This window comes from Heptranchias perlo, unplaced genomic scaffold (genome assembly GCF_035084215.1).
Source record: "Heptranchias perlo isolate sHepPer1 unplaced genomic scaffold, sHepPer1.hap1 HAP1_SCAFFOLD_43, whole genome shotgun sequence".
NCBI lineage: Eukaryota > Metazoa > Chordata > Chondrichthyes > Hexanchiformes > Hexanchidae > Heptranchias > Heptranchias perlo.
In genome coordinates this window covers 9,495,666-9,567,754 of record NW_027139442.1, presented here as the reverse complement: position 1 = coordinate 9,567,754, position 72,089 = coordinate 9,495,666, and the positions used below count along the sequence as shown (strand labels likewise).

At 44.0% G+C, this 72,089-nt stretch overlaps 1 protein-coding gene across 1 annotated transcript; it reads right to left on the bottom strand.

Annotated features, from left to right (window-relative positions):
• Positions 1-42,016: 42,016 nt before the first annotated feature.
• Positions 42,017-64,859, bottom strand: LOC137312525 (killer cell immunoglobulin-like receptor 2DL4). The gene is made up of 8 exons (XM_067979061.1): positions 64,771-64,859; positions 58,262-58,294; positions 54,534-54,845; positions 53,106-53,405; positions 49,412-49,462; positions 45,355-45,444; positions 44,938-44,966; positions 42,017-42,640 (listed from the first exon to the last, which is right to left on the bottom strand). Exons 3-8 carry the CDS (start codon positions 54,700-54,702, stop codon positions 42,458-42,460), a joined length of 822 nt encoding a protein of 273 aa, XP_067835162.1. The 5' UTR covers positions 54,703-54,845; positions 58,262-58,294; positions 64,771-64,859; the 3' UTR covers positions 42,017-42,457.
• Between the last annotated feature and the right edge of the window lie 7,230 nt (positions 64,860-72,089).

The following is a 72,089-nucleotide window of genomic DNA, read 5'->3' as shown; positions in this document are numbered from 1 at the left end:
ATAAATCTAGTGAACCTTTGTTATGCTGCTTCTAAGGCAAGTGTATCCTTCCTTAGTTAAGGAGACCAAAACTGTACGCAGTACTCCAGGTGAGGTCTGACCAAAGCCGTGCACAATTGTAGTAAGACTTTCTTACTCTTGTACCTAGCCTTCTTGTCATAAAGGCCAACATGCCATTTGCTTTCCTAATTGCATGTTGTACTTGCATGCTAACTTTTTATGTTTCTTGTACGAGGACATCCAAGTGTCTCTGAACACCAACATTTCATAGTTTCTCACAATTTAAAAAATATTCTGTTTTTCTATTCTTCCTACAAAAGAGAACAGCCTCACATTTCCCCATATTGTACTTCATCTGACACCTTCTTGCCCACCCACTTACACTGTCTCTATCCCTTTGCAGACACTTTGTGTCCTCCTCACAGCTTACTTTCCAACCTAGCTTTGCATCGTCAGCCAACTTGGATAAATTACACTCGGACCCTTCATCTAAGTCATTAGTATAGATTGCAAATAACTGAGGCCCAAGCGGCACCCCACTAGTTACAGCCTGCCAACCTTAAAATTACCCGTTTATCCATGCTCTTTGTCTTTTTTCCGTTAACCAATCCTCCAACCATGCTACTGTGTTACCCCCAACCCCATGACCCCTTTTATGAGGCACTTTAACGAATGTCTTTTGAAAATCCAAATATACCACATCCACTGGTTCCCATTTATCCACCCCACTAGTTACGTACTCAAAAACTCTCATAATTTTTTCAAACACGATTTCCCTTTCATAAAAGCATGTGGACTCTGCCTAACCATGTTATGATTATGATGCCCTGCGTGCCTGTTACCACTTCCTTAATAATGGATGCCAGCATTTTCCCGACGACTGATATTAGGCGAAACGGCCTGTCGTTCCCTCTTTTCTCTCTCCATCCTTTCTTGAATAACGGGGTTACATTTGCAAACTTCCAATCCGCTGAGACCGTTCTGGAATCTAGGAAATTTTGTAGGATCATAACCAATGCATCCACTATTTCTGCAGCTATCTCTTTTCGAACGCAAGGTTGTAGGCCATCAGGTCCATGGGATTTATTTGCTTTCAGTCCCATTCGTTTCTCAAGTACTTTTTCTCTATTTATATTAATTAATTTAAGTTCCACACTCTCAGTAGCCCCTTGGTTCCTCACTATTTCTGGTATGCTTTATATATCTTCTACTGTGAAGACAGATAAAAAATATTTGTTTAACGTCTCTGCCATTTCCTGATTCCTCATTATTATTTCTCCTGTCTCAGCCTCCAAGGGACCAACATTTACTTTTGCTACTCTCTTCCTTTTCAAAAGAAGCTCTTACAGTCCATTTTTATATTTCTTGCTAGTTTACTTTCACAGTCTACTTTCTCCTGTTTTATCAATCCTTTGTTGGTTTCTAAAACTCTCCAAATCCTCATGTTTACTATGCTTCTTGGCAACCTTATAAGCCTCGTCTTTAAATCTAGTACTCTCCTTAACTTCTTTGGTTAGTTGCGGATGGATCACTTTTCCCGTGGAGTTTTTATTTCTCAGTGGAATGTATATTTGTTGTGAACATCGAAATATTTCTTTAAACGTTTGCCTTTACTAATCAACCCTCATACCTTTTAATCTAATTTCCCAATGTACTTTGGCCAGCTCGCCCTGATACCTATGTAATTGGCTTTGTTTAAGTTTAAAACTCTAGTTTCTGACTTAAGTCCGTAACCCTCAAAATCAAAGTGAAAATCTATAATATTATGATCACACTTCCCCAGAGGATCTTTTACTGTGACATTACTAATTAACCCTGTCTCTTAATACAAAATCTAAAATAGCCTGTTCCCTGGTTGGTTCAATGATGTTTTGCTCTAGGAAACCGTCTCGAATGCATTCCATGAACTCATCCTCCAAACTACCTTTGTCAATTTAATTTGCCCAGTCTATATGAAGATTGAAGTCGCCCATGATTACTGCATTACCTTTGTTACAAGCTCCTATTTTTTCATCATTAATACTCTGTTAAACGGTATAGTTACTAATAGGAAACCTATAATTTACACCCATCAGTGCTTTCTGCACCTTGTTATTTCTTATTTCCACCCATACTGATTCTACTCCCTGATCTTCCGTGCCAAGATCCTTTCTCACCACTGCCCCAATGCCATCCATTATTATTAGGGCTACTTTTTCATTCTGCCTGTCTTTCCTAAACGTCATGTACCATGGGATATTCAGTTACCAACCTTGGTCACTTTGCAACCATGTCTCTATAATGGCTGTTAGATCAAACCTTTTAATTTCTATTTGTATGACTAATTTGTCTATTTTGTTACGAATGCTCCATGCATTCAGATAAATAATCTTTAATTTTGACTTTTTACCATTTTTCCGGCTTTGTCTTTATTTGCTGATGCACTATTACCGTTAAACTCTCTGTCGCTTCCTGCCACACTCTGCTTATTTTTACCCAAATCAAGACACTGCTTTGTTGTCTTGACTTTTCACATTAGATTTCTGAATTTCCGTCCACCTGACCACTCTCCCTTTTTAATTTAAAGCCCTATCGACAGCCCGAGTTGTTCCATTCGCAAGGATGCTGCTCCCAGCCCAGCTTAAGTGGAACCCGTCCCAATGGAACAGCTCCCTCTTTCCCGAGTACTGGTGCCAGTGCCCGATGATTCGAAACCCTTGTCTCACATATCACTCTTTGAACCGTGCAGTTAACTCTTTGATATGTTTGTCCTGGTCCTGTGTAATGAGCCAGGATTAATTAATAATGTCCTAGTTAAGGATCCCCTTGGAATGAGTGACCATAACATGGTTACATTCCATATCCAATTAGAGGGTGAGAAGGTTGGTTTTAAACAAGCGTACTGGAGACTATGATGGTATGAGAGCGGAATTGATTAAAGTGGACTGCGAAAATAGATTAAAGTTTAAGACGGTACATGAGCAGTGGTGTTCATTTGAGGATGATGTGGAGATGCCGGTGATGGACTGGGGTGGACAAATGTAAGGAATCTTACAACACCAGGTTATAGTCCAACAAATTTATTTTAAAATCACAAGCTTTCGGAGATTATCCCCTTCGTTAGGTGAATGAGTGAAAAGGTTCGCAAATCGCATATCTTATACTAGGCTGGGACAGCATCACACCAATCAAAAGGTGTCGTTGTTGTTCAAACATGCCAGTCACGGAGAACAGCACGTCCCAGTACACTGGATATACATTGTGTCAATTACACAGACAGACAGAAAGAAACCCAAATGGCAGAGAGAGAGAGAGAGAATATAAAAACATAACTTTTTTTCCCCTTTCTGCTGGTGGGGTTACGTGTAGCGTGACATGAACCCAAGATCCCGGTTGAGGCCGTCCTCATGGGTGCGGAACTTGGCTATCAACTTCTGCTCGACGATTTTGCGTTGTCGTGTGTCTCGAAGGCCGCCTTCGAGAACGCTTACCCGAAGATCGGTGGCTGAATGTCCTTGACTGCTAAAGTGTTCCCCGACTGCGAGGGAACCATCCTGTCTGGCGATTGTTGCGCGGTGTCCGTTCATCCGTTGTCGCAGCGTCTGCATGGTCTCGCCAATGTGCCATGCTCCGGGGCATCCTTTCCTGCAACGTATGAGGTAGACAACGTTGGCCGAGTCACAGGAGTATGAACCGTGCACCTGGTGGGTGGTGTCCTCTCGTGTGATGGTGGTATCTGTGTCGATGATCTGACATGTTTTGCAGAGGTTACCGTGGCAGGGTTGTGTGGTGTCGTGGACGCTGTTCTCCTGAAAGCTGGGTAATTTGCTGCGAACGATGGTCTGTTTGAGGTTAGGTGGCTGTTTAAAGGCGAGTAGTGGAGGCGTGGGGATGGCCTTAGCGAGGTGTTCGTCGTCATCGAAAACATGTTGAAGGCTGCTGAGAACATGGTGTAGTTTCTCCGATCCGGGGAAGTACTGGACGACGAAGGGTACTCTGTTGGTTGCGTCCCGTGTTTGTCTTCTGAGGAGGTCTATGCGATTCTTCGCTGTGGCCCGTCGGAACTGTCGATCGACAAGTCGAGCGTCATATCCCGTTCTTACGAGGGCGTCTTTCAGCGTCTGTAGGTGTCCATCGCGTTCCTCCTCGTCTGAGCAGACCCTGTGTATTCGTAGGGCCTGTCCATAGGGGATGGCCTCTTTGATGTGGTTGGGGTGGAAGCTGGAAAAGTGGAGCATCGTAAGGTTGTCCGTGGGCTTGCGGTAGAGTGAGGTGCTGAGATGCCCGTCTTTGATGGAGATTTGTGTGTCCAAGAAAGAAACCGATTCTGAGGAGTAGTCCATGGTGAGTTTGATGGTGAGATGGAACTTGTTGATGTTATCGTGTAGTCTCTTCAGTGATTCTTCGCCATGGGTCCATCGGAAGAAAATGTCGTCGATGTATCTGGTGCATAGCGTTGGTTGGAGGTCCTGTGCAGTGAAGAAGTCGTTCTCGAACCTGTGCAGGAAAATGGTGGCGTATTGGGGTGCGAATTTGGTCCCCATGGCTGTTCCGTGTGTTTTGGGTAAAGAGCTGGTTATCGAAGGTGAAGACATTGTGATCCAGGATGAAGCGGATGAGTTGTAGGATGGCGTCTGGAGATTTTACTGGGACGTGCTGTTCTCCGTGACTGGCCTGTTTGAATAAGAACGACACCTTTTGATTGGTGTGATCCTGTCCCAACCTAGTATAAGATATGCGAATTGAGAACCTTTTCACTCATTCACCTGACGAAGGGGATAATCTCCGAAAGCTTGTGATTTTAAAATAAATTTGTTGGACTATAACCTGGTGTTGTAAGATTCCTTACATTCATTAAAGGAGTTATTTTACAACTTTCAAAAAATATATATTCCACTGAGGAAAAAAGGGTGTAAAAGAAATAGTACACCAGCTCCAAGTAAAACTCCACAATGTACTGAAAAAAACACAACGGCTCTTTTAAGAGCCACCCACAAACTCTCTGAAAGAGCTGCATTTCCTATATACTTGCCAAGGATCATTTTATTACAGCGATATGATTCCAATCCAAAACTACCCCGTTGAAACCCCTGACCGATAAACTGATCACGAATATCTGATCCGCTCCTTCCCCTTCGCTTCGCTCTTTCAGCGTTACTATTCTGTCCTCTCTCAGCCCCTGAATGACCCCCTTAGTATTTCCTTTAACTCTAAGAATCCAGTCTCAGAAATGTTTAATGACTGAAGTGAAAATTCCCACATTAACAGTAACACAGCTGAATAGGGGCAGAATGAGAGCTCCGTCCAGGTCCGTCTTTTCACAGAAATGCTCCTGGCTCTCAGAAGTGACCAATCTATAAAGCGTCATTTTCATGAAGACGAAATTGAAATGTGTCACTTCACGGAATGCTGTGAATGGGCCTTTTCTCCAGTCCGGTACAGTTTGAAAGCGATGATAGAATTGCCAACCCTACAATTTAAAGCAGATTTTAAAACAGAGCCAGCGATTGGGAACAGGTGGGGATGAATAAGACAAGATATAAAGAACGGGTTTAAAATCTTATGCTCAGGGTGACATTGATCTAAATCCGGTCCTTTATTACACTGAAATTGGCGGGCTTTTTGAAATTCATAAAATACCTGGCCTGACCGTTGAGGGTACATTATCCGACTAAAAACAAGGACATATAAGGTAGCCAAACTTAGTGGGAGGATTGAGGCCGGTAAATCCCTCCCTCTTCTGATTCCCATAATCTGATTGGTTAATGCAATAGGCAAAACATAGAAAAACAGATAGAAAGAGTTTCTATAGCCATATAAAAAAAAAGGGTGGCTAAGCCAAACGTAGGTCCCTTAGAGGATGAGACCGGGAAATTAATGGTGGGAAACATGGAAATGGCAAAAATGCTGAACAAATATTTTGTTTCAGTCTTTACATTAGAGGACACTCAGAATATCCCAACACTGGACAAACAGGGGGCTCTAGGGGGGGGGGGGAGGAGCTAAATACGATTAGAATCACTAAGGAATTGTCCTTCAGTAAATTAATGGCAGTGAAGAAGTCGTTCTCGAACCTGTGCAGGAAAATGGTGGCGTATTGGGGTGCGAATTTGGTCCCCATGGCTGTTCCGTGTGTTTTGGGTAAAGAACTGGTTATCGAAGGTGAAGACATTGTGATCCAGGATGAATCGGATGAGTTGTAGGATGGCGTCTGGATATTTTACTGGGAAATACAAAAAAATGTTCCAGTCTCACCGTCTCTGTTGTTATTGGCCAGTGAAATGAGTAAATATTGCCAGACTAAAGACGTGGGGAGTAATACAAAGAGCATCTATCGGGACTGTAGAGCAGCAAAGGGGTTTTGATGTCCAGGTACATCAATCAATAAAAGTCTGTTATTACTGGATGGTGAAGAGTGGAAAGCGAGTGCGCATGTACCAAAAATAACATTCAAGATCCCAATTTCTAGGCTGTCATAGCCCAAAGAATAGAAAGATATGCTGATCGGGTTAGATGAAGAAGGGTGACAGGAGGCTCATGTAGAGCATAAACCCCGGCATGGCGCTTCTGTACATTCTATGTAATTCTGTTGCTGGCACCAAGTGAGAAATAGATGAATTTTCTAAATTGTGAGAAACTAGGGAGTCTAGAGGAGCCAAGGGGTTTAGTTGTCTAGGTACAGCAATCACTAAAAACTAGTGCACATGTACCAAAATAATTTTAAATTTCGAGGCTGTCGTACCCCAAGGTATCGCTATCAGGTACTTAGCCAACTCTCGGGAATTTGCGGATATAATCAAGCCCCACTGCCTCCCGTGCTGGTCAATTCCATCCATCCAGCACCCTCTGCATTAAAAAAGTTACATTCAAGCATTCTGCTCATCCTATGCCTCAGGTAGAGAAGACTAAAAGTGACAGGAGGACCCAGACCATCAGCCTTATGTGAGTTTAGGCATTTCCGTTTTAAATTCAGATTATTGTATTTGCAGGTTTTTCCATTTTTTGCACATTTCAATTTTTATTTCATTCTTGCACATTTTGAATTCTAAACAAATTCTCCAAACCCTGTGCTCAGTGAGTGCTGAATCCTGGCCCTTTGATTGACAGCTCTCACCTCCCCCGCTCCTCCTCCCTTCACGTGGCACGCGACAGCGTTTCTCCCCTTTGCGCGCTGACGTCACGACGCGTACGTGACGCTCCGGCCCTCGGGACGCCGCGCATGTACCGCGCTTTTCCTGTGCCGCGTTCCCTTTGCAACAGGCCGGCGCCGGGAGGATGATGATGGAGACCTCGGGCCGGCGGGCTGGCGGGCGGGCGCTGCTTCGGGCGCAGGCGAGGCCGACAGAGGGAGGGCCCGCACCCGGGAGTGGTCTGAGAGGGGGGAGCGGGGTGTCGGGGTGGGGGGGGGGGGGTGGCGGGAGACGGGTGGAGTTACTTGGGGCCTCCTGCAGGCCCGTGAATCTCAACTCTGGCAGCGCCCGATGTCCAGCTGGGCTCGGGGGGAGTCACTCTGCCGCCTCCCAGTCAAATGAGCCGTGGGTCGGAGCCCAAAAGCGAGCGAGAATCAAACAGCACAGCAAGAGGCCTCTAGGCCCATCGCGCCTGTGATGGCTCTGTGAAAGAGTGATCCCACTCCCACTCCCCTGCTCTTTCCCCAGAGTCCTGCAAATATCCCCCTTCAAGGATTGAACCGATTCCCTTTTGAAAGTTATTATTGAATCTGCTCCCACCGCCCTTTCAGGCAGTGAATTCCAGATCAGAACAACTCGCTGCCAAAAAACATCCTCCTCATCTCCCTTTGCCGCTTTTCCCAATTCCCTTCAATCTGTGTCCTCTGGTTACCGACCCTCCCGCCAGTGGCAACAGTTTCTCCCGATCAACTCCATCAAAACCGCTCGTCATTTTGAACCCCTCTGTTTAATCTCCCCTTAAACGTCTCTGCTGTGAGGAGAACAATCCCAGCTTCTCCATTCTCTCCAAGTAACTGAAGTCCCTCATTCCCGGTTCCATTCTGCTAAATCTCGCCTGAACTTCCACCTTCCAACCAGCACCAGGTCCTGCTCCGCCTCACTGACCCTCACTGACTTCCAGTTACCGATCTCCTAATATTTAAAATGTTCATCCTTGGGTTTAAATCCCTCCATGGCCCACCCCTCCCCATATCCGCCCTCCCCTCCACACCTACAGGAAACCCTACGCGACCTCCTCATTCATCGATCATTGGCCTCTTTTGGTGGGACTACCCTCGCCTGCTTCCACTCACCTATCTGATCACAGCCAGGAGAAGCTTCTCTTTCCAACCCATCACCGTTATATCTGATGTCTCGAAAGGTTCAACCCTTTGCTCCCTCCTCTTCTTTATCTGCATGCTGCCCTTTGGTGACATTGTCCGCAGACATGGACCAGCTTTCAGATGGTCACTGACAAAACCACCGCCTCTCTTCATTCTTCCAATGCATGTGATTTGTCAGAACGATATTCTGTTTTAGAAGAGTCACAATTTCAATCCAGATTAAAATTGGGAAGTCATGAACGTTGGCAACGCAGTCTCCACAACCTGGCCGCAGAGTCCATCACGACCCTTCTCTTTTTGACTGAAGAGTCTCTCACCAATTACCCAACTCCTTACTGATCAGCTTTGACTTCCAGTCTCCTAAGCCTGTAGTTTATTTTTATTCATTCTTACATTTCAATCCACCAAACCTATTTCTGTAAACTCCTTCCGTCCTGCAGCCCCTGTCAAGCACTGCGCTCCTCCACATCTGGCCGCTAGTGCAACTGCAGTCCATTTGCTCTACTTTTGACAGCAGTGCCGTCTGCCATATCCACGCTCCAGAATCCCCTCCTTAAGGGCCTCCCACTTCCCTCTCCACCTTTCAGGTGTCGGACGTGGTTAGAATTTTGTGAGTTCAAATTCCACTCCAGAGGGTTGAACACGTGATCCAGGCTGATACTGCAGTGCAGTCCTTCGGGACCGGTGCACTGTCGGAGTTGCCGACTTACACAGGACACGTTAAACCGAGGGCACAACTACCCTATCAAGTACATGTAAAATATCTCACAGCACAATTCGAAAAAGAGCATTGCAAATCGCTCCAGTGTTCAAGGCAATATTTATCCCTCAATCAACATTACAAAAAACGATTTTCTGGTCATTTATCTCATTGCAGTTTGTATGAGCTTGCTGTGTACAAATTGGCTGGTACGTTTCCTACATTACCACAGTGACTACAGTTTAAATTGCACTTCTTTGCTGTAAAGCATTTTGGGGCGTCCTGACGTCTTGAAAGGCGCTATATAAAGGCAAGTTCTTTCCTTCTTTCAGACCTTCTATGAAAGCCATCTCTTGCTTCATGATTTTGTCATCCGTCGTAACATCTCTTTCTTTGTCGGGGGGTCCATTTTTGTCTGATTATGCCTAAGTAAAGCGGATTGTGATAATTATCTATGTTAAATGCGCGATATAAATACAAGTAGTTATTGTTATATTTTATCACCCTCCACACTCTTCATCCCACCATTGCTGGCCATTCCTTCAAACATCTAAATTCTACTCTCGAAAACCAACCTCAGCCTCTCAGTCTCTCCATTTGCTTCTCCTCCTTTTAGACCCTTCTTAAACCCACGCGTTGTCCAAGGTTTTCGCCAGTCCCCCTGATATCTTCTTATTACTTTAGTGCCCGATTTTACCCACTCCTCTGTGAAGCCCCTTCGGAATGTTTATTATATTAAAGGCGGTCTGTGAATGCGAGTTGTTGTTGACTTTCTTTGGAATGTGTTCATTCGTTGTCCACAGTATGAGCAAAGTAATTTCTGGGCTAATATTCTTGTACCACAAATAGATTTATACAATGGACGGAGCTGTTGAGATAAATTAACATTAGCAACTACTCGTGGACACTCATTTTTCGAACAACATAACTCCGATTATCCACGGACATCGCATTGAAATTGAGCGCATTCTGGAGCTTGGAAATGGCTGAAGGCACGGCTTCCAAAAATGGGGCAAATGGACAGTGGAGGCAGACTTTAGTGAGCCCTCTGTCTAAGATGAGACCAGCTACAGAGACCAGGGTGAAGTTTTATTCGTTATTTGTCTTCTTTCTCTTTGGTTCCAAACCGTTTTACTGCTCTCTGGGGCTGCTGACAAGGATGTAGCTTCATTATATTTTCTCTTTGGTTAAACCTGGTATGTCACGAATATACTGAGCACTTTGAACGCTCCAGAATAAAAACATTAAACCCATAGACAGCACAACGTAGATTCTCTAAAATGAGGCCAGACGAGGGAAACTGCATGAGGACGGATTTGATACCCGATTATTTCTACGGAAATACAGCAGAGGAGACTAAAATTTTAAATCATGACCTTTGATAGAGTAATGGGGTAGGTTTGTTACTGCTGCTGGGGAGGATTTAAACCATCTGGGCAGGAGGGTGGAAACCTGAGATGAGATTCAGAAGGGAGAGTAACAAAGCTGGAAGTGGAAGGCAGAAAATAGCAAGTGAAATTGGAAGGCAGCGGAAACAAAGACCAGCAGCAAATAAGGTGAATATAGGGAAAAAAATGTTAAAAAGGCAAAATTAAAGGCATTTTATCTGAATGCACGCAGCATTCACAACAAGGTAGATGAATTGATGGCACAAATAGAAATAAAAGGGGAGGATCTAATTGACATTAAGGAGACGTGGCTGCAGGGTGACTAAGGCTGGGAACTGGATATTCAAGGATATTCGACATTTAGGAAGGACAGGCAAAAAGGAAAAGGAGGTGGGATAGCGCTGTTAATAAAGGATGAGATCAGTACAATAGTGCTGATGGCACAGAAGGTCAAGATGTAGAATCAGTTTTGGTGGAGCGAAGAAACAGCAAGAGTCAGATCACATTGGTGGGAGTTGTTTTTGGCCACCGAAAAGTAGTAGTAATGTAGGGCAGGGTATAAAGCAGGAAATTAGAAACACGTGTAACAAGGGTAATACAGTAATATTGGGGGACTTTAATCTACATATAGATTAGCCAAACCAAATTAGCACTAATACTGCGGAGGACAAATTCCTGGAATGTATACGAGATGGTTTGCTACATCAGTATGTTGAGGAACCAACGAGGGAACAGGATATTTTGTATCTAGTATTGTTCAATGAGAAAGTGTTAATCAATAATCTTGTTGTAAAGGAGCCCTTAGGGAAGAGTCACCATAATATGATAGAATTATTCATTAAGATTTGAAAGTGATGAAGTTCAATCCAAAACTAGGGTCTAAAATCTAAACAAAGCAAATTACGAAGCTATGAGGCGCAAGTTGGCTGTTGTTGATTGGGGAACTGCATTAAAATGTATGACGGTAGACAGCAAATGGCTCGCATTTAAAGAATTAATGCATAATTAGCAAACTTCCCCCCATCATAATGTCATAAATGGGGTTGTTCGCTGATGATTGCACAGTCTTCAGTTCCATTCACAACACCTCATGTAATGAAGCACTCCGTACCCGCATGCAACAAGATCAGCACAACATCCAGGCTTGGGCTGATAAGTGGAAAGAAAATTCGCGCCAGACAAGTGCCAAGCAATGACCATCTCTAACAAGAGATAGTCTAACCACCTCTGCTTGACACTCAAAGGCATTGCCATCGCCGAAACTCCCAGCATCAACATCGTTGGGGTCACCGTTGACCAAAATCTTAACTGGACCAGCCATATAAATACTGTGGCTACAAGAGCAGTCAGTGACTGAGTATTCTGCGGCGAGTGACTCACCTCCTGACTCCCCAAAGCCTTTCCACCATCTACAAGGCACAAGTCAGGAGTGTGACGGAATACTCTCCACTTGCATGGATGCGTGCAGCTCCAACAACACTCAAGAAGTTCGACACCATTGAGGACGAAGCAGCCCGCTTGATTGGCACTCCATCCACCACCCGAAACATTCACTCCCTTCGCCACCGACGCACAGTGGCTGCCGTGTGTACCATCAACAGGATGCACTGCAACAACTCGACAAAGCTTCTTCAACAGCACCTCCCAAACTCGCGACCTCTACCATCTAGAAGGACAAGGGGAGTAGGCAGATGGGAACAGCACCACCTGCACGCTCGACACCAAGTCGCACACGATCAAGACTTGGAAATATATCGCCGTTCCTTCATCGTCACTGGGTGAAATTTTGAAATTCCCTACCTAATAAAACTGTGGGAGAACCTTCACCACACGGAATGCAGCGGTTAAAGACGGCGGCTCACCACCACCTTCTGAAGGGCAATTAGGGATGGACAAGAAATGCCGGCCTTGCCAGCGACGCCCACATCTCACGAACGAATAAAAAAAACAAATATATGTTCCTTTAAGGCGCAGAAATCCAACAAGAAAAGTGGTCAAACTGTTGCTAACAAGCGAAATTAAAGATAGTGTTAAATCAAAGAAAGATGCACATCAAGTTGCCAGAATATGCAGTAAGCCTGAGGATTGGGAACATTTTGAAATTCAGCATAGGAGGACCTAGAAATTGATAAAGAAAGGGAATGTAGAATATGAGAGTAAACTAGCGAGAAACATAAAAACGGACGGTAACAGCTCCTATAGGAATGTAAAAAGGAAAAGACAAGCGAAGGCAAATCTGGGTCCCTTACAGACAGAGACAGGAGAATTTATAATGAGGAATAAGGAAATGGCAGAGAAATTAAATAAATACTTTGTGCCTGTCTTCACGGAAGATGATACAAACACCACCGCCCCCCCCCCCCCCCCGTCCCCCCAGAAATACTAAAGAATCAACGGTCTGGTGAGTATGAGGAACTAGAATTAGCAACAAAAAGTACTTAGAGAAATTAATGGGACAGAAAGTTGATAAATCCCAAGGACCTGATGAGCTGCATCCGAGGACGCGGAACAGAGCTACAGGCGGGAGCGGACCTTGGAGAGAGTGCAGGACTGGGAGAATACGAAAGGCCCAGGCTCGAAGGCCGACCCGCACAGCAGATCGGTGATTGGCTGGTGAGCTTTAGTTTTTTTTTTCTCTGAGTGAGGGAATTGCGGAAAATAGAAGTAAAAGCTAGAAGCATAAAACTACTGGTAGCTGTTTAAAATTAAAGCTTAAACTACTTAACTAGAGTAATATAAACAAAAATAATTGTATTGAAGGGAATTGTTTTTGCTTGGTTTAAGTTAATCTAATAAATTAAGGCATGGCAAGGCAGCTCAGACCCGTGGAATGCACAACCTGTGCCATGTGGGAACTCCAGGATGCTTGCGTGTCCTGGACAACCACATGTGCAGGAAGTGTCGTCAGCTGGTTGAGCTCGAGCTGCGGGTTTCAGACCTTGAGCAGCAGCTATCGTCACTGCAGTGCATCCGCGAGGCTGAGAGTTTCGTGGATAGCACGATTCAGGTGGTGGTCACCGTGCAGTTTGAAAGTGCAGGCAAAGAGGGACTGGGTGACCGACAGACAGACAAGGAGGACCAGGCAGTTAGTTCGGGAGTTCCCTGAATGCATTTCACTCTCCAACCAGTATTCAGTTCCGGATAGTGGTGGTGGAGAGGGTTCCTCTGGGAAGTGTTGCTAGAGTAAAGTCCATAGAACCATGGGTGGCTCAGCTCTACAGTGGTGGGGAGGTGGGGGGAGGAGAAAGGTCGAGAGAGCAATAGTGATTGGGGATTCTAATGTTCGGGGAGCTGACAGGCGTTTCTGCGGCCGCAAACGTAATTCCAGGATGGTATGTTACCTCCCTGGTGCCAGGATCATGGATGTCACTGAGCGGTTGCAGGACATTCTGAAGTGGGATGGTTAACAGCCATAGTTCGTGGTACATGTCGGTACGAACGATGTAGGTATAAAGAGGGATGAGGTACTGCAAGCAGAATATAAGGAGTTTGGAAATAAGTTAAAAACAGGACCCCAGGGGTAGTAGTCCCAGGATTTCTCCCAGTGCCACGTTCTAGTGAGTACAGTAATAGGAGAATAGATCAGATGAATGCATGGCTTGAGGGTTGGTACAGGAGGGATGGATTTAGATTCCTGAGGAATTGGGACCGATTCTGGGGAAGGTGGGACCTTTACAAGCCAGACGGGTTGCACCACAACAGATCCGGGACTAATATCCTTGCAGGGGGGGTTAAGCTGGAGTGGCAGGGGGATGGGAACCTGAGTGGGGAGTCAGAAGAGAGTAAAGTTGAGAGAAGCAAGAGTGGGGAGCACCCAGGGGAAATTTACAATACAAATAGGAAAAATAGTTGTTCAAGAACAAGTGAAAGGGAAAAGCGTAGAGCAGGAGGAAAAAGTGTCATTTAGGCACTACAGATAAAGTAAAAACTATAAAATATAAAGCGATTAACCCAGCAACAACGCTGAAGGTCAGGCTAGGGTGTGTGGCCCAACTGAGAGTATTATATACAAACACACGGAGTATAAGGAATAAATTCAATGAACTTCAGGCACAAATTCAAATTGGAGGGTATGCCATGATAGCTATTACTGAGACATGGCTGCAGGATGGTCAAGATTGGGAATTAAATATACCAGGTTATAAGGTCTACAGGAGAGACAGGGAAAATTGAAGAGTGGGAGCAGTAGTATTAGTGATTAGAGATTAAATCATTTCAATGATAAAGGAGGATATAACGAGAGGTATGCAGCCAACAGAGACCTTATGGGTTGAATTGAGAACTCGAAAAGTATATAAGACTATAATGGGAGTTGTGTATAGGACCCCTGGCAGTAATTCTGAAGTGCTCGGTTGTATAAATGCAGAGATTATACAAAAGTGTAAGAAAGGCAAAGTGGTCTTAATGGGGGACTTTAACCTTCACATAGATTGGGAAAAGCAGACTAGCAATTGTCAGAAAGGTAGTGAATTTCATGATTGTGTCCGGGATAGTTTTCTACAGCAGTATGTCCTAGAGGCAACAATGGGGCAAGCCATACTCGATTTAGCAATGAGTAATGAACCAAATTTAGTTAACAGCTTAACTGTACGTGAACATCTATCCAATAGCGATCAAGGTAGTGTTTGAAAGGGAAAAAAAGTGAATCAGCTGCTAAGATTCAAGACTTGGGTAAGGCCGACTTCAATGGGATGAGACAGAGACTGTCCACAGTAAACTGGGCAAACCTGTTGATGGGCAAAACCACTGATGATCAGTGCGAAATATTTAAAGAAACATTTAACGTGATACAAAATCGGTTTATATCCCCGAGAGGCAAGAACTCTACTTGCCAAAAAAACAGCCATGGAAAACTAAAGGGGTAAGGGACAGTATAAGACATAAGGAAAGGGCGTACAAAAAGGCAAAAAAATGGCACAGATCCTGGCGAATGGGAAAGATACAAATTATCAACAAGGGGTCACAAAACAGATAGTAAAAGCTACAAAAACAGATTATAAAAATAAATTTGCAAGTGATATCAAAACCAATACGAAGAACTTTTATAGTTATATTAGGAAAGAGGGTGGTCAGGAGCAGTGTTGGCCCCTTATAAACTGAAAGTGGGGATATTGTCATTGACAATGGGAAATGGCGGACATGGTGAACAATTACTTTGAGTCAGTAATTACGGTAGAAAAAGAAATCCCAGGAAAACTAATGCTGAATCTTGGAAAGGGACTCAATAAAATTAACATAAGTAAAAAAACAGTAATGAAGAAAATAATAGCACTAAAGAGTGACAAATCCCCAGTACCAGATGGTTTCCATCCCAGGGTTTTAAAGGAAGTAGCTGAGTACATTGCAGATGCCCTAACTATAATCTTTCGAAGTTCTCTAGATTCAAGAACTGTCCATCTGGATTGGAAAATTGCACATGTCATTCAGCTTTTTTAAGAAAGGAGAGAGAGGGAAACCAGGGAATTATAGACCAGTTAGCCGAACAACTGTTGTGGGGAAAATGCTGGAGTCTATAATTAAGGATAGGGTGACTTAACACCTCGAGAATTTTCAATTAATCAGAGAGAGCCAGCATGGCTTTGCAAAAGCTATGTCGTGCCTGACAACCCAGATTGAATTTTTTGAAGAGGTGACTAAAGTAGTGGCGATGGGAATGTCAATGGATGTTATCTATATGGACTTCCAGAAGGCATTCGATAAGGTCCCAAATAAGAGACTGTTAGCGAAGATAGAAGCCCATGGAATCGAGGCAAAAGTACGGACTTGATTAGGACGTTGGCTGAGCAAAAGGCGACAGAGAGTAGGGATGATGGGTAGGTACTCATATTGGCAGGATGTGACTGGTGGAGTCCCGCAGGGATCTGTCTTGGGGCCTCAATTATTCACAATATTTATTAACGACTTAGATGAAGACATAGAAAGTCTCATATCTAATGTTGCCGATGACAAAAAGATTGGTGGCATTGTAAGCAGTGTAGATGAAAACATACAATTACAAAGTGATATTGATAGATTACGTGAATGGGCAAAACTGTGGCAAATGGAATTCAATTAGACAAATGTGAGGTCATCCACTTTGGATCAAAAAAGGATAGAACAGGATACTTTCGAAATGGTAAAAAGTTAAAAACAATGGATGTCCAAAGGCACTTTGGGGTTCAGGTACATCGATCATTGAAGTGTCATGAACAGGTGCAGAAAATAATCAATAAAGCTATTGGAATGCTAGCCTTTATATCGAGAGGACTAGAGTACAAAGAGGCAGAAGTTATGCTGCAGCTTTTCAAAACCCTGGTTAGACTGCACTTGGAGTACTGAGAGCAGTTCTGGGCACCGCACCTTCGGAAGGACATATTGGCCTTGGAGGGAGTGCAGCGTAGGTTTACCAGAATGATACCCGGACTTCAAGGGTTAAGTTAGGAGGAGAGATTACACAAATTGGAGTTGTATTCTCTCGAGTTTCGAAGGTTAATGGGTGATCTGATCGAAGTTTATAAGATATTAAGGAAACAGATAGGGTGGATAGAGGGAAACTATTTCCACTGATTAGGGATTCTAGGAGTAGGGGGCACAGTCTAAAAATTAGAGCCAGACATTTCAGTCGTGAGATTCGAAAACATTTCTACACACAAAGGGTGGTAGACGTTTGGAACTCTCGTTCGCAAACGGTAATTGATGCGAGCTCAATTGCTAAATTTAAATCTGTGATAAATAGTTTTTGGCAACCAAAGGTATTAAGGGATATGGGCCAAAGGCAGGTATATGGAGTTAGATCACAGATCAGCCATGATCTTATCAAATGGCGGAGCAGACACGAAGGGCTGAATGGCAAACTCCTGTTCCTATGTTCCTATTTTACCGAGCTGTTGGGGATGAAGCGGGTCAGATATCAACGCATCTCTCTCATCACCTTCTTTACGAAGGGGTCGTCCACCAGGAGATGGACGGCGGACTCGTCCCCGCTGCAGCCTCGAGGGCAGCTCGCGGTGATGCTGAGATGCTGGTAAAACTGTACTGGAAGGGCGCATCTCACCACCATCCAAGTTACATCCAAGTTGCTCAGTTCCGGTGACGAGACGGACCACTAAATGGTTTCGACCGTCTTGTCGGGGAACTGCCCGATCGGATCCATCCTCCCCTTTCCCTGCAGGAACCTTCGAACGTTCCATGTTGAACGCAGTCTGACGGCCTTGTGGTCGGAAGCTTCGCCAGAACAAACTTCTCCATCTGGGACAGGTGGTGGGTATCGTCCAGCTGGAAGGGATGTCCTGCTTCTGCTCGGCCAGGGTGGCCAGCCCCAAACTTCTCAGTATGGGGACTGTCACTAACAATGTTATCAAACCCCAAACTTGCTCCATTTGATGACCCGGCTTGCGGGTGCAACAGGGAGAGCTGCGGCGTTTTAATTTACAGTCATCTGAAGTTCCCTTGAATCACCCCTTTATATAAATATCTTGGAATATCAAATTTGGAGCCTGGCGACTTTCTATGAGATGTAAACATTTTTGGATCCGGGTTATTAGAAATTCTCCGAATATCTTCTGCTGGTGGAACCTCGAGGGTCTCGGTGGACAAGGGGGCCAATCAGTGATTCGGGTACTAGACTTATATCCCTCTTTAATTCTGCCTTTTGTTAGGAAGAGCCCTGGACTGCGATAGGTGCAAACCTTAACCTTCTGACCTCCAATTATGTGGAGGAACTTAGAGAGGGCCCAATACTATGGAAGTACCTGCTTATCTCATTCGATGTAGTTTAGTTCAGTTCACTGGAGATGAGACGAAGTAAAATTAATGGGATTAGTTTTACCATGATGGCCCGGCCCAAGCGTGGCGACGGAACTCTCTCATGAGGAAAGGGGGTAAAGGGAACAGTCCTTTGTGTAATGGAGGGTGGCAAGCATTGGACCAGAAGCAAGTCTAGTCTTCAGGGTGGTTTTCATGTTGGTGTGGCTCTTTGTCCACTGCTGTTCAACTCCATCCCGAAGTCGGCCATACAGTGGAGCAGCAATTTCCGTATAGTCAGAGATAAAATATGACAAATCCTGTCATACCCAGAGACAAATGCAGGGAGTTCTCATCGGTGGGCCATGCTAAGGAGGTGAGAACCTTGAATTTATCCTGATCCACAGACCGGGACAATGCCTCAGGGATGACAACAAGGGAGTTGACCTGATCATCCCGGAAATGTATCACGAGGTTTCCATATAGATCTGTGTAACCAGGCCCAGCCTCATGTCCCGTTAAACTCCCTGCAGTGTGTAAACATTGCTGCACAGCAGCTCAGAGAGGAAACGATCTCCGGAACTCCCCACTGGAGTTTGAAATTACATTAATATTTTACCAGTTAGTAACGGTCCGGGTGTTGGTCCATTATTATTTTGTTCTGGTCAAAACAAATGTCCCAGTGAACAGGAACCTGTCTGACCCTGACAGATCACCCTCAGTCCATCCCACCGGGAAGTGTGTGTGATGGGAAATAATCAGCAACCGAAAAGGAGGATTTGATTTTATTCATTTCAGGATTAAACATTTAATATTGAAATCATATTATTTCCAGACTAATAACAGCAAACAATTTCATGTCAGAATTACATCTTGTATCATTTCACAACGTCGCATTTGTTTGATAAATTATAATTCCTGTCTGGTATTTCCTAATTTATTAAATGAATTGGATTGATATCAGTTACTTTTGTGAACTCATTGATGTCAATGGATGGTAAAATCAGGCGCGTTGAATAACGGGCGCCGATCTGCTACCGCCCGTCTTTTGCCACCGACAAACGTGAAAATCTCCTCGAATAGACTTTATTTTTTTACGAAATGTATTTAGATGTTTCTATGATTTAACTAATGTAACAATTCGATTCAGTGGGTATTTCACCCCGTTCTTCAGCTCCTCTCTGAATTTAGTCTGGGTCACAGCATAAATACACGTGTTGGTGCAGGAACTGAGAAGCTGAAGCATGTATCCGGCTGACTCAATGTCAGTGGCCGTATCATACTGGGTGTTTGTTATACGCAGAGAGATAACGAAAAAAACGAGTGTGCTCCATAACAATATATAACTGCCTGATATACTGAAGAGTAAAATGATGGATTTCCTTCGGTTCTCCATCTCTGGATCCTTGTGATTCTCTCCATTGCTGTGGATCCGGAGTCTCCTGCGGACTCCACTGGCCGCTAAAATGTGCCTGGCGGTGAGAACATTGAACAGCAAAATCAGAATGAATGGGAGACAAGGAGATGACACAATAGTAAACATGACAAACGCTGCCCCTGCCGGTGAAATGATGAAGTTCAGTTTGAAGACACAACCCCGGGGTATATTGTCCATTATATATTCCGGGTCATATGCAAAGAACCAGGGAATGTTTAGTGAACAGCTCAGCACAGTCACTGTTCCGATAACAGCAGCCGCCGTTTTCTCGGTGCAATATTTTTTTTTCAGCTTCTGACAACAAATGGCCACAAATCGATCAAAGGTGAAAGCGACTGTGAGCCAGACAGAAACCTCGGTGGTTGCAAAAGTCAGGAAGTCAATGAGAGAACACACCGGAGTAATTCGCAGGAATGAAACTGGGAAATAAATCAAACCAATCCATCTCAATATCGGATCAGAGATAACGACCAGGAGATCGGCCGCCGCCATTCCCACCAGGTAGCGAGTGATACATTTGGATAGTCCGCACGTTCCTCGGGACAGGATCACAATCGCCACCAAATTAACTGTAAGAGAGAGAAATGGAAGCAGAGAAATTACTGATCAGACCTGGAGCCAAAGCTGCAGTTTGAGCGGATCTGGGGTGAAATGTCCAGCTTTGTTGCTGCATCAAACGATGGAAACTGATTCACTGACCCGGGCAACGCCTTCGGACAGAGAAATGTTTCTAAACACAATTATCAATAATGAATTGGGAATTTGATAGAGAAAGTGAATAATGTGAGCACCGGATCCACTGGAAGGGCCGAGTGCGGGGTGCAGTGCCGGTGGGGAAGGGAACAGTGGTGTTAATGGGAATCCAACGGGTTAAATTCAGATTTGGGCTCCAGATGGACAAGGAAGTGAGCGAGCTCCGGGAAGGTGAGCGGACAGGGGCAGGTGCTGCTGGTTTGTTGCTCTTGGTTAAGAGAGCCGACAGGGGCCGGCACAAAACGGGAAAGACCGAGATCCGCGACGATGTGTTTGAGGCTTCCGATCGGATTGGAAAAGTCAGCTGGAGGCCGAGCCAGTGAGTGAGATTGGGAGTGAGGGAACGAAAATGGCATGTTGGAGCTGGAGGGGAGTTAGGAGCAGAATGGTTTGGGAAAGCGGATAAACAGAAGCAAAGGATGAGGCGACAAAGGATTCAATGCAGTGGGAGGAGAGGCTGAGATTCACAGGGAGAGACTGCAGCAGATTATTCGAGGAAATCTCATCTACAGGTCTCAGTAACACAATCCAATTAATAAATTCAACCTTTAATGTCAGGGAAAATAACGCGTTCAATCAATGTCCTTTTTAAAATTCAATTAAAATTAAATTAAAATACATTAATTAAATTAGCCTCGATTTTCTTGAATTATGCTGACATCAGCTTCAAGAATACAATGTCCTAATAATTCAATGTGATCAAGAAATCACTGATTTTAATCTTTAAATATATTTCAATTATGTTTATGTATTCAGTCAAGAAACAAGTAAAGGGAATATTCATATTAACAGACTGAGGATCTGATGGCGATAAGCACATCCGGAGCGAGTAAAATAAAACTCACAATCTCACAACATCCTAATAACATCTTCAAGTCATATCGCCTCTTCATAATTGTACTCTATGTTTCAGCAGTTCATTCCAATGAATTATTCACTACACTGCCGCGTTCTCTCTTCCTCTCTCGCTTTCGCTCTCATTCTCTCTGTCACTCTCTCGCTCTCTCTCCCTGCCTCTCCCTACCTCTCGTTCCGTCTCCCACAAGGTTCCAACAGATAAAGTGCAAACTGATACAACATTACCTCAAAACATTGCATTTTACAGTGAATTCGTCCACAGTGAATCAGAGAATAAGATGCGAATGAATCAATAGCAAACTCAGTTCAGTAGCCAGACACCTGAAGCGGCGTCAGATACACACACAATCAAATAATATTTCATAACATTGATAACCATTAAATAGATTGAAATCCAAGTTAAACTGAACCATATTACTGGGGAGGGAGGACATTACTCTGCCTCCTTTAACACTGAGACCGTGAGCTGTCTCATTATCAATCATTGAAAGCAGATATATGAAAAAATATCCCAGGACAGGTTAGTTCCACAACAAGAAACTCTTAACAGCTCCTCACGGTCTGATACCAAATCTTTGCCCAGACACCAGATTCCAACATATTCAGATCTAAGGAATCTTACAACACCAGGTTATAGTCCAACAGTTTTATTTGAAAATCGCAAGCTTTCGGAGGCTTTCTCCTTCGTCAGATGAGTGTCGGAATCCTTGAAAGTTACTCTGGCTCTGAAAATAGTCTGACTATATATTCTCTGACTATATATGCAGCAATTTACAAGGAACCGGACACTCACCTGACGAAGGAGAAAGCCTCCGAAAGCTTGTGATTTTCAAATAAAACTGTTGCACTATAACCTGGTGTTGTAAGATTCCTTACATTTGTACACCCCAGTCCATCACCGGCATATCCACATCAATATATTCAGTACAGAGAATAATCCAGTAACAATGCCAGAGTTGGATAAACGAAGTTCACTGCAGATATAATGCAATTGATATAGGACCGAACGTTCAGAAGTTAAGCACATACCATCATTCAACAATACATTAAGTACAGTGAATAATCCAGTAAACAATGCCAGGGTTGGATATGCAAAGATCAGAACAGATATAATCGAAAACCAAAAGATCAGAGATTTTAAACATCCAACTGATAGAATAGAACAGGCGGCTGTGTAAAACATGATGGGAGAAAAATAATTTGCCAAGTACAGCAGTGCAGTTAACATCGATTTACAATATTCACAGGTGAGTTAACGGCTTACCTGGAACTCCAACGGCTGCAAGAACAGGATAGTAAATGCGTTCTATCTGAAACATTAGTGAATATCCCATTTATGTGAGAAGCAGTGACAGCTGTTGATCTGAAAACCGCAGCTCCAGCAGGCAATCTGAGCTGAAACATTGCAACAATTGCTGATTAATACAGGGGTTAAATCCCCACTGACACGGTTATACCCCTGATCATTGCTATTAGTTACAGTCATTTGAACAAACACATTACATCAGCAGCTTTGCCTCCATGTAAATAATGACGTGGATATATCACAAACATCTCAAAGTCCAGGACATTATCTTAATGAGACCTCTCTCAGGATTAAAGTTAAAAGCTGTGCTCAGAATGGACTGGTCCAACAACAATGAGCGGCTTCGTTTAAAGTTTTCATATTATTGTATTAACCAAGTTCACTCCTGCCGTTTCATTTATAAACGTTACCTATTTCACCGTGTGTACTCTGAAACAAAATTACACCCACGGAGTACACAATGTAGGTTCTGTCGAATGAGGCCAGGGAAGGGAAACTCTATGAGGAAATATTTGAAGTACTATGTTTATTTCCATCGAAAATGATGGTGTTTGATAGAGTAATAGACAATTACTGTATCCTCTGGTTGTGAGGATCAGTGACAAGGGGTCATCAATTTTAGCTCACCATGAAAGAGATAAAGTGTAAATTCTTCATGCAGAGATTTTTTGGAGCATGGAATGTTTTACCACAGGGAATGGAAAAAACAGAAAATAGACAATTGCAACGTTTACTATTGCATCGTTTAAGAGAAAATTGAATACATATTTGAAATTTATGAAGATAAAGGGCATTTGGTCAAAGCTTCCTTCGACATACATTTTGAATTGCTTTAGCCATAAACTGGCACTGACACGATGGGCCAAATGGCCTCCCACTGTTCTGTAAACCATCAATTTTCATGTTTCCCGTAGATTGAGATCTATGATATGCTTGAATGCCGCCGTGCTGCCTCTTCGCTAACAGTACTGAACGAATAAAAAAAAGGGGAGTTAGTGGTCAGTTAGATTGTATCTCCAGTTGCAGGGAGTCAGTGTTTTTTTTTTATTCGTTCATGGGATGTGGGCGTCGCTGGTGAGGCCGGCATTTATTGCCCATCCCTACTTGCCCTTGAGAAGGTGGTGGTGAGCTGCCTTCTTGAACCGCTGCAGTCTTTGCGGGCAAGGTTCTCCCACAGTGCTGTTTGGTAGGGAGTTCAAGGATTTTGACCCAGCGATGATGAAGGAGAGGCGATATATTTCCAAGTCGGGATGGTGTGTGACTTGGAGAGAACGTGCAGGTAGTGCTGTTCCCGTGTGCCTGCTGCTCTTGTCCTTCTAGGTGGTAGAGTTGGCGGGTTTTGGAGGTGCTGTCGAAGAAGCCTTGGCGAGTTGCTGCACTGCATCCTGTGGAAGGTAAACACTGCAGCTACGATGCGCCGGTGGTGAAGGGATTGAATGTTTAGGGTGGTGGATGCTGTGCCATTCAAGCGGGTTGCTTTGTCCTGGATGGTGTTGAGCCTCTTGAGTGTTCTTGGAACTGCGCTCATCCAGGCAAGTGGAGAGTATCCCATCACACTCCTGACATTGCCTTGTAGATGGTGGAAATGCTTTGGGGAGTCAGGAGGTGAGTCACTTGCCGCAGAATACCCAGCCTCTGACCTGCTGTTGTAGCCACAATATTTATGTTGCTGGTCCAGTTTAGTTTCTGGTCAATGGTGACCCCCACAATGTTGATGATGGGGGATTCGGTCATGGTAATGGCGTTGAATGTCAATTGGAGGCGGTTAGACTCTCTCTTTTTGGCGATGGTCATTGCCTGGCACTTGTCTGGCGCGAATTTTACTTGCCCCTTATCAGCCCAAGCCTGGATGCTCTCCTGGTCGTGTTGCATGTGGGCATTTGCTGCTTTTTTAGCTGAGGGTTTGCGAATGGAACTGAACACTGTGCAATCATTAGCGAACATCCCCATTTCTGACCTTATGATGGAGAGAATGTCTTCGATGAAGCAGCTGAAGATTTTTGGGCCTAAAACACTGCCTTGTGGAACGATTTCAGCAATGTCCTGGGGCTGAGCTGATTGGCCTCAATCAACCACTATCGCCTTCCTTAGTGCTAGGTATGACACAAGCCACTGGAGAGTTTTCCCCCTGATTCCCATTGACTTCAATTTTGGTGCTGCACTCGGTCAATTGCTGCCTTGATGTCAAGGGCAGTCTCACTCACCTCACGAAATGTGGTGTAAGTCATTCAGCAATGCCTCTTTCCTCGTTGAACCGGAAACGTACTGGTTGAGTACGTTATCCTGAACACATTTCAAAAGTTCCTCCCCGTCTTTGCCCCTTATATTATTATTGTTATCCCAGTCTATGTTAGGATAGTTGAAGTTGGGTTCAAACGGTTTTTGAGTGGTCCAGTCAACCGTCATCATTGTGCAATGGTGAGTGAGTGGCCAAAGTGCGACTTCTCTTCGCACCCCAATTGGCACAAATCATATAATGATGGGACAACCTCTTTACTGGAGTCGGAGGAGCTTCAGTTGGAGGAGCTTTAAGAAGCTTCGCCTCGAGGAAGGAGAGCCACAAAGAGCAACCTCAAGAGTTACTGAAGAACTGATCAGTCTACTGCATTGATGCTGATATCCTTGGTTTTTAACATTGTATAAGAACATAAGAACATAAGAAATTGGAGCAGGAGTAGGCCAATCGGCCCCTCGAGCCTGCTCCGCCATTCAATAAGATCATGGCTGATCTGATCCCAACCACAAATCTAAAGAACACAAGAAGTCGGAGCAGGACCCGGCCACATAGCCCCTGGGCCCTCTCCGCCACCCACAGGGCATTGACCGATCCGAACTCAGCTTCATGTCCAATTTCCTGCCCGCTCCCCATAACCCCTAATTCCCTTTACTTCTAGGAAACTGTCTATTTCTGTTTTAAATTTATCTAATGATGTAGCTTCCACAGCTTCCTGGGGCAGCAAATTCCACAGACCTACCACCCTCTGAGTGAAGAAGTTTCTTCTCATCTCAGTTTTGAAAGAGCAGCCCCTTATTCTAAGATTATGCCCCCTAGTTCTAGTTTCACCCATCTTTGGGAACATCCTTACTGCATCCACCCGATCAAGACCCTTCACAATCTTATATGTTTCAATAAGATCGCCTCTCATTCTTCTGAACTCCAATGAGTAGAGTCCCAATCTACTCAACCTCTCCTCATATGTCCGCCCCCTCATCCCCGGGATTAACCGAGTGAACCATCTTTGTACTGCCTCGAGAGCAAGTATGTCTTTTCTTAAGTATGGAGACCAAAACTGTATGCAGTATTCAAGGTGCGGTCTCACCAATACCTTATATAACTGCAGCAATACCTCCTTGTTTTTATATTCTATCCCCCTAGCAATAAAAGCCAACATTCCGTTGGCTTTCTTGATCACCTGCTGCACCTGCATACCAACTTTTTGATTTTCTTGCACTAGGACCCCCAGATCCCTTTGTACTGCAGTACTTTCCAGTCTCTCGCAATTAAGAAAATAACTTGCTCTCTGATTTTTCCTGCCAAAGTTCATAACCTCACATTTTCCAATATTATATTGCATCTGCCAAATCTCCGCCCACTCACCCAGCCTGTCTATATCCCCTTGCAGGTTTTTTATGTCCTCCTCACTCTCTACTTTCCCTCCCATCTTTGTATCATCTGCAAATTTTGATATGTTGCACTCGGTCCCCTCCTCCAAATCGTTAATATAGATTGTAAAGAGTTGGGGACCCAGCACCGACCCCTGTGGAACACCACTGGTTACTGGTTGCCAGTCCGAAAATGAACCATTTATCCCAACTCTCTGATTCCTGTTCGATAACCAATCCTCCACCCATGCCAGAATATTACCCCCAATCCCGTGATTTTTTATCTTAAGTAATAATCTTTTATGTGGCACCTTGTCGAATGCCTTCTGGAAGTCTAAATACACTATGTCCACTGGTTCCCCTTTATCCACCCTATACGTTATATCCTCGAAGAACTCAAGCAAATTTGTCAGACATGACTTCCCCTTCATAAAGCCATGCTGACTTTGTCCTATTAAATTATGCTTATCTAAATGTTCCGTTACTGTCTCCTTAATAATAGACTCCAAAATTTTACCCACCACAGATGTTAAGCTAACTGGCCTATAATTTCCAGCCTTCTGCCTACTACCCTTTTTAAATAACGGTGTTACATTAGCAGTTTTCCAATCTGCCGGGACCTCTCCTGAGTCCAGGGAATTTTGGAAAACTATCACCAAAGCATCCACAATCCCTACTGCCACTTCCCTCAAGACCCTAGGATGGAAGCCATCAGGTCCAGGGGATTTATCCGCCTTGAGTCCCATTATTTTACTGAGTACCATCTCCTGAGTGATTTTAATCGTATTTAGCTCCTCCCCCCCGAGAGTCCCCTGTTTGTCCAGTGTTGGGATATTCTTAGTGTCCTCTACTGTAAAGACTGAAACAAAATATTTGTTCAGCATTTTTGCCATCTCCATGTTTCCCACCATTAATTTCCCGGTCTCATCCTCTAAGGGACCTATGTTTGCCATAGCCACCCTTTTTCTTTTTATATAACTATAGAAACTCTTGCTATCTGTTTTTATATTTTTTGCTAATTTCTTTTCATAATCTAACTTCCCTTTCTTAATCAATCCTTTAGTTACTTTTTGCTGTCTTTTGAAGAATTCCCAATCTTCTATCCTCCCACTAAGTTTGGCTACCTTATATGTCCTTGTTTTTAGTCGGATACTATCCTTGATTTCTTTACTTAGCCACGGATGGCTGTCATTTCTTTTACACCCTTTTTTCCTCAGTGGAATATATTTATTTTGAAAGTTGTAAAATAACTCCCTAAATGAACACCACTGCTCATGTACCGTCTTACCCTTTAATCTATTTTCCCAGTCCACTTTAATCAATTCCGCTCTCATACCATCATAGTCTCCTTTATTCAAGCTCAGTACGCTTGTTTGAGAATCAACCTTCTCACCCTCAAATTGGATATGGAATTCAACCATGTTGTGGTCGCTCGTTCCAAGGGGATCCTTAACTAGGACATTATTAATTAATCCTGACTCATTACACAGGACCAGGTCCAAGGTTGCCTGCCCCCTTGTAGGATCAGTTACATACTGCTCAAGAAATCCATCCCTGATGCACTCAATGAACTCGTCCTCAAGGCTGCTCTGCCCAATTTGATTTGTCCAGTTAATATGATAATTAAAATCCCCCATAATTATGGCTGTTCCCTTATTACATGCCCCGACTATCTCCTGATTAATACTTCTTCCAGCAGAGTTGCAACTATTAGGAGGCCTATATACTACGCCCACTAATGTTTTTTTTCCCTTATTATTCCTTATCTCCACCCAAACTGTTTCATTATCTTGATGCTTTGTCCCAATATCATTTCTCTGTATTACAGTGATTCCTTCCTTCATTAACATAGCCACCCCACCTCCCCTTCCTTCCTGCCTGTCCTTCCTGATTGTTAAATACCCTGGCATATTTAATTCCCAGTCGTTGTCACCCTGCAGCCATGTTTCTGTAATGGCCACAAGATCATACCCATACGTAGTTATTTGTGCCGTTAACTCGTCCATTCTATTACGAATGCTACGTGCATTCAGATAAAGAACTTTCAAATCTGTTTTGTGACGCTTAGTTCCTGCTTTTTCCTTTTTTAACACTTTACCTATTACTCCATACCTTCTGTCCCTTCCCGTTACGCTTTCCTCTCTCTCCCTGCTCAGGTTCCCAACCCCCTGCCACTTTAGTTTAAACCCTCCCCAACAGCACTAGCAAACACTCCTCCTAGGACAGCGGTCTCGGCCCTGCCCAGGTGCAGACCATCCGGTTTGTACTGGTCCCACCTCCCCCAGAACCGTTTCCAGTGTCCCAGGAATTTGAATCCCTCCCCCTTGCACCTTTCCTCTAGCCACGTATTCATTTGAAATATCCTCCTATTTCTACTCTGACTAGCACGTGGCACTGGCAGCAATCCTGAGATTACTACCTTTGAGGTCCTATTTTTTAATTCACCTCCTAACTCCCTATATTCTGCTTTTAGGACCTCATCCCCTTTTTTACCTATATCGTTGGTGCCTATGTGCACCACGTCAGCTGGGTGTTCGCCCTCCCCCTCCAAAATGTTCTGTAGCCGCTCCGAGACAACCTTGATTCTTGCACCAGGGAGGCAACACACCATCCTGGAGTCTCGGTTGCGGCCGCAGAAACGCCTGTCTATTCCCCTTACAATTGAGTCCCCTATCACTATAGCTCTGCCACTCTTTTTCCTCCCAGCCTGTGCAGCAGAGCTACCCGTGGTGCCAGGAAGTTGGCTGCTGCTGCCTTCCCCTGATAAGTCATCCCCCCCAACAGCATCCAAAGTGGCATATCTGTTTGAGAGGGGGATGGCCACAGGGGACCCCTGCACTACCTGCCTGCATCTCTTACTCTTCCTGGTGGTCACCCATTCACTTCCTGCCTGTATACCCTTTACCTGCGGTGTGACCAACTCGCTAAACGTGCTATCCACGAGTTTCTCTGCATCGCGGATGCTCCACAGTGAGTCCACCCGCAGCTCCAGCTCCGAGATACGATCGGTCAGTAGCTGCAGGTGGACACACTTCCCGCACACATGGTCGGCAGGGACACTGGTAGTGTCCATGACTTCCCACATCTTGCAGGAGGAGCATATCACGGGTGCGAGGTCTGCTGCCATGACTTGCCTTAGCTTAGTTACCCCTTTTAAATTACGTTGAAATTAGAAAATGTTAACTATACTAGGGACCTAGGTTCACTAAAAAAAAACACTATCTGCTATAAAACCTGCAGATCTTCCCTTTCTTATTACTTTACTTACAGTAAAATGGTAGAAATACTCACCTGAACCTACTCACCAATCAGCTGCCTCCCCTGTCCACGTCACGTTCTGACTGGTGACGTCACCCCGAACTCTGCCGCTGGTCTCAGAGTCTCGCTCTCAGAGGAAGCTCTGGTCTCGTTCTCTCCGCGCTGTTAATATCCCCGCTCTGGTCTCACTCTCTCCGCGCTGTTTATATCCCCGCTCTGGTCTCGCTCTCTCCCGCCGCTCACCGACTGGACTCTCGCTCTCTCCGCGCTGTTTATATCTGCGCTCTGGTCTCGCTCTTTACCGCCGCTCACCGACTGGACTCTCGCTCTCTCCGCGCTGTTTTTATCCCCGCTCTGGTGTCGCTCTCTCCCGCCGCTCACCGACTGGACTCTCGCTCTCTCCGCGCTGTTTATATCTGCGCTCTGGTCTCGCTCTTTACCGCCGCTCACCGACTGGACTCTCGCTCTCTCCGCGCTGTTTTTATCCCCGCTCTGGTGTCGCTCTCTCCCGCCGCTCACCGACTGGACTCTCGCTTTCTCCGCGCTGTTTATATCTCCGCTCTGGTCTCGCTCTTTACCGCCGCTCACCGACTGGACTCTCGCTCTCTCCGCGCTGTTTTTATCCCCGCTCTGGTCTCGCTCTCTCCCGCCGCTCACCGCTCTCAGGTCCACTACCGCTCTGCAGGAAAAGCAAGGCAAAGCAGCACCTCCTTCCCCCACTTTACCAAACTCCCACACGTACCGAACTCTCAGCACACTGTGTTGTCCTCACACCGTGCTGTCCGCACTGACAGGCCCCTGTATTTCTACAGTTGAGACTCAGATGAGTCAGGCCTGCCCCACCTTCAGGTACCAATTGAATCTAGCTAACCAATTAACTTGCTACAGCAGCTCTCTGCTGAAGCCAGACAGAAACGTAGAAATTTAAACTTTTAAATTGACCTTAAACAGTTGAAGCAATATGCACTAGATTTAAAGAGATTAACCCTTAAAGAGATTAACCCTTCAACTCCCACGCGTACCGAACTCTCAGCACACTATGTTGTCCTCACATGTATTTCTTGATTGGCTTGCTGCTTTTGTGAACTGTTTAAATTATTAAATAATCATGTTTTAACCGTTTAAGTGTATAACGGTTTGAGTAAATTATAAATGGAGAGGGATTGAAATGGAGAGAATGAGAGAAAGGGAGAGAGAGAGAGGGAGAGAGGGAGAGAGGGAGAGCGGCAAGTCCAGCATTACTGGGTGAAAGATAGCAATAGACGGAGACGGAGAGAAAGAGAGACACAATAGGAGTGGATTTGTTAGAAGGAAGTATGAGAGCGATATGGAGGCAAAGAGGGTAGCTGTGAGTTCATGCAAGGTGCATTCAAGTCTAATGGCAGCTGGAGAACAGGAAAGCAGAGGAGTATTGTTGAGTTAGTGTAGAGATTGAGGGGCAAATTGCTCAAGAGGGGAGAGAGAACGGTGGCATGCTTGGGAGTCAGGAAGCGGAGGAGACAGGACAGAAGGGCCAGAGAAGGGACAAGAGAGAAATACAAGGAGGTAGAAGAAGTGGGCTGGAGTCTGAAGCCAACATCAGCATGCAAATAAATGGAGGGTATTTGGGTTACATCGGGATGGCAGTGATTGGGAGATTCATGTCCTGGTCATAAATAGAGGACCATCTCCCTTGTTCAATGTGGTTGGTATTGAATCGTTCAGAAATTGTTACAACCTGGGTGCTGGCTCCGGCCAGGGGGCACCTGAGGATCTTCAGCCGATGCGAAAGACCTGTGCCAGGCCACCGCCTTTCTGTTCTGGTGAGTTCATTTTATGTCAGGTGAACAATGCATTGTCTGTGCTCCTCCTGCCTTCTGCTCAAAGAGGGGTGGAGGAAAATCCAGAAGTGTTTTATGTCAGGATATAAGGTGAGCACATTCTGATACAGAAGGGCGTTTAGGGCCCACCTGGAGAGACGGGGCGCTGCTGTAAGACAGGAGAGTATCCCAAATTGTCAGTTCAGACTCCTGATACACAAAGCAATTCTCACCCAGTTCTGATGAGTGGCGATGCAATGAAGGGGAATATATGATATTGGATTCACTCCCATGTTACTAAACCAGCTGCTGGCATCAGACAATGAAAAACAGGAGGGAAAAAATGATAAACCCAGGACTACAGATCAGTTAGTTTAAAGGAATGTTGCTCCGGAGAAGCGCGTTTGTTGTGTTTTAATATCTGGATCAAAAAGGATCGCACAAAGTCTCCATCTAGTTCCCATTGGGCATTCAGAAACAGCACCAATCAGTCTGACAGGCCACAAGAGGCTGGTGTGGGAAATGGAAAAATATTACACTGCAGCAAAACGACCCCATCACGTCCTGGTCCCGAAAACTGTCCTGTCATCCCAGCTGAAAAGTGTAATTGTGTAGATGATGGGAGATGTTAGGACCAAGCTCGACCGTATTGTTCCGATAGTGCAACAGTCTTCTGCCAATCAAGACCTTTGTTCACAAATGGAGTGTGTCCATTTGGACGAGCTCTAGGGTAGCCCGACTGGGGGAGGGGAGCGGAGAAAATGGAACTCAACTTAGAACAAATGCAGGGAAAGGCATTTCAGAACCTATATTTAATAAATTCTTCTGGAACGTCTTTGAAATATTAGATGAGAAACAAAACAACCGGAAATGCAAAGTTTCCCACCCAGTATCTGAAAGGGCAAAGACACATTCAGTGGGACCCTTCACCAGGTCCCAGTTCACAATTGTCCACAAAAAAATCGAATCGAGCTTTCTCAAGGCAGTGAGTTCCGATTTATGTGTCTCTACAATTATTAAATGGTCTGGAGCAGGAGGTCACCTCACGGTCCTCTCGTCAAATGAAACTCTGCCCTATTTACACCAAATTATTCCGAACAAAATTCATATTCTGGGGAAAAGAAGTAGCAGTAAAGGATGGAACAAGGATGCCTATGAATATTTCTAACCTATTTTAAGTTTGCCACCGTAAGATCCCTTCTTTAATGTGCCAGGTAAATAAGAAGGTTTATTTGACTAAAGGTACCGCTTTCACCCTCCAAGCACATGCCGGGGGCCGATATATATCGCGAAACGCGACATCCCCCAATCCCATCATTAACTGACCTGCAAAATTAATGAACTGCGATCAAGTTTGCGATTCGTGTCCGGGCTGCGCAGAAGTTGCAATACAGCCGACAATAATGGCGTTTACATAACTTCAGTACCAGGAGGGCGATAGCACATCTCCCGTAGATTACCTTTCCCCATATGGCGACTTACAAATACAAATGTCTCACTGGATAGTACTGAAATGGGTGAAATTGTAATGACCATCGCTTTGCCCGGCACTTGGAACTCTTGTTGAGGCGCGAGCGCCTTGTGCCCGGGAGACCTGAAAATGTTCAGCATTCTGTAATTCCACCCTTTGGCTAGTGGTGGCGGTGTTTCACCTCAATTTTGCATCCACCAGTTTCTCGGCCTGGACATAAAAATCTCTGATACTTTCACCAACTCGAATTATTGCACAAATTGACAAATATGTTCCTACTTTACTGAAAATCTATAACAATTTTATAAATGTACCTACATACTTGCTATTATATAAGAATAAGGACAAATTGTCAGACTGTGAAATGGGGACTGAATTACGTCTGTGCACCCGGCTCCAATGATCTCTTTCTCACTATCCCCCTTCAGCTGTACATTACACTCTATCTTCATTCCAAGTGCGCAACTACACGGTCGATTTAATGGTGAAAATACAAAATCTAAGTTTATGTTGCTTCTTGGTCAGGTTCACCAAATGTTTCAGAAATGATTTGACACTGTATGTGATTTACAGCAGATTTGCTCAATACAGTAGGACGTCCACAGAATGTTACTGGGAATATAGAAATAACTTTGTGTTTATTCCAGTTCGTTAAATCAAAAATAATTTGAAACGCCAAAGGTAATTCTGGAAGCACGAATTCAAAACAGAACTTATTGTAAGGGTTTCGCTGTTTTGGGCACTAGGAGGCGCCGTAGTTCTTCAAACAACATAAGCCGTGAATTCATTGATTTTATTTTACATGGCAAAAGTAATGAAATTCTGAAGACAGACAGTGAATGGATTTCCGATTTCAGCTATGTAGTGTAGGGATTATGTTACCGCACTAGTAATGCGATATGGATCATGCGTTATATGAAGAAATATCGCTCTGTGCACGGCCTGGAGCACCTGCTTTTCCAGCTGTTCCAAGACCAGGATTATTCCTTCGGATGTGTCATTTTTGCCATGGAACTAGCGGTTTGATGACGAGTCGGGCGATTATTGAGGAATCATTTCCTGCTCTTACACGTGTAGTGACATCATTAAATCGTTTGTGACCAAAGAAATTTCTTATCGCATTGAGCGGTGGGTAATGTGGGATCCCCAGAAGAAAAAGGCCAAAGCTTAGTCGGAGTATGAACGAAAAAAAGTTAAGCGATAAATACCATATAATAGGTCAATGATTGAAGTAAATAAAACCTGCGCATGCATGGGTGTGTGAGCGTGTTTGAGTGTGTCTGTGCGTGCGTGTGAGTGTGCATCTGTGTGTGTGCATTTGTGAATGTTTGTGCGTGTACATGTATGCATGAGTGTGTATGTTTGTGAGTGTGTATTAGTGAGTGTATATCTATGTGTGTGTATGTGAGTGTGTATGTGTATGTGTGTTTGTGAGTTTGTGAGTGGGGCGTGCTCTAGTCCAAAATTTACAATTCAGGACGATGCAGAGAGCGAACGTTGTTCCGAATGTTCCCTCTTGAGTCGGTTGAGTGTGTTCAGTTGTCCAATTTAGTAAAACGATGAAAGATAAATTGACATTTCAACACTTAATTTTCTCACCGGTTTCTTCACTGTTTTTCGGCATCCTAAGAGGCCATCAAAAGGGATAAAACATGAAGTGAATTACTGGCTTACAAAGTATGAAAAGGCAAGGAGCACAAAAGACCTTAAGTCCATTGAAACTTATGCTTCCTGTACCATTACTCTCCCGTCACAAAACCCAACTGTATTATTAACAAACGCAGATGAGATAAAGGGACATCCTGGAACCAAGTTAATCAACAGTTTCTACACGGGTTTGGTGGAAGAATAAACAAATAAATGTACATGGGGAATGAGTGAAGTTGAATCTATTTGGTAACTTTCAAACTCAGTCGAACCGACGCTGTGATTTGGAGAACTAATCGAAGGAGCTGGGATAGGCCATAGTATTTCCTTATTTCCTCATATATGAGTTGGTTAAATTGATAGTAAATATTACAGGAGCAAGTTATGAGAGTGACACCGATATCAGCAATCACTGTCGGACACCGCCTGGCCCATATCTACAAATCTCACTGAGGACCAACAGAAAATTGTCAAATTAGCTTTACTCGTCGCCCTAAGACGCCCTCCGTATCGCTGCACAGCGACAATCCAGTGTTTGTTAAAGTAGAATCAGTTTCTTGTTTTATATCCTGTGGAACAGTTTTCCTGCCGACCACTTGGGTGAGTGGCCTCTGAGGCTGCACTTTATCAAACACCTTTTGGAAGTCCATGTACACAACATCAACCGCATTGCCCTCATCAACCCTCTCTGTTACCTCATCAATAAACCCAATCAAGTTAGTTAAACACAATTTGCCTTTAACAAATTCTGCTAGATTTCCTTTATTAATCCACAGTTGTCCAAGTGACTACTAATTTTGTCCCACATTATCATTTCTGAAAGCTTCCCCACCACCAAGGTAAAACTAACTGGCCAAAAGTTGCGGGTTTATCCTTACACCCTTTTTTCAACACGGGTGTATCATTTGCAATTCTCCAGTCCCCTGGCACGGCTCCCGTACCTATGGATGATTGGAAGTTTATGGCCAGTAACTCCGCAATTTCCAACCTTACTTCCTTCAGGTTGCATCCCACCCGGACTGGGTGACTTATCTACTTGAAGCACAGCTGGCCTTTCTCGTTTACAGATTGAAAATTATTGGATGGGATAAACATAGTAAGGGAAGAACTGCTAAGGGGTTTGGTATCTTTGAAAATAGATAAATCACCAGGCCCGGATCAAATGTATCACAGGCTGTTAAAAGAAGCCAGGGAGGAAATAACGCAGGCTCTGACCATCATTTTCCAATCCTCCCTGCATACGGGCGTGGTGCCGGAGGATAGGAGGACCACTAACGTTGTACCATTGTTTAAAAAGGGGGAGAGGGATACACTGAGTAATTACAGGCCAGTCAGTCTAAACTCCGTGGTGGGCAAATTATTGGAATCAATTCTGAGGGACAGGATAAACCGTCACTTAGAAAGGCACGGACTGATCAATGACAGTCAGCATCGATTTGTTAAGGGAAGGTCGTGTCTGTCTGAATTGATTGAATTTTTTGAGGAGGTAACAAGGAGGGTCGATGAGGGTAAAGCGTTTGATATAATCTACATAGATTTTTAGCAAGGCTTTTAACAACGTCCCACATAGCAGACTGGTCAAAAAAGTACAAGCCCATGGGATCCAAGGGAAAGTGGCAAGTTGTGTCCAAAATTGGCTTAGTGACAGGAAGTAAAGGGTAATGGTCGACGGGTGTTTTTGTGATTGGAAGGCTGTTTCTAGTGGCGTTCCACGGGGATGAGTACTAGGTCCCTTGATTTTTGTGGTATATATTAATGATTTGGACTTAAATGTGGGGGGCATGACTAAAAATCTTGCAGATGATACAAAATTTGGCCGTGTGGTTGATAGTGAGGAGGAAAGCTGTAGACTGTTGGAAGATATCAATGGACTAGTCAGGTGGGCAGAAAATGGCAAATGGAATTCAATCCGGAGAAGTGTGAGGTAATGCATTTGGGGAGGACAAACAGGCAAGGGAATACACAATAAATGGGAGAATACTGAGAGGTGTAGAGGCAATGAGGGACGTTGGAGTGCATGTCCATAGAAGGTAGCAGGTCAGGTAGATAAGGTACTTAAGAAGGCATACAGAATACTTTCATTTATTAGCCGAGGCATAGAATATAAGAGCAGGGACTTTGTGCTAGCAATTTATAAAACACTAGATAGGCCACAGCTTGAGTATTGTGCACAGTCCTGTTCACCATATTACAGGAAAGATGTAATTGCATTGTAGAGGGTACAGGGAGATTTACCGGGATGTTGCCAACACTGGAGAATTGTGGCTCTGAGGAAAGACTGGATAGGCTGGGGTTGTTTACTTTGGAACATAGGAGGCAGAGGTGTGATTCAGTTGAGGTGTACAAAATTATAAGGGGCCTAGATAGACTGAATAGGAAGGACCTATTTCCCTTAGCAGGGATGTCAATAAACAGGGCCATAGTTTTAGAGTGATTGGTAGAAGGATTAGAGGAGAGCTGCGGAATTTTTTTTTTCACCCAGAGGGTGGTGGGAGTCTGTAAATCACTGCCTGAAAGGGTGGCAGAGGAAAATAAAACTAATCACATTTGAAAAGTACCTAGAATCATAGAATCATAGAAGTTCACAACATGGAAAACAGGCCCTTCGGCCCAACATGTCCATATCGCCCAGTTTATACCACTAAGCTAGTCCCAATTGCCATCACTTGGCCCATATCCCTCTATACCCATCTTACTCATGTTACTGTCCAAATGCTTTTTAAAAGACAAAATTGTACCCGCCTCTACTACTGCCTCTGGCAGCTCGTTCCAGACACTCACCACCCTTTGAGTTAAAAAATTGCCCCTCTGGACCCTTTTGTATCTCTCCCCTCTCACCTTAAATCTATGCCCTCTCGTTATAGACTCCCCTACCTTTGGGAAAAGATTTTGACTATCTACCTTATCTATGCCCCTCATTATTTTATAGACTTCTATAAGATCACCCCTAAACCTCCTACTCTCCAGGGAAAAAAGTCTCAGTCTATCCAACCTCTCCCTATAAGTCAAACCATCAAGCCCCGGTAGCATCCTAGTAAATCTTTTCTGCACTCTTTCCAGTTTTATAATATCCTTTCTATAATAGGGTGACCAGAACTGTACACAGTATTCCAAGTGTGGCCTTACTAATGTCTTGTACAACTTCAACAAGACATCCCAACTCCTGTATTCATTGTTCTGACCAATGAAACCAAGCATGCTGAATGCCTCCTTCACCACCCTATCCACCTGTGACTCCACTTTCAAGGAGCTATGAACCTGTAATCCTAGATCTCTTTGTTCTATCACTCTCCCCAACGCCCTACCATTAACGGAGTAGGTCCTGGCCCGATTCGATCCACCGAAATTCATCACCTCACATTGATCTAAATTTAACTCCATATGCCATTCATCGGCCCACTGGCCCAATTTATCAAGATCCCGTTGCAATCCTAGATAACCTTCTTCACTGTCCACAATGCCACCAATCTTGGTGTCATCTGCAAACTTACTAACCATGCCTCATAAATTCTCATCCAAATCATTGATATAAATAACAAATAACAGCGGACCCAGCACCGATCCCTGAGGCACACCGCTGGTCACAGGCCTCCAGTTTGAAAAACAACCCTCTACAAACACCCTCTGTCTTCTGTCGTGGATATGCACCTGAAGTGCCACAACCTACAAGGCTATAGACCAAGTGATGGAAAGTGGGATTAGGTTGGGTGGCTCGTTTTCGGCTGGCGCGGGCACGATGGGACCAATGGCCTCCTTCTATGCCGTAATTTTTTTATGATTCTACCTGCTCTTCATACATGTTTAGCCCATCCAGTATCTCAACTACCTATCTTTAACTTTGTCTTTGGCATCATCTTCTTCCTCAGTAATGACAGATGCAAAGTATTCATTTAGCACCTTAGCCATGCCTTCTGCATCCACGTGTAGATCTCCTTTATGGTCCTTAATCGACCCCACTCCTTCTTTTATTAACCGTTTGCTCTTTAATAGCCTATAGAAGACTTTCAGATTCCCTTTTATGTTGGCCGCCAGTCTATTCACGTGCTCTCTCTTTGCCCCCCCCCCCCATTGTTTTTTCACTTCTCCTCTCTCTTTGCCCCTCATTGCTTTTTTTCACTTCTCCTCTGTACTTTCTATAATCAGCCTGGTTCTCATTTGTATTATCAATCTGATATCTGTCATACTTCCCCTTTTTCCGCTTTATCTTACTCTCTATCTCTTTCGTCATCCTGGGAGCTCTGGATTTGTTTGGCCTACCTTTCCCCCTCATGGGAACCTACCTAGACTGTACCCCATCTCCTCTTCATCGGCCGCCTATTGTTCGATTACAGTTTTGCCTGCCAATCTTTGGTTCCAATTTACCCGGGCCTGATCCGTTCTCAACCCACTGAAATTGGCCCTCCTCCAGTTACGTATTTTTAGTCTAGATTGCTCGTTTTCCTTTTTCATAACTAATCTAAACCTTATGATAGTATGATCACTTTTCTCTAAATGTTCCCCCCATTGACACTTGCTCCACTTGATCCACTTTATTCCCCAGAACTAGATCTGGGAATGCCTCCTTCCTCGTTGTACCAGAAACATACAGATCAAGAAAGTTCTCCTGAATACATTTCAGAAATTCCTCCCCCTCTTTGCCCTTTACACTATTACTATCCTAGTCTTTATTAGGATAGTTGAAGACCCCATTATCACTACTCTATAGTTCTTGCACCTCTCTGTAATTTCTCTGCAAATTTGTTGCTCTATCCCCTTCCCACTAGTTGGTGGCCTATAGAATACACCCAGTAGCGTAATGGTGCCTCTATTGTTTCTTAACTCTAACCAAATAGATTCTGTCCTTGACCCCTCCAGGACATCCTCTCTCTCCAGCAGTACAATATTCTCCACAATCAGTACTGCCGCTCCCTTTCCTTTTTTTACTTCCTTATTTTCCTGATCATTTTTGTGGAAAAATTCGATAAGGCCAATAATTGGGCGAGGGTAGCTTGATCCGGAATTTACCCGCACCCAGTGGCCGCTGTGCAGGCAGGAAGAGAACTTCGTCCTGTCTCAGTGCTCACCACCAACTTGTGTTGAAATCCAGGCCTTGCACGTCGATTCAATGCAATTCGCACCTTACACCAGCAGGGGGAGCTCCAATCTCTTAAAGGGAGTATGTCTCTTACAATCTCTTAAAGGTAGCTGGTACCTGATATTTGCTAAAAAAAATAACAATCTGCTATCTGCACGGATTCTGAACGGAGATCAGACATCGCACACGTAAAACACAGATGCAGGTCTCATCCCTATGTTTACACACTGATAAGTTATGGTAAAACCTTGAATAAAGGTTCCACACGACTAAAGTCCACATCCTCCAATCTGCATGCCAGACCTCACCAATCTGCCGATCCGAGTTCGTACCCGACCTGCGAGAATGTGTGCACCGATGTTCTCTGCTGATGCACTAGGGACCTTGGTGCAAGAGGTGGACAGAACGAGAGACATCCTATTTCCGCGGGAGAGTGGGCAAGAGAACCTGCAGACATATGTCCAAAACGCAGTGGAAGGCTGTAGGGGACGAATTCAATGCCAGGCGCACAGCATCATGAATATGGATGCAGTGCAGAAAGAAGTTCATCGCTTTGACGTGAGTGGTAAAGGTGAGTGAGGTAAACTTTCAAATGGCGTCTCCTACCAACTGCACCATTAGCCGCATCCTTTGCTCCATGCACTACTCCTTTACTCTTTACTCACATACCAACAAATTCTTTCCATCAATACTCATCTCTTCCCATCAGATGCTTCCTCTCACCCTTACACATTACCACTACTGCATGCCGCCCACCCACAACTCACAGGCCACACACACTGGCAGCTATTCAACCATGACAGGCACATCACCCAGACATACGTCCCACTTTCTTGCAGGAAAGGTGGCGCATATCAAGAGGCAGCAAATGGCAGTGGCATTTAGCCCTTCGAGCCTGTTACGCCATTCCATGAGATGATGGCGGACGTGTGACCTAACTCCAAATACCCGCCTTAGCCCCTATGCCTCAATGCCCTTTATGAAGATAAATCTATCAATCTCACATTTAGAATTCACAATTGAGCGAGTATCAACTGCCATTTGCAGAAGAGTGTTCCAAACTTCTCCCACCCTTTGCGTGCAGAAGCATTTCCTAACTTCATCCCTGCACGTCCTGGCTGTCAATGTTAGGATATGTTCCCTCGTCCAACCGTTCAAGTGTAGGAGACCTCTTAAAACAGTTACAAATATATCGGCAGACAGAAGCAATAATGCGGCCACTAACCTGTAAATCCTGCATGGTCCCTTTAAATAACTCTGGTGGGTGTCCTCCATGCACTTTAAGACATGTTCAGATGGTCATGGTTAAGACTGTGCGTTGAGTTGAGCGTTCAGTGCAAAAATGGTGACTATCACTTTAAATCAGCGTTGCACACTGATTGTTTGTATTTTCTCCTTACTTTACATGATTCCAGCGTTCGTTATCTGCCCCTGTGCTAAATTCTGTTCCAAGATGGCGTCCAGGGCACGTCACGCTGGAAACGTGCGTGCTCAGCCAAGACACCATCTTGATTGTTCGGGAGTCCACGTCGCACCGAAACAACGGGCACTGCACGGCCCAATTTAGCACCCCATATTACTCCACCCATTCAGGGTAATTATCATATTACTCCACCCCTTCAGGGTAATTATCATATTACTCCACCCCTTCACGTTACTTATCATATTACTCCAACCTTTCTGTGTAATTATCATATTACTCCACCCCTGCAGTGTAATTATCATATTACTCCACCCCTGCAGTGTATTTATCATATTATACCAGCCCTACAGGGAAAATATCAGATTACTCCACCCCTTCAGTTTAATTATCATATTATACCAACCCTTCAGGGAAAATACAATATTACTCCACCCTTTCAGGGTAATTATCATAATATACCAACCCTTCAGGGTAAATATCATATTACTCCACCCCTTCAGGGTAATGATCATATTACTCCAACCCTTCAGGGTAATTATCATATTACTCCAACCCTTCAGGATAAATATCATATTGATCCAAACTTTCAGAGTGTTTATCACATTACCCCAAACTTTCAGGGTAATTTTCATATTACTCCAACCGTTTAGGGTAATTATTACTTTAATCCAATTCTTCAGGTTAAATACATTGCTCCAAACTTACAGTGCAGTTATCACATTACCCCGTTCAGGAAGTTATCATATTACTCCACCCCTTCAGGATAATTATTATATTACTCCACCCCTTCAGGGAAATTATCATATTACTCCAACCCTTCAGGGTAATTATCAAATTACTCCAACCCTGCAGTGTAATTATCATATTATTCCAACCTTCAGGTTAATTATCATATTTTTCCAACCTTCTGGGTAATTATTATATTACTCTTACTCTTACGAGTATTTATTTCATCTTCTTAGTCCTCTCTGTCAAATATCAATTCTGATTACCTGGGCTGGAATACCATGGTTCTGGTTTTGCAGGTGGCCCTTAATGATTCAATTTTATTTTAAATTCTCAAGCTTTCGGAGGCTACCTCCTTCCTCAGGTGAACATTTTTCCACATCGTTCACCTGAGGAAGGAGGTAGCCTCCGAAAGCTTGTGAATTTAAAATAAAATTGCTGGACTATAACTTGGTGTTGTAAAATTGTTTACAATTGTCTACCCCAGTCCATCACCGGCATCTCCACATCTTAATGATTCAGGCAGCACAGAACCCTTCCCTACACACTGAGACCTGCAGAAAGATTCAATCAGGGCGGGTTCAGCATTAATGTGCTCCTGGGTGTGGCTGGAACGAAAAAAATCGAAAAAGTTGAAATCGATTTTCAGGGGAAAATGTTGCTGTGCTATGGGGAAAGGGCAGGGCAGTGGCCTAAATGGAACAGAGTTTTCAAAGAACCGGCAACGGCACAGTGGATTGAATCGCTACCTTCCGTGCTGTATCATTCTATGATTCTATGAACTTACCACCGGGTTATAAAACTGGTGTTTATAAATATAAGAATTTCACACAACAAGCCAACAAAAGGCAACCACACACTAAAAGCGGAGAACAAGAATCAGGGAAATATTTTGGGAATAGGTCCAACCTCGTAAGGCAACAATTTCAAACATTGGAAATGAGATTTCACTGCTCAATGGTGCCGATATTGACTGGGCCTCGTTGAATCCTTTAATCACTGGGTGGATTCGAGTTCGGTTACTCGCCATCTGGTGGGTCTTCCTCTCGTAACCCCGATCTTATCTTCATCACTACGTACACACAGGCATCCGGGTTGGCTGTGGGAGTCGCGGCCTTGAGACTGCGAGCAATCCCACCACGATTCAAAGCTGCAGTCCTCAGAGAAGCATAGACAACATCTGGCTCTGCGGCATTCGGATCCTGCGAAATGCGAAATATACAAATGTTCCGGTCAGAGATGCAAGATGGATACATGTTTGAGCCACTATTGTGGCTGTATTGAGTGAGTTTTCCTTCAATGAATTGGCAGGGTAGAATGATTACTATTAGGGGTGGGATCTTTTCTAATTTTAGGTGATGGTGTGAAATAGACAGGGCGCTAAATTGGGCCGTGTTGCGCCCGTTGTTTCGGCGCGACACGGCCTCTGCGATATCCAAGATGGCGTCTTCCAGCGTGACGTGTGCCAGACGCCATTTTGTCATAGGAGTTAGCGCAGGCGCAGATAACGAACGCTGGAATCACGTAAAGTAGGGAGAAAATGGCTTCAATCAGCGTACAACGCTGATTTAAAGTGACAGACACCATTTTGGGGCTTAACGCTCAACTCAACGCACAGTCCAAACCCCGACCATCTGAACGTGCATAGAGTGCCTGGAGGACCCCCCACCGGCGTCATTGAAAGGGACGTGGTAGGGTTCACAGGTTAGTTGCTGGATTATTGCTTCTGACTGCGGAGACATTTGTAACTGTTTTTGGAGGTCCGCTCCGCTTGAATACTAGGACGAGGGGACATAGCATAACATTTGGAGCCAGGACATGCAGAAATGAAGTTCGGAAATGCTTTTACGTGAAAGGGTGGGAGAAGTTTGCACAGTCTTCTGCAAACGGCGGTTAATGCGAGCACAATTGAGAAATCTAAATCCGAGATTGATAGATTTCTGTGAACCAAGGGTATTAAGGGATATGGGGCTAAGGCGGTTATATGGAGTTAGGTCACATGTTCACCCTGATCTGATAGAATGGTGGAACAGGCTCGACGGGCAAAATGCCACCGTCCCTTGTTGCCTCCTGTTATCTGCCGGCTTCTCCTTCAAGAAAGCGGGACCTGTGTCTGGGTGATGTGCCTACCCTGGTTGCATAGCTGCCAATGTGTGTGGCCTGTGAGTTGTGGGTGGGCGGCTTGCAATGGTGGTAATGTGTAAGGTTGAGAGGGTTGAGTTCTGATGGAAAGAGTTTGTTGGTATGCGGGTGATGGGGGGTGTAGTGCATGGAGCAATGGAGGAGGCTGGTGGTGTAGTTGGTAGGAGACGTCAATTGTCAGTTGACCACTCATGTAAAAGCACTGTACTTCTTCCGGTTGTGCATCCATGTTCATGATGCTGCGCGCCTGGCATTGACTTCATCCCTTACTGCCTCCCACTGCCATAGATGTCCCTCCTTCTGTCCACCTCTTGCACAAAGGCATCTGGTGCATCAGCAGGGAACCTTGGTGCACGGAGTCTCAGAACGACAGATTGGTAGGCGGTGCCATGCAGATTGGAGGATGTGGCATTTAGTGGTGCACAACCTTTATTCAATTTTTTAACATAAATCATCACTACTTAAAAATAGGAATGGGACCTGCATCTGTGCTTTACGTGTGCGATGTCTGATCTCCTTTCAGACTCCTTGCAGACAACAAGCTGTTATATTCAGCAAATAACAGGTACCAGCTACCTTTAAGAGATTTCTAACAGACAGCCTGCCTTTAAGAGATTGGTGCTTCCCCCTGCTGGTGGAAAGTGCGAATTGCATGGAATCCTCGTTCAACGCTGATTTCCAACGCAGATTGCAAGGAAGTCCTCAGGCCTGACAAAAATCTCGTACTGCCTGCGCAGGGACCGTTGTGTGCGGGGTTATAGCGGATCGTGCTACTCCCGCCCAGAAACAGGCCCTATCCAATTTCCCCCTTGAACCTTTACTTTCCAATAATAGAGCTGTACAAAAAACCTATTTCTAAATGATTGCAACCAGCATAAACAGTTTTGTGCCAATGCTCCCGGTTACAGTGCGGCTGACTGCTGCTGCTTCAAATTAATGAAAGAACTTTGCCTAAATTTCAATCCCCAGCACAGATTCAAGTGTAGTAACGGGTTGGTTCACGATACATAATTGATTTGGACTCTGGAATCGGAAGTTCAATTTCAAAGGGGCCATAAATATAAGATAGTCACTAATCAATCCAATAGGAAATTCAAGAAAAACTTCTTTACCCAGAGAGTGGTGAGAATGTGGAATTCACTACCCCGAGGAGTAGTTGGGGCGAATAGCATAGATATATTTAAGGGGAAGTTAGATAAACACATGCAGGAGAAAGGAATAGACCAATATTTTGATGGGGTTTGGTGAAGTAGGGTGGGAGGGGGCTCGTGTGCGGTATAAATACCAACATGGGCCAGTTCGGCCGAATGGCCTGTTTCTGTGCTGCACAATCCAAATAATTCTATGTAATACTCACGTTGTGGCCTGAGCGAGAAGCTACGGCATCTACAAGGGGAAAAAAGAATCGTGTTTAGCTCCAGATGTCACTTAATTGTTGGTTGTTGTCGGGGTTTTGTTTTCCTGTCCTCTGTGCAGTAAGGAAGAGCTGTGACGAGCGCCTGAATAAGATTAGGGGGGTAGAAATTTGTCTCGGGCTGAAGCGCAAATCAGGCGGTGTCACATTTGCTGCCTGTTATATGCTCCACCCTATATCAAGTTCCAATCAATGCCAGGTCAACAAGATCGGTATAACAAGTGTGGAATCCACCAAAACTGGGAAGTGTCACATGAGACATTAAAGTATCTTGGGGAGATCTCCCCCTTAATTATCTTTCAGGAAACGTTCAATCTTTGCATTATTTGATCATCAGGGTAAATCTAAGCCGTCACTTACTTTTCTTATGGAGGCAGAACCAGGCGAGTCCTAGGAGCAGGATGACTGTTATCACTGCGGCACATCCGGCCACTATCTTGATCAGCCAGCCTTGAGAGAGTCGGGATATTAAAAAAGACAAAGAAATAATAATTTGCAAAACGGAGAAACTCTACACAACGGGGTAAAAAATTGTTTTTAGGCATTGTCGCAAAACGGGTGGTGGTTTCACAGCCGCCACCCAGTTTACGACCGTCCAGATAGAATTGAATATCTGGTTAGGCCTGTAACAGACGGCCGTTGCGTTAACGCCCGTTTTGCACCACTGCCCACAACGGAGTTCCACTCCAATCTTTGCTATTCCTACCCGGTCGAAATCCTGCAGTGCCATGACACAGCTGGCTGACAGTTCCAAACATTAATACTGACGCAGACGCAGACCCCCATCTGGAATATCTGTAGGTACCTGCATCTATATGTACCCCATTTGTAGTTTTCATTACCTACTACTTTGTACTGCAAACAGAATCTGACCCTATTTTAGGAACTAGAAACGAGGGACATAGAGACACTAAGAACTGTGGAGGAGCAGAGCAATTTGTGATCAGGCACAAATCACTAAAAGCAAGTGGACAGGTACAACATTAAACAAAAGGGCTAATGGAATATTGGTCTTTATCTCAAAAGGGCTGTTGCAGCTGTACAGAGGTCTAGTTAGACAACATCCGGAAAACTGTGTTCAGTCCTGGGCACTGCACCTCAGGATGCATACATTGGCCTTGGAGAGGGTGCAACGCAGATTCGCCAGAATGATACCGGAGCTTAGAGGGTTAAATTATGAGGACGGGTTGAACAAACTTGGCTTTGAATCGCTTGGTTATAGAAGGTTGAGGCGTGATCTAATCGAAGTGTTGAAAATGATTAAAGGATTTGATAGGGTACATACTTGAAGAACAACAGAAAATGCTGGAGAAGATCAGCAAGTCAGGCAGCATCTGTGGAGAACGAAACAGTTAACTTTTCAGGTCGGAGACCTTGCGGGAGAACAAAAGATGTTGAAAGAGTTAAAGTTTTTTTTAGCAAGTTCAGAGCCAGGGAAAGGGGGGAGGGAGGGAGGATAGAGGAGGGGAGGGCAGGAAAGAACAAAATGGAAGGTCTATGATCGAGTAGAGGGCACGAGTGATTAAATGTCAAAAGGGATGATGGTTCAAGGTAAGGAAGGTGGTAATGGGACAGGTTAAGAAAGAAAAGATTGATCAGGAGTAGATGTAAATGGCAGCAGAAGAATCATTACCAACAATGGCTGACCGAAAAAATGGGAGCAGTGGTTATGATCTGAAGTTATTGAAATCAATGTTGAGTCCGGAAGGTTGTAAAGTGCCTAATCGAAAGATGAGATGCTATTCCTTGAGCTTCCATTGAGCTTCATTGGAACAATGTAAGAGGCCGAGGACGGAGAGGAGAGGGAAGGGGAATTAAAAAAACAAGCGACCGGCAGGTCAGGGTCATGCTTGCAGACAGAGCGGAGATGTTCAGCAAAGCGATCATCCAGTCTGCGTTTGGTCTTCCCAGTGTAGAGGAGACCGCACTGGGAGCCGCGGATACAGTATACTAAATGGAAAGAATTAAAAGTAAGCCACTTTTTCACCTGGAAGAAGTGTTTGGGGCCGCGGACAGTGGGAAGGAAGGAGGTGAAGGGGCGCGTGTTTCATCTCCTGTGCTCACACGTGAAGGTGCTGTGGGGAGGAGAGCGGGTGTTGGGAGTAATGGAAGAGTTGACCAGGGTGTCGCAGAGGGAGCGGCCCCTTCGGAATGCTGAAAAGGGAGGGGAGAGGAAGACGTGTTTGTCGTGGGATCGCGCTGGAGGTGACGGAAATGGCGGAGGATGATCCGTTGAATGTGAAGGCTGGTGGGGTGGAAGGTGAGGACAAGGGAGACCCTATCATGGTTCTGGGAGGGAAGAGAAGGAGTGAGCGCTGAACTGCGGGAAATAGGACGGACATGGCCGAGGACCCTGCCAACTACAGTGGAGGGGAATCCTCGGTTGAGGAAAAAGGAAGACCTATCGGAAGCACTGTTGCGGGAGGTGGCATCATCAGAACAGATGTGATGGAGGTGGAGAAACTGGGAAAAGGGAATAGAGTCCGTACAGGAAGAGGAGCGGGAGGAAGTGTAATCAAGGTAAGTTGTGGGATTTAGTCGTCTTATAGTAGATATTGGTTGACAGCCAAACCCCAGAAATGGAGGTAGAAAAGTCTAGGAAGGGAAGAGAAGGGTTTGAGATGGACCATGTGAAGGCGAAGGAAGGGTGGAAATTGGAAGCAAAGTTGGTGACATTTTCTAGTTAGGGGCGAGAGCAGGAAATGACAACGATACAGTCATCAATGTACCGGAAAAAGAGGTGAGGGGAGGGACTTGAGCAGGAATGGAACAAGGAATTTTACACGTATTCCACAAAAAGGCAGGCAGAGCTTGGACCCATACAGGTTCTCATAAATACCTGAAGGGAAAAAAATTGCAAGGCTATGGGGTAAGAGCGGGGGAATGGGACTAACTCGATTGCTCTTACAAAGAGCTGGCAAGGGCTCGATGGGCTGAATGGCCTCCTTCGGTGCTGTAACCATTCTATGATGCAATACAGTTCCTCTGCTGGGGGAGTCCAGAACAAGGGGGCAACACCTTATAATTACATCTGGGCCGTTCAGCGGCAATATCAGTAAACGCGTCTTCACACAAATGGGAGTGGAAATCTGGCACTCTCCCCCAAAAGGCCGTAGAAGCTGGGGGTCAAATGGAGGTTCAAAACTGAGATTAATAGATTTTTGTTGGATAAGGGTATCAAAGAATGTGGAGCAAAGGCGGGTAAATGGAGTTGAGGTGCATATCAGCCACGATCTGAATGGCAGAGCAGACTCGAGGAGCTCACTGGCCTGGTCCTGTTCCTCTGTGGTTGTAACACTTGAATTACTGTGCGATTTCATACTGATTAGAAATTAACTTGTAACGGCTGGCTAGTAAGTTTTAACATGCTGGTTATAAATGGAAATTTTACGTGCTGTGGTCTCTGATTTAGAACGTTGAGGGTTCCAGGCATCGCACCAGGGAGTTGAGCACTTGCTCTTTTAAATTTATGCGATAGTATAAAACGGGCAATGTTTAAATGGCCACTCGAAATAGCTCTAACACAGAACATTTGCAAGAGATTCTTATGCCAGAGCTCGCCATCTTTCAGTAACAGACGCTGATCGAATTGTACACTGACCTCAGGACAATAAATGAATTACACTTCACCATTTCAAAATTTACTATTCCATTGCTCTCCTGGCCGGACTCCCACCTTGCACCCACCATTAACTTGAGCTCATCCAAAACTCTGCTGCCCCGTATCACCCCCTGTGCTCGCTGACCTACGTTGGCCCCCGATCCGGCAATCCCTCGATTTTAAATTTCTTATTCTGGTTTTCAATTCCCTCCATGGCCTCACCCCATCCCTATCTCTGTAACCTCCTACAGCTCAATGACCTTCCATGATCTCTGCGCTCCTTCAATTCTGGCCTCTTGCACATCGCCGATTTCCTTCGCCCCACCATTGGCGGCCACGCCTTCCGCTGCCTAGGCCGTAAGCTCTGGAATTGCCAACCTAAACCTTTCTGTCTCTGTACCGCTCTCTCCTTCTTTGAGACGCTCTTAAAACCTACCCCTTTGACCCAGCTTTTGGTTACCCGTCCTAATATCTCCTTATGAGGTTCGGTGTCAAATGTTGCCTGAAAAGACACCTGTGAAGCGCTTCGGGACGTTTTACTACGTTAAAGGTGCTGCATAAATGCAGGTTGCTGTTGTTTAGATTCTCCATCAACTTGTCACCAGTGTCAACGAGCGCCGAAACCCCCGCATACAGAATCGCGGTTGTTGCGTGAATACACACATGACCGTTGGTTATTTCTACTCTGACCACCAGAGGGCGGTGCAGGTCGCGTCAGGTTCGCAGCAATAATGCAAAACTCCCTCTCTCACAGATCCTCAGACTCCCTCCCACCTTCAGAGAGAGTGGGATTGTGGAGATGTGACATGGATGTACCTTTTCTCCAGCTTTGATTCTTCGGTGTGGGCGGTTTCACAACAGGAATTTCTGAAATGGCAAAACATAATAACGTGAGGCCCTTCAAAATTGTATGCACTTCAATTATATCTCCCCTCAGCCTCCTCTATTCCAAAGAAAATGACCCCAACCGATCCAATCTTTCCTCACAGCTGAAATATTGTCCTTTGAAAGAGCTATCCAATTAGTCTCACTGCACTGCTCTTTCCACACAGCCCTACAAATGTTGTCCTTTTCAAGTATTTATTCAATTTTCCCCTTTTGAAAGTTATTATTGAATCTGCTTCCACCACCCTTCCAGGCAGTGTATTCCAGATGATAACAACTGGCTGCATAAAAACAATTCTCCTCATCTCCTCCTCTGGCTCTTTTGCAAGTTATCGTAAATCTGTGTTCTCTGGCTACTGACCCTCCCACTGGTGGAAAGAGTTTCTCCCTGTTTATTCCATCAAAGTCCTTTGAGACGGCCCGAGGTCGTTGAAGATGTGATATAAAAGCAAGTGCTTTTTTTCAATGTGTTGTAAGTACCACTCAACTTTCACAGTTACCTGCACCAGATCACTGCGCGGTGAGTGATACATTCCCTGCTTTACCCTTCTCTCATAGCCACAGGTGTAGTTCCTTGTCCCAGCTGTGTCCCTGATGGTGAAAGTGGCTGACTGCTCAGAGCCGGACACATTCTGTGCCTCCACGTGGTTGCGCTCGCCATCTCTGTATAAGTGAAAGCTGCCCCCGGAGGAGTGAAGGACCCCTGTGCAGGGAAATCCAACGAACTCTCTTTACTGACCACACCGAAGCAGGATTGACAGAAATGTTCGATTTCGAGAGTGTAGCTGCAATTGACCAGATGCAGTGTACAGGAGTGGTTTACAAGAGACAGAAAATTCCTGGGCGCCAAAACTTTGGACGGGGCATAGAACAGGCGGCTGATCTTGCGTTATCCCAAGACAAATTTCTACCCCTTTGCCCATTATTACCGCTGCAGTTGGTTAACAAAAATCGATGGAGGGGGCAGAGCGGCTATTTTAACTTTCTGGGGATAGTGCAAAACGGGTGATATCGGATGGGCCGGCCATGGTACACAACTGTCTTGATTTCAATTTCCATTGACATCATTTTATAATATCAGCGAAATACGCGATATTATTGGCGGATTATAAGAGAGATCAGAGCTCAGATATGGATCGGCAGTGGGCTGGTGTCGACACTTGCGAGGTTGTTTATGGTCTGTAGTTTCTGGGCGGGGGCGGGTGGTTGTTGAGCTTAGAGATGGAAATTTGGCGGGTGAATTGCACACTCTGGGCGGAAATTTCGATAGGTGCCGTTTTTGGGCGCAGGTAGCCTGATGTGCTTTTACCCCGCGCCCAATGGCCCCTGCGCAGGCGGAACACAAGTTTCGACCCACCTGAGGACTGACCTGCAATCAGAGTTCCTTTCCTGGCCTTGCACGTGGAATCAATGCAATTTGCACTTTCCACCACCAGAGGGAGCACAATCTCTTAAAGGGAGGACGTTTCTAATAAATCTCTTAAAGCTGGCTGGTACCTGTTATTTGCGGAAAATAACATTCTACTGTCTGTTCAGAGTAGGATGAGAGTTCAGACATCGCACAGGTAAAACACAGATGCAGGTCCCATCCCTATGTTTACATACTGATGAGATATGTTAAAATGTTGAATAAAGGTTGCATGCCACTAAATCCCACATCCTCCAATCTGCACGCCAGACCTCACCAATCTGCTGATCTGAGTTGTTACCAGGCCTGCGAGAGTGCATGCACCAAGGTTCTCAGCTGATGCACTAGAGGCCTTGGCTGCAAGAGGTGGACAGAAGGAGGGACATTCTATAACCTCAGTGTGGGGGGCAAGAGGCTCTCCAGACATATCCTTGAAAGACAGGGTTAGGCAACGGGGTAAGAAATCAATGCCAGGCGCAAGAATCATGAACATTGACGCAGCGGAGGAAGAAGTTCAATGCTTTTACATGAGTGGGCAAGGTGAGTGAGGTCAACTCTCAGTGGCGTCTCCTACCAACTGCACCAGACACTGCACCACATCCCCCACATACCAACAAACTATTTCCATCAGGATACAACTCTTCCAATCAGATGCTTCCTCTTACCCTTACACATTACCACTGTTTCAATCCGCCCACCCACAACACACAGGCCACACACACTGGCAGCTATTCAACCATGACAGGCACATCATCCATACACACGTCTCGGTTTCTTGCAGGAGAAGGTGGCGCATGTCAAGAGACAGAAAGTGGCTGTGGCATATAGCCCCTCGAGCCTGTCCCACCATTCAATGAGATAATGGTGGACATGTGACTTAACTCCATATACAAGGCTTAGCACCATATCCCTTAATACCCTTGGTTCACAGAAATCTATCAATCTCAGATTTAACATTTACAAGTGACCTAGCATCAACTGCGTCTGCAGAAGAACGTTCTAAATGTCACTCACCCTTTGCACATAGAAACATTTCCTAACTTCACTGGCTCTAAATGTCAGGCTATGTTCCTGCATCCTAGTATTCAAGTGTAACAGACATCTAAAAACAGTTAGCAATGTCTCAGCAGCCTGAAGCAATAATCCAACCACTAACCTGTAAATTCTGCATGGTCCCTTTAAATGGCGCCGGTGGGCGGCCCTCCAGGTACCATTAGACATGTTCAGATGGTCGGAGTTGAGTCTTTACTTTGAGCTGAGCGATCAGTCACAAAATGGTGTCTATCACTTTAAATCACAGTTGCACACTGATTCAAGCCATTTTATTCCGACTTTACATGATTCCAGCGTTCGTTATCTGCGCCCGCGCTAACACATGCAACAAAATGGCGTCAGGCGCACATCACGCCAGAAACGTGCATACGCATCCAAGACGCCATCTTGGATGTCGAAGAGGCCGTGTCGCGCCAAACTACTTTGGAATTTCCTCTTTGCGCTCCATTTAAGGGATCTCACCGGCAGTAAGGACGAAAATCTACCACAGCGTGCGATTATAATTCACTTCCTCTCATCCTGCCACATTTCATAAGGCGATTTGATTTGCATTTACTCTCGTCCCGCCTCTTTTAGAATACTTGAAGAACATCAGCCGTGACTCAGTGGGGAGCACTCTCACTTGTCTCTGAGTCAGAAGGTCATGGGTTCAAGTCCCCATTCCAGAGACTTGAGCCTAAAATCGAGGCTGTTATTTGCAGTCCAGTAATGCGGGAGCGCTGCACTGCAGGAGGTGCTGTCTTTCGGATGAGACGTTAAACCTCCCAGATGGACATAAAAGATCCCATGGCACTAATAGAAGAAGAGCAGGGGAGATCTCTCCGCTGTCCTCGGTCAATATTTATCCCTCCACCAACATCACTAACAGCAGATGATCTGGTGATGACCATATTGCTGTTTGTGGGACCTTGCTGTGTGAAAATTGAGTGCAGCGTTTCTTACATTACATCAGTGACTCTATAAAGAAGAGGTGGGTTTGGGTCGGACACACGCCTGATTTGATGCTCCAATGAAGTTCCCACCGATGGGGTTAGGTTAAAATCTGGGCTTCTAAAATCTTTACTGACTGAAGAATGTCACACTGGGTAGAATATTCAGTTGCAAAGTTTACTTTGCTTGCAAGGCTCAGATATACATTTACATGATGTTGAACCTTTGACTTACCTTTCACAGTTAAATGCACCGGGTCACTGCGGGGCGAGATATATTCTTTCTCCTTTACCGTTTTCACAAAGTCACAGGTGTAGTCCCCTCCGTCAGTTGGGTCGGGGTCTGTGATGTTGAAGATGATTGATCGTTCGGAGCCTGAGACTTCCCGTGTATCAATGGGATTCTCGTTTCCTTGTCTGTACAAGCGGGACCTGTCGGCGGAATAGTTGGCAGTGCAGTTAATCCGAACCCTCTCCCCCACTGTCACGACACCAGCGGCCGGATCCATCGAGACTTTGGGCTTTGGCAGTTTATCTGTAATTAATAGAATACATCGAGCAAAAAAGAATTGTTTTGAATATGTCAAATCGATCGAGTAAAAAACACATTAGCCTAAGAGAGGGTGCAGAGGAGATTGACCAGAATGACACCAGGGGTGAGGGACTTCAGATACGCGGAGTGATTGGAGAAGCTGGGACTGTTCTCCTTAGAGCAGGGAAGGTTGAGGAGAGATTTAATTGAGGTGTTCAAAATGATGAAGTGTTTTGATGGAATAGATGTGGAGAAACTGTTTCCACGGGCAGAAGGGTCGGTAACCAAAGTGCACAGATTGAAGATAATTGACAAAAGAACAAGAGGGGAGATGAGGAGACATTATCTTAGGCAGCGAGTTGTTATCTTCTGGAATCCATTTCCTGAAAGGGCGGTGGAAGCAGATTCAATAATAACTTTCAAATGATATTGATTTATACTTGAAAAGGAAATATTTGCAGGATACCGGGCAAAGAGCAACAGAGTGGGAATAATTGGATAGCTCTTTCAAAGAGCTAGCACAGGCTTGATGGCCCGAATGGCCTCCTTCTGTGCTGTATGTTTCTGTGTAAGGCTCTGTGATAAAGGACACGTATCTCAAATAAATAGTGATACAGGCTCTGTGTGAAGAGACACCTCTACCAGTGAGATACGACGATACAATCTCTATGTAAAGGGAAACCTCTCTCAAAGAGGAAATGCGATGCAGGCTCTGTGTCAAGGGACACCTCTCTCAAAGAGGTAAAGCGATACAGGCAATGTGTGAAGAGACATCTCTCCTAGTGAGATACAATGATACATTCTGTGTGTGAAGGGACATCTCTCTCAAAGAGGTAGAGCGATACAGGCTCTGTGGGAAGAGACATCTCTCCCAGTGAGATACAATGATACACTCTCTTTGTGAAGGGACACCTCTCTCAGTAACATACAATGTTCTAGACCCTCTCAATGAGATGGAGTGATCGTGGATAAGATAACATTCGTTTTGTTAAACAAATTTTACACATCGTCCTGTCAGCTGGAATTCGCCGTTTACAATTACACACCGCAGTTGCTGTCGCTGCACACTAACAACAATATTTAGATAAAAGTCTTAACTGACCACAAAGATTTTTGGCGAGCCTCCCTTACCTGTTAAATTTAACCACACGTTGTCACTGGGTGGTGAATATGCCCAGCTGCTGTTATTCTCGAAGTATTTTTTGTATTTACACCTGTAGCTGATGCTGCCTTTCACCTTTAACCCTCCATCATCCTTTGTTTTAGCGGTATAGTTAACTTCATTGAAATATGCAAACATTTTGTTTTTTGTTTTTTCGTTATTTCTGTAGAAATCAACAATGCATTTGCTGTGAGCGAAGTGACAGGTGAGTCAAACTTCTTCTCCCAGTAGAATTACACTCCATGCTGGATCCATCGACAGGGTCGGTTTGACGAAGGAAACTGAAGAATAAAAAGGATTTCATTCATGGGAAGTTTGGTGCAATCATTCTGATTCAGGCCTCATATTGTGTCGCCTCAGCTGCCTTTACATTCTTCTTCGCGTTTGTTTAACTCTAATTTTAACCTAACCAACCAGGGCGTGTAATAGACGAGATCGGGTCGGACGCCCGTTTTACACCCTGCGCGATTTTTACTCTGCATTGACTTCAATAGAAGAGTAAAATCGGACAGGCTGTAAAATCGGAGTTGGACTCAATTCTCACCGGCCCGTTATGTTAAAATGACCCCTCTCTCAGTGAGATACAGTGTGTACAGGCACCTCTCTCAATCAGATACAATGATACAAGCTCTGTATGAAGAGACTCCTCTCAATAAAATACAGTGATACAGGCTCTGTATGAAGAGACTCCTCTCTCAAAGAGATACAGTGATACAGGCTCTGTATGAAGAGACTCTTCTCTCAAAGAGATACAGTGATGCAGGCTCTGTATGAAGAGCCACCTCTCTCAAAGAGATACTGTGATACAGGCTCTGTGTGAAGGGACAATTCTCCCTGTATCAAATCAGTTGCACGGCGCTGCTGCCTGTTTGCCTCTCACATGGGATTAATTTTAACCTAACCCGCCTGGCGGGAAAACCACAGGATCGGGAGGAACGCCAGTTTAACACCCTGCCCTATATTAATTTCCTTGACTCGAGCGGGGCGCACAACCAGCTTTGTGCCCGATCCAGTCAGTTTCTCGACAGGCGGATTAGGTTAAAATTAGCCCTTAAGATCCATCCGCCACTAGGATAAATTTCTGATTTCATTGTTTCTGAGACAGTAACCGTGCAGCCTGGACCCAGAACTGTACCCTACAGGCTTCCAGGAAATAGATTGAGGGGCTTAGATGGCAACATTACAAGGCAGATCTCAGTCAAAACTAGTAGGTCAACACAATCATCCACACGGATGAGAAGGGCCTTGTTGGCGAGTGAACCGATATTCTGGATGTAAATGAGAAGGAGTGGTAATTGATCCACTGAAGAGTCTAAGCGGGTAGTGGAGTCGGGGTTGGGGGGCGGTGCGGTAAGTGAGACGGGAAGGACGTTTTAGAGGTTAACTCTCAGCGGGAGCGGTGGGTGGGAAGATCAGCAAAAGAAGAGGACGGGGCGATGGTATTGGTGATGCTGTTCGTAAGTTACGATTGACAGAGCTCTCAACGGGACGTTTGGAGAATGCCAAGAGCGGCACAGAGGGCAGCTGTGGACTTACTCACGAGGAATTCAAGCCTGTGAGAGCAAAAGAGTAGGAAGGCCTAGGAGTAGTGATGTATTGAGTTACTGGCGTTGGGGAGGGGTGGAATACACAAGAGGGAAATACAGACCACGGAGAAGCAGGAAAGGGATCTGGGGGAGATGAGAGATTTATCATTCAAATCATCCAGGCAATGCTTGGCTCTTGCCAAATGTGATTTGAATTGCTTACAATACGAAACACAGGTTAGATCAAAAGAAGTGATGTTACCATTCAGTCGAGCAATTGTCCGCGAAAGTGCATAGAATTCGAGGCAAACTATTGAGATGGGTAGGGCATTGGTTAAAAGGTAGGAGACAGAGAGGAGGGATAATGGCTAAATGCACCGATTGGTAGGACGTGACTAGTAGTGCCTTCCGGGGATCTGGACTGGGGCCTCAGCTTTTCACTATATTTACCAATGACTTTTATGAAGGAATTGGTAATTCGTATTGGAGTAGTATATCCAGGTTTGCTGACGAAATTAAGTTGTGTAGGAGGGAGCAGAAATTTGGAAAGGGAAATTGATAGATTCAGTGAGTGGGCAAATCTGTGGCAGATGGAGTTCAATATGGGGGAATGTGAAGCCATCCACTTTGACCGAAGACAGATAGATTAGTGTGTTTTCCAAATAGTGAGAAGCAATGAACTGTGGAGGGCTGGAGAGATTTCGGAGTTCATATGCGGAAATAACTAAAAACTAGAGGACAGGTACAAAACACAATTTAAAAGGTTAATTGAATGATAGCATTTATCTCAAGGGTGCAGGATTACAAAGGAGTGGAACTTATGCTATAGTTGTATAATGCTCTGGATAGACCGCATCTGGAGTATTGCGTTAAATTCTGAAAACTCCGCCTCTGGGAGGATATATTCGCCTTGAAGGGGTTACAGTGCAAATTCACGAGAATGATACGTGGGATAAAAGGGTTCAATTATGAGGACAGGTTTCATGGACCAGGCTGAGTGTAAAAGATTAAGTGGTGATCAAATTGAGGTGTTTAAAACGATTAAAGTATTTGATTGGGTCGATCAGGAGTGTGATGGAATACACTCCACTTGCCTGGATGAGTGCAGCTCCAACAACACTCAAGAAGCTCGACATCATTCAGAACAAAGCAACCCGCTTGATTAGCACCCCATCCACCACTCTAAACATTCATTCCCTTCACCATCAGCGCAACGTGATTGCAGTGTGTACCATCCACAGGATGCACTGCAGCAACTCGCCAAGGCTTCTTCGACAGCACCTCCCAAACCCGCGACCTCTACCACCAAGAATGACGAGGGCAGCAGGCACATGGGAACAACACCACCTGCACTTTCCCCTCCAAGTCAAACGCCATCCCGACTTGGAAATATATCGCCGTTCCTTAATCGTCGCTGGGTCAAAATCCTGGAACTCCCTTCCTAACAGCACTGTGGGAAAACCTTCACCACAAGGACTGCAGCAGTTCAAGAAGGCGGCTCACCACCACCTTCTCGAGGGCAATTGGGGATGGGCAATAAATGCCAGCGACGCCTAGATCCCATGAACGAATTAAAAAAATAGAGTGCGACAATTTACTCAGCTGGGGGGAATCCAGAACAAGGGAGCATAACTTTAAAATTGGAGCTCGGCCGTTCAGGGGTGAAGTCAGGAAGCAATTATTCACACAAAGTGGAGTGGAAATCTGGGACTCTCTCCCCCCAAAAATTGTTGAGACTGGCGGTCAATTGAAAATTTAAAAACCGAGATTAAAAGATTTTTGTTAAGCAAAGGTATTAAGGGATACGGAGCCAAGGCGGGTAAATGGAGTTAAGACACAGATCAGCCATGATCTAATTGAATGGAGGAATAGGCCCGTGGGGCTGAACGATCTATTCCTGTTCCTGTGTTCTTATATTCCACCTGGAGTGCTTTGGTGTAGTTTTGAATCCCACGACAGAGAAAGAGTATGGATGTACTGTAAGAAAACCTGACATATCCCATAGTGCCTTCGCAATGAGAGCTGCTGAGATGCAGATCTGTATTACTGCTACCAATGACACAACACAATTGGTTACAGCAACTAACTTAACATACATAAAAACAAAACTCAATGATTCAGCTGTATAGAACATTCAATTTCATTACTTTAGAGAAAACTTCAACACTAACCTTGAGAAACGCTCCGCCGAGCCCCAAAAAGCACTAAAATGAGAAAATATGAATTCGTTATACGACAACCAGTACCTTTAGAGGATCCATATACAGACTGATTTTTGTGCATTGTGTTATAGATGTATCTCAGTGTGATTGAATTGGTGGCATTCTGGCCCATTTTGATTCAAATCCAACTTCAGAACTTGAGCAGTTAATCAGGCAGAAATGCAGAGTTTTGCAGATTTCCATTAACCTTTGTGTGAAAAAGTACTTCCTGCTTTCACTCCAAATCGTCTAACTCTAATTTTAAGATTGAGCCCGTTTGTTCTACATTCCACCACAATAACTGAATAAATTCTATCGAGATGTCCGTTTGTAAATAATTCCAATAATCTATGGCCGATATGAAAAGATGCCTGATGGTACAAAACAGCGTGAAAATTTGTTCAAAATGCAAAAAGGTCAATTTTGTGACTGAGTGAAACCGTCACTGAAAGAAAAGGAATGCAGCTGGGTGGATTGTGTGGGTAAACACTGTGCATCTTTGCAGATCGCATGGTATTACAGTCAACTCTAGCATGCTGAAGGAGGACGTGGAGTCCAAATAATGAGAAGTGAATGGTGTTAGAATCCACTGGAAACCGGTACTTTTACAGACACTTAACTCACTGTCACGAATATCACAATGTGAGTGTCATCGCTTTAGAAGGCAGACTAATTAAAAATAATTTGAAAATATTGTGTGGTATATTTTGGTTGGTGGAATAAGAAGGTCACACATTCCTGAGAGTCTAAATGGGATAGAGGGACAAACGGATCTTGGGATCATATTAGCAAATTATTAAAAGTAACGCAGGTGAACAAAGCCATAAAATGAAAACACTGCACTCGAGTTCATTTCAAGAGGAATGGAACTGAAAAGCAGACAAGTTGTGTTAAACTTATATAGAACCTTGGTTAGACCACACTTAGAATACTGTGAACAGTTCTTGTATCTATATTATAAAAAGGATGCAGAGGCACTGGAGAAGGTGCAAAAATTATCAACAAGAATAACAACAGAACTGAGTGGTTTTACGTATTAGGAAAGATTGAACAGGCTGGGGATCTTTTCTCTAAAAGAGAGAAGGCTGAGAGGTGACTTGAAAGAGGTCTTTAAAATTATGAAAGGGCTTGACAGGGTAGATAGAGAGAAGAACGTTTCCAGTTGTGAGAGAGTCCAAATCCAGGGGCCATAAATATAAATATTCACCAATAATTCCAATTGGGACTACGCAGAGAGTGGTTAGAATGTGGAATTCGCTACCACATGGAGTAGTTGAGACGAGTAGTATAGATGCCGTTAAGGGGAAGCTCGATAGGTACATGAGAGATAAAGGTGGAGAAGGATATGCTGATAGGATTAGGTGATGTCGGATGGGGCGAGACTCGCGTGGAGCATGAATGCCGGCACAGACTAGTTACGACGAATGGCCTGTTTCCATACTGTAAATTCGATATAATCCGATGTAACATCAGGTTGAAGTTAGCAGTGAGAGCAAATGCATAAAACGGAAAACTGAGGTTAAACATATTGAAAGTAAATTCACTGTGTTAACCTTTCTGATATGCTTTCAACGGAAAGTTAATTTCAAATCATTATTTAATTCTTGGGCATTGATTTATTAATAAAATTCAATTCAAGTCACTTAAAATACATAGAAATATATAATATTGCAACTAAAATCTCCCATGCCATAAATAAGGAGATGTATTTCGGCACAGCGCTCAAACAGAATGGGAGAAAACCGAGGAAACAAACAGTCTCACGGCAGTTTTGCAAGAGGAGCACAGTACCTCAGGAAACTGGCCATTCACAATTTCAGCTGGATTGGAGCCCGGAATGGAAGTTGGGTAGTCAGCTGTTTATTCCGAATAAGGTCAAGGGAGCAGGAGATGAGTCCAATGGGCAAGCTCAGCTCGGAAAGTACATGTATGGAGATCGGAAGGAAACTAGAAAAAGGATCAGGATCAGGGCTGGGTGATGGGGGGTGGGGGCTTAGGAGAGGTTGGGCGTGGTGATATTGGGAATTTTGGGATTTAGCAGCGGCATCTGAATGGTAGGTCTTAATCTTAGTGACTTCAGTTACGTGGAGAGACTAGAGAAACTGGAATTGTTCTCCTTAGAGCAGAGAAGGTTACAGGGAGATTCAGTTGGGGTGTTCAAAATTATGAGGGGTTTTGATCGAGTAGGGAGAAACTGTTTCCACTGGCAGGAGGGTCGGGTACCAGAGGATACAGATTAAGTTAATTGGCAAAAGAACCAGAGGAGATGAGGATAAATTTTGTTATGCCACAAGTTGTTATGATCTGAAATGGTGGTGGAAGCAGATTCAATAGTAACTTTCAAAAGGGAATTGGATAGAAACTTGAAAAGTGAAAAAAATGTAGATGGTGAAAGAACAGGAGAATGGGGTTAATTTGATAGCTCATTTAAAAGCTGGCATATGCATGAGGAGCCGAATGGCCTTCCTCTGTGCTGTAAGACTTCATGAAGTTCACGAGGTCCTCGTATTTGTTGTTGGAGGTGAATGTGGAGAGGGCTGGGCAAGAGATTTATGGAGATTGTTTGTAGTGGACAAAAGAAGCTGGAGCTTATCTTTGGTCCCCAGGGTAATCCTGGAGTAGCAGGCGGTTTTCAGAGAGGACATTGTGCTTGTTCTAGTTCTGGGTCAGCCATACCTGGTGATGGATGGCTAAACCAGTTGTGATCCAGATATGCTCAAGTCTGCAATCCTTGGAATTAAACCAGCAGGTGCGATCAGGATGGAAGAGAGTAAAGGTTTTACTCGGGGCAAGGGCATCAACAGTTGGGGAATGGGAGTGGTTGAGAAATTATACAGCCGCAGATGTATGATGACAAATGGCGGGTCAAAGTCTCGGCAAAAGGGAGTGTGGCAGTGTTTATTCCAAAGTTGGAACGCAGAAGTAATTTGATTTGAATTAATTAAGGAGATTTGGGTTATGATGGTTGCAAGGAAGTGACCGAGGCATTGGCCGTGTACAACTCTGGGCACCACAGTTTAGGAAGGATGTCAAGGTCTTGGAGATTGTAAAGAGGAGATTTACCGGGATGATACCAGGGATGAGCGACTTCAGTTATGTGGAGAGTTTGGAGAAGCTGGGGTTGTTCTCCTTCGAGCAGGTAAGTGTAAAGACAGATCTAATAGAGGTATTCAAAATAATGAAGGGCTTTGACAGAGCAAGTAGAGTGAAATTGTTTCCGCTGGCAAGTGGTCTGTAACCAGAGATCACAGATTTCAAATAATTGGCAAAAGAACTAGAGGGAAATGAGGAGAATATTTTACATAAAGAGGTTTGCGAAGATCTGGAACACACTACCTGAAAGGGTATTGGAAGCAGATTCCATCGGAACTTTCAACGGGCAATTGGACATTTACTTGAAGGGGACTAATTTGCAGGGTTATGGAGAAAATAATTGGTGTGTGTTACTAATTTGGATAGCTTGTTCAAGGAGCCAGCATAGACTCGACGGGCCGAAAAGCCTCCTTCCACGTTGTAAGAATCTATGATTCTATGATTCTTGTCAACTTGAAATTTTAGTAAGCGGAGAGAAGGATATTGGCAGAGCTCAGGAGGACATTGGTAGAATGGTGAAATGGGGAACACATGGCAGATGACATTTAATGTAGAGAAGTGTGAAGTGATGTATTTTGGAAAGAAGAGTGCGAAGAGGCAATATAACCTAAATGATCAAATTGCATATTGGATGCAGGAACATAGAGACCTGGGATACAAATACACAAATCTTTGAAGGTGGTAGTTGGAGATTAAAAGGTAAATGCCGACCCTCCTGCCAGTGGAAACAGTCTCTCCCCCAACTACGCGATTAAAACCTTACATTATTTTTTTCTGAGCAACGGGCACCAGCAGCACTGTGTTTATTTCAGGACATTAGTCTCCACACACTGTGCAGATCCTTATCTGTGATATGGTGAACTCCAGCATACTTAAGGAGGAGGTGGCGTCTCAATAATTAGTACAGAATGGTGTTTGAACTGACTGGGAACCGATACTTATACAATAGCGGTGCAGTAGCACACTGATTATCATGCATTTATTTCAGACTAAAATTGAATTGAATTCACTTGAAATAGATAGAGATGTTTAATATTACACCTAATATCACCTCATTGTTTCAAATGTTACAATTCAGGTGAACGGTATGGAAGGAGGATGTAAATTGAACATGAATAAGTAAAGAATCTGAAAATATTGCAGGCAGAATTTAACAGTGACATCAAATACTTAGAACGGAAGCCAATGGTTTCAGCTCAGAAGCGCTTCACCTCGGACAAAGAGGAAGTTTAACCGCTGACAGTAAGGACAGTCAGCAGAACAAAAATGTGTTTAAACACACTGAATGAAAATTCATTGTGCCAATCTTTCTGATTTTCTTCCAACCGATGGTTATATTCATTAATTCTTTGAAAGCAACCAATATTAGAGGTGCAGTAAAATATATATTCACTGACATTCATTTATTAATAAAATACAATTCAAGACACCTAAAATAAATAAAAATATTTAATATTGCAACGAACATCTCCGAAGCTATAATTAAGGGGATCTATTTAGGGACAACACTCAAATAAAATGGGAACCCCTGACAGAAAGAAAAGTGTAGCAGACCAAGAATGTGTTGAAATATATTGAATGAAAATACATTGTGACAATCTTTCTGATCGGCTTTTAACCGAATAATTAATTAATTCTTTGAAAACCACCTCTAATAGTGGTGCAGTAGCACACTGATCATCAGGCATTCATTTATTAATAAAATTGAATTGAGTTCACTTGAAATAGATGGAGATGTTTAATGTTACACCTAATATCACCTAAGTTAGCAATAAGGGGACATGTTAGATGGTGCGCCATTGTTCTCCATTTCACCACCATAACTAAATAAGGTCTGTCGAGAGGTGTAAATTTGTAATTAATTCCAATAATCCATGGTAATTATGAATAGGTGCCCTTGGGTCTAATTACACAATAGAGCATGAAAAGTTGGAAATAAGGGGTTAATGCTGAGCCTAACTTGCAGCTGCAGCACTCTGTTATTTTGGAACATTAGTCTCCACCAACTGTGTAGATCTATATCTTCGTGACATGGTCAATTCTAGCACACTGAAGGAGGAAGTGGAGTTAAAATAAATTCCCAGAGCTGAATGCGCCTGAATTATTCACCAGAAACATTTAGTTGTACAGACAGTACACACACGCTCATAAATATCACACACCCACTAAAATCGAGATGCAAGACGGAATAGAGAATGAAAAATAAGCAAGCAAACTGAAAATGGCCAGTACTGAAGAGAACAGTAATAGCAGTTGGCCTCATGGCGGAAGAGAGCGGTTTCAACTCAGAGGAGGGTTTGTTCAAAGAAAGAGGAACTTAACCTCTGACAGAAGGAACAATGTCTCAGCACCAACGGAATAGCTAAACATATATTTACTAAATTATCCACTGAATGTGTTAAAATGTTTCTTCTCCCCTTTTTCTCTCTATCTCCCCCAAAGAAGTGTATTCACGAAGGGAGTTGCTCAGGGCCGCCCTCCAATACCCCACCGCATTATCTGCTCATGTCTGAGTGCAGGGGTTGATTGACCTGAGGTCAGCCGTGGTGACCCCTGAAGAAATTGCACCCTCCGAACGCGCATGCTCACTTCCAAGCATGGAACATATAGTATCATAGAATCAGAGAATCAGAGAAGGTTACTGCACGGCAGGAGGTCATTCGGCCCATCGAGTCCGCGCCGCATCGATGCATGAGCAATCCAGCTAGTCCCACTGCCCCGCCAGAAATAGCAGGGCTTGTCCGAGATGCAATAAGATGCGAGAAGGCGACACTTGGCCGATATTTCATTCAATGGCTTTGGGGCACTGAGCCCAATGGTGTCGCCGCAACCACTCATCCCCCTCCCCCCGCCCCTTGATAGAGATCAGCAAACTCAGTGGATGTTGATCTTTGTATTTTCCTTTCATATCAATCTTACTCCTACACTGTAGACAGTAACTGGGCAATCGGCAGACCAATATCATCCCTTTTCACCCCGTCTCAAGGCGCCTCACAGGAGCGATATCAAACAAAATGTGACACCGAGCCGCTAAATTAGATATTAGGTCCGATGACCAACAGTTGGTCAAAGCTGTTGGAGTTAACAGACAGATTCTCAGAGATTCAATTGTCAAAGACAAACTAGATGCGAGATACTTTAATACCGATATGAAGAGAGATTGTCCCCTCAACGTTACACTCCCCTCACCGTTACCCGCAGAGAATTCAACACAAGCAAGCAATCGCTCTGAATGCTTTCCAATGTCGAAGGCTCCACACAAAATTATGAGTTGCATTAATCCACTGAGATACCGGAGATCGGACACCGCCGGGTTCAGTCTCACTCTCCCGCTTACAGTTGCCCACTCAGACCGGGAATTGGTATAAAATTGTTTCACGACTCACCAAAGAGCAGTAAAAAGACGGTTGTATCCATTTTCGAAGAAGTGCTACTTTGAGACATGAGAGCTGTAAGGAACGGTGACTGAATCACTTGATCCACCTCACAGAAGGACAAACCCGGAAGGGTTGAGAGACTGAGAGCGGATACAGAGGCTGGGTGGAAATGAGTTGGTCCCCACAATTAAAGCTACAACACCGAGTTTTGCACAACCTGAAATAAGATGTGGTTTGGAACATTGCAATGATCTAATATGACAGCCTTTGACTATTAGCAAAATGTAACAACAAAGTGCCTCAAGCCAAACCTCAGAAGAGCTATTGCATCGATCAATGCTTTTCTATTTCCCAAAACAGCCCTCCCGTGGGCTCGTTTAGTGAGGTGTTGTCCGCATTGCATTACAGACGGTTAAAAATAAAACGGTAACATCCAAACCAGCGAGCAATTTAGTTCCACGGAAGTCTGGTATGATGAATGTACATGGATATGTTCAATGTGACTCTGATATTGAGTTGCTTTATTCTCTCATATCGCCCGAGTAACGACTGTGAGAAAGAAAATACCACCTCCAGCTTTCTCCACCCGCCAAATTCAAACCGTTTATCGATAATGGAACCGAAATACAGCGCTCCGCACAAACCCTTACAGACTCGGGCTTCATATTCAAGGATTCCCAGAATCCCGGAGCTTTTAAATAAACCCCGATACAATTAACAATCAGTAATATTCCTGCATAAATACAATCCCTTCTATAACAAATTAACCCGCCTCCTTCCATTTCAGTCCCAGAACAGATTCCATCTCCCCACACATCCCCTCCCAGACCGGTTCAGCAGTTCACAAACACTTTCTTCCAGCTGATTTGGAAAGTCTCATGTGTTGGAGTTTGAATTATGACGCGGATTTTCTTTGCCATTGTTACCGTCTCACAGGGACTCTCGCCCTGAATCTGTGAAAAGATTATGACCATGAACTGGGACGAGCCGAAAACATCCCGAGGTACAGTGAGGCCCTGAAATTCCATTCTCCCTGTTTTATATCGGAGAGTATCCCACCTTCATGTCCAGCAATAGAGAGCGAGAGAGAGACAAACACACTGTCAGTCTTACAATTTCTATCAGTGTGTTCCTATCAGGCTCAATTGCAGTATCCCACCTTGATACACAGCACCAGAGAGTGAGAGCGGGCGATCGACACGTTGAGAGGGAGACAGTGGAGACCCAGTGACAGACAGACATACACAGTGTCAGTTTAAAACTGACCTGCAAAGTTCAGTTTCATCCAGAAGATCCCGTTGGAGAGACAGACGATGCTATCTCATCTCTCACTGATATTGTACCAGAGGCAAACACACCATTAATCCCACACTCAGTGACAGTGTAGAGAGTGACAAAAACAATGGGCCACATTTAACCCTCTCTTGCCTGTTGTACCATCTGCAGTTTTGCAGCTCAGGGCCGTTCGGTGTTCCTCTCAGTGACCGTGAGTTTCACTCCGATTAAATTAATCTGGGACTGTTGCTGTCGGATATTAATCCTACACGGTCCCAACAAACACACCGACTCACTCTTTCCTCCCATGCTTCTCCAGGATTGGTTTGAGAAATCCTCCCTCCAGTTTCTTCCTCTCCCGTCAGTTTTATCGGCAAGAGTCCAAGAATGAACAGAATCGATTGTCTAATTTCACAGCCGCCCACTTTAACTCTGAAATACTCATTACCATCAAAAGATACCGAGAGAAACAGCAGGGATGGAAACATCTCGTTTAATAGTTAGAGATTGTGAAGTCAGTCTGGATTCCAGCGTTAGGCACTGGTGGAATCCCATCTGTTTCCCATTCTGGTGCCTGTTCCTGCACTGCCTGGGGACCCCATTCCCTCTGACCTTTCCCCCAGACCCACTTCCTTTTCTCAGACTCTGAAAAATTCCAATTGGGGAAAGTTTCCATCGATTTTTGTTTTGGGGATTAAACCAGATATCTGCGCATGCGTGGCTCAGCCCCGCCCCCAGCCCGGATTGTTGGAGAGCAGAAGAGCGCATGCGCGCTCCCCTCCCCCAGCTCGGCCTGTGGGCGCCATTCGCTCAGTGAGCGGAAGAGGATGGTTGAAAACAGCCGGGAATGTTTATAAGTGTGGAATTAACTCTGCAACTGTCAGTCTCTGGTACTGCACATGAGTGTGGGATTTATTCTGTGTATGTCTGTGTGTGGAGCTATGTGTGAGTGTGGGATTTATTCTGTATCTGTCAGTCTCTGGTACTGTTTTTGAGAGTACGGTTTATTCTGTGTCTGTCTATGGTACTGTATATGAGTGTGGATTTAATTCTGTATCTGACAGTACCTGATACTGTGTGTGAGTGTGAGGGTAATTCTGTATCTATCAGTCTCTGATACTGGATATGAGAGTGGGGATAATTCTGTATCTGTCAGTGTCTGATACTGTATATGAGACTGGGGTTTATTCTGTATCTGTCAGTCTCTTGTACTGTATATGAATATGGTTTTTACTCTGTATCTGCCAGTCACTGGTACTGTTGATGAGTGTGGGGTTTATTCTGTATCTGTCAGTACCTGGTACTGTCTATGATGTGGGGTTGATTCCATATCTGTCTGTCTCTGGTACTGTATATGATTGTGGGTTGTTTCTGCATTTGTCAGTCTCTGGTACTGTGTGTGAGTGTGAGGTTCATTCTGTGCCTGTCAATCTCTGGTACTCTACATGAGTGTGTGGTGTATTCTGTACCTGTCTGTTTATGGTGCTGCATGTGATTGTGGAGTTTATTCTGTATCGATCAGTCTCTGGTACTGTGTGTGAGTGTGGGGTTTATTCTGTATCTGTTAGTCTCTGGTACTGTAAATGAGTGTGGGATTTATTCTGCATCTGTCTCTCTCTGGTGCTATATGCGAGTTTGGGTTTTATTCTGTATCTGTCAGTCCCTGATACTGTATATGGGTTTGGAGTGTGCTCTGCATCTGTCAGTCTCTGGTACTGTATATCAGAGTGTGGGGTTTATTCTGTATCTGTCAGTCTCTGGTACTGTACATGAATGTGGGATGTATTCTGCATTTGTCAATCTTTGGTAATGTATATGAGTGTGGGGTTTATTCTGTATTTGTCTGTCTCTGATACAGTATATGAGAGTGGACTTTATTCTGTATTCGTCACTCTCTGATACTGTAAATGATTGTGCGGTTTACTCTGTAACTGTCTGTATCTGGTACTTTACATGAATGTGGGGTTTATTCTGTATTTGTCAGTCTCTGGTACTGTATATGAGATTGGGGTTTATTCTGTATTCGTCACTCTGATACTGTATATGAGAGTGGGGTTTATTCTGTATTCGTCACTGCTACTGTATGATTGTGGGGTTTACTCTGTATCTGCCTGTCTCTGGTACTGTACATGAATGTGGGATTCATTCTGTTTTTGTCAGTCTCTGATACTGTATATGAGAATGGGGTTGATTCTGCATCTGTCGTCTCTGGTGCGATATGCGAGCTTCGATTTTATTCTGTATCTGTCAGTCTCAGATACTGCATATGAGTGTGGGCTTTATTCTGTACCTGTCAGTCTCTGGTACTGTGTGTGAGTCTGGGGTTTATTCGGTATCTGTCAGTCTCTGGTACTTTACCTCAGTGTGGGATTCATTCTGCAATTCAGTCTTTATTCCTTTTTCAGTTGACATTATTTTATTGAAAACTATATCTTTAATACTTTATGTCATATGCAGTTTTTCATCGAGTGTTTTATTTGTAAATATGGATTCACTTTTCGATTTTCTCCAAAGAACTTATGTGAGTGTTGGCGTAGCGTTACATCTTAATCTCTGAACTCTATTGTTAATGATAATGTACCTTTCAATCTGTTCATGGTGGAATTATTGGACTGGAATGTAATGTGTAGCTCAGTCGAAAATAATGCGATTAATTCTGTATCTCAGTCTGACATTGTATGTGATTTTTGGACTCCAATGTAATATGTAGTTCATCCTGCACTAATGGAATTTCTACTGTATCTATCAGTTTGATCCGTATAAGATTTTTGGACCGGAATGTGATGTGATGTGTAGCTCAGTCTGCACTAGTGGAATTGATACTGTCTCTACCAGTCTGTTACTGTAGGAGAATTTTGGACAGGTGTGTAACATGTAGCTCAGTACGTGCTAATGGAATTGATATTGTATCTTTCAATCTGATGCTGTAAGATTTTTGGATTGTCAAGTTATGTGTAACTCAGTCTGAAGTAATGTGACTGTGAGATTCATTCTGTTCCTGTCAGTCTCTGGCACTGTGTGTGAATTTGGGATTCATTCCATATCTGTCAATCTCTGGTGCTGTATGTGAGTGAGACATTAATTCCGTTTCCATCAATCTCTGATACTGTAATGAGTGATATAAATTATGTATCTATCAGTCACTGGTACATTGTGTGAGTGAGGCATTCATTCTCTCTGTCAGTCTCTGCCACTGGGTCTGAGTATGAGATTCATTCTTTATCTGTATCTAATTTGTATCTCAGTTTAGAGTATAGCATTCAAAACTGTATCTTTAATACCTAAATGAATAATATTTTTCCCAGTATTTAAGTGGTAGATAATGATACTTTTTTTAATGTAATGCCGTAGGGTATAATTAGATAATGTGTGCACTTTTTAGACGACTATTAATTCTGTATCTATGTGAAAACAATTGTGAATTAGTGTATCTTCCAAACTGATATGGTGACATTTTTGAACTTCTATATACTGTTTAGCTCAATCTGCATGAATGGAGAATATATATTTCAGTCTGAATCTTTATCAGTTTTTTTTATAGTTGTTTATAATGCGTACCTCAGTCTGCACTAATGGATTTAATGCTGTACCTTACAATCTGACACCAAGAGATTTTAAACCGGGACATAATGTGTAACTGAGTCTGCATTTGGTATCTCTCAGTCTGCACTACTGGAGGCAACTGTGAGATTCATTTCGTATCTCTCAGTTGCTGGTACTGTGTGTGAGTGTGGGATTCATTCTGTTTTTGTCACTCCCTCGTACTCCATGTGCGTGTGGGATTCATTCTTAAAATACATTACCTGTTATTGTGTCTGGTTGTTGAATAATTATATAAATGCAGTTTCTTGTGCTCTATGTGTATGGGATTCATTCTTTATATACAGTCTCTGGTATTGAGTATGGGTGTTGAATTCTCTCTCTATATATATGTAGTTTCTTATACTCTATGTGAGTGTGGGATTCAGTCTGTATCTCTCAGCCTCTGGTACTGTGTGAGTGTAGGATTCATACTTTATCTGTCAGTCTCTGGTACATTATGAGAGTGAGGGATTCATTCTCTATCTGTCAACTGCGGTACCATACATGAGTGTGAGATTCAATCTGTATCTGTTTTTATTTATTCTCTCGGATTACATTATAGCTACTGTAGCTTTAATATCTCAATGTTTAATTAGTTTTTCTCATTATTTAATTGGTAAATATGGATAAATTTTAGGAGTTGGTGCTGGAGGTTTTTAAATCAGATAATTGGTGTGCTCTTTGGACGACTATTAAATCAGGATCTCTGTGAGTACTATTGTGAATGACAACATATATTTCAAACTGATGGTGATTTTTGAATTGGTATATAATGTGCAGCTCAGTCTGTACTAATGGAACCGAAACTATACCTTTCAGTCTAATATTGTGAGATTTTTGGACTGGTATGTAATGTGTATCTCAATCTGCACTAATAGAATTGATACTGTATCTTTACATCTCATACTATGAGTGTATTATAAACTGATATCTAATTTGTTTCTCAGGTTACACTGTCACAGCATTTCTCAATCTGATACTGTATGAGAGTTTTGGACTTGTCTGCAATTTGTCTCTCATGATACACTATTCGAATGGATACTGCATGTATTAAACTCACATGTGAGAGTTGTAACTCAGTCGGCAGTAATGTGACTGTGAGATTAATTCTGTATCTTTCAGTCTGTGGTACTGTGTGTGAGTGTGGGATTCATTCTGTATCTGCCAGTCTCTGGTACTGTATGTGAGTGTGGGATTCATTTTGTATCTGTCAGTCTCTGGTATTGCTTGTGAGTGTGGGATTCATTCTGTATCTGTCAGTCTCTGGTAATTTGTGTGAGTATGAAATTCATTCTGTGTCTGTCACTCTCTGGTACTGTGTGTAAGTGTGAGATTCATTCTGCATCTGTCAGTCTGTGGTACTATATGTGAGTGAGGGATTTATTCTGTACATGTCAGCCTCTGGTACTGTATATGAGTTTGGGATTCATTCTGTATCTGTCAGTCCCTGGTACTATATGTGAGTTTGGGATTCATTCCATATCTGTATGTAATTTTTCTCTCAGATTACATTATGATGTTGAAAACTATAATTTAAATAATTTAATCCTGACATAGTTTTTCTCATGATTTAATTGGTAAATATGGATACACTTTAGGATATGATGTAGGTTTTAGTCAGATAATGTGTGCACTTTTTGGACTGCTCTTAAATCTGTGTCTCTGTGAGCACAATTTTGAGTGACAATATATCTTTCTAACTGATATGGTGACATTTTTGAACTGGTATAGTATCTATAATGTGTACTTCAGTCTACAATAATGGAATTGATACTATATCCCTCAATCTAATACTGTATGAGATATTTGGACTGGTATGTAATGTGTATCTCAGTCTGTACTAATAGAATTGATACTGTATCTTTACATCTCATAATATGAGTGTATTTTAAACTGGTATCTAATTTGTTTCTCAGGTTACACTCACACAGCATTTCTCAATCTGATACTGTGTGTGAGTTCTGGGCTAGTATTCAATTCGAATCTCAGGGTACATTATTGGGATTCGTTCTGTCCCTCTTCAATCAGGTACCATGTGTGATTTCGATCTAGTATTTAATGTTGTCCTATTGAGAGATTGACGCATGCTTTTCAATCGAAGAGTGTGATTTTGGACTGGGATTTTTGTATCTCCCTGTCAGTTTGGGGGAAATGGAACAGCATCTACTTCACCTGCTCTGTTTGACAGTTGGATTGAAAATGTATCTCTGGAACTTGGGAACAGTGTGGGACTGACTACTTCTGCTGTCTGAGACTGTGGAACTGATGACCTGTCTGTGACTCCATGCTCTCTGTGAGTGATAATGAATCTACTGTGTGTGAGAAGGAGCTGGCTGCACTGTTCCTTCTGCTTTGGCTAGAGGAAACATCACATTTATTCTGGGTCCTTCAACGATTTGCCTGCAGAAATAAAATAATCTCTCAGTACTCAAGAACAGGTGAGGTAGAAAATACAGAAGTGATCAGTTTAA

Bases quoted from the DNA above. Each gene is read 5' to 3' on its own strand.
- LOC137312525 (XM_067979061.1), bottom strand. From the start codon at position 54,702: ATGTTTGCATATTTCAATGAAGTTAACTATACCGCTAAAACAAAGGAT. The intron at 53,406-54,533 runs GTAAGGGAGGCT...TATTAATTACAG, and splicing joins CGTGTGGTTAAATTTAACAG to ATAAACTGCCAAAGCCCAAA. The intron at 42,641-44,937 runs GTGAGTATTACA...CGCATTTCGCAG, and splicing joins CTTCTCGCTCAGGCCACAAC to GATCCGAATGCCGCAGAGCC.